Here is a 72,089-nt window from a genome sequence, read left to right as displayed (position 1 = left end):
CAAACCCCAAGAATAATAAGTTCTTAAACGACTCAGCCCCTCCCAAACAATCAGAAAAGAAAAACGTTAAGGACTCATTTGTTTTTTGGATTTTGGGAGGGGAAAGTTGGTGGTCAATGGGATTTTGGTTGCCATTGACCAAGATATCCATATTCATTTTTCAGATTTATATGGGATCCATGGAAAATTTATTATCTCTAGTGGTGGGTAAGTAACTTTCCCACCTAGCTGGGGGAAAGTTTCCAACACTTAGACAAGACAAAATTGTCCCTTTTATTAATGGTTTTATATGGCTAAAATGGCCATTGTCTTGTTTACTTGGGAAATACAAGAGCATGGATAAATGTACTTATTTGAGTAAGTATTTCCCGGGACTACACTTAGGGATTGTTCATTTCCTCTTAACTCTTATCTCTTAATAAGAGGAATCTTTTAATTTTAAGAGAAAAATGGTTGTTTGTTTCCTCTTATTTATGATCTCTTAAAGTATATAACCATACAACTTTTTCTTTTCTAATGATACTCCTAAAAAGACACAAAAACTCTCATATATGAGATTTTCAGAATTTATAACAACATTCTCTGCATTCAGAGTTTAGAGGAAAGAAAAATTCACCAATACCAATATATCTCTTATTGTAATTATTGCACTTTCAGATATTGGATTTCAGAGCAAATGAACATGCCCTTACCCAAATAAGTAACTTCCTAAAAAGCGGATGGAGCCTAAGAAACTCTCACACAAGAAAGCCAACAACGTCCTCATATATGAGATTTTTCAGAATTTATAACAACATTCTCTGCATTCAGAGTTTAGAGAAAAGAAAAATTCACCAATACCAATATATCTCTTATTGTAATTATTGCACTTTCAGATATTGGATTTCAGAGCAAATGAACATGCCCTTACCCAAATAAGTAACTTCCTAAAAAGCGGATGGAGCCTAAGAAACTCTCACACAAGAAAGCCAATAACGTCTTCAAATGCTAAGATTTTGAGCTGACCTAGAAGTTGAGTAAAACTGAGTACATGGTTTTCAAAACTAGATCAGACCGGACGGTTGGACCAGAAAAAACAGGTTTTGTTTTACCCTAAAACCGCTTTTTGGCCAAAAACCATTGATTTGGTCAATGAACCACTGACCCAGGCGATTGAACTGTTGAACAGTCGACCCAAACAATGATTTTGGCCATTTTTTAAATTTTTTTATTTTTTAAGTCATAACGGGCCATCCATTCAAAGCGAGTAGTTGAACCATTTGACCCGGGAGCCAGTCCGAAGAACGGTTATCTATCCGGTCTGATTTTAAAAACCTTGACCGAGTAAATTAGGTGGAAAATTTTCTAATTCCCCGCATTTCCTATTCTGCAAATGTTTGAAAAAGTTGACCCGCTACTATGAAGCCTTCTTTTAAATCACTCCATTCGAATCTATTCAACTCGCATCCAACTGCACCATGCACGAATCATCTCTCCATTGGTTAACTTCGACAAGGGCTTAATTATATTTGTGACACATCAACTGGATGTTGGAATTAGTGTTGGTTTTAACTGGTCAAGGTCAAACCTTACAAATTAAAGTAACTAGGGAATGTTTTCTTCTCATTCTGTTCAAATGATCACATCAACCAAAGAAAAGCAAAAATAGCACAGCATATTTGGTAGGGACGTTAATTGATGTGGCTTTACATGACTATAATTACACATAGAAGGTATTTTGATAATAAAAGTCTTCCTTCCGGGTTTAACTTCTAACAGTCAAAATATAGAATATTGAGGTCTTCGAGCTATCGAAGTCTCTATCCAGTTGATTCCACCCTATTAACAAATTTCTGTTGTTCAAGCTATATATTAATCCAAGGAGACAATAACACCGTGGGACAAACGGAATTGAAATTTTTGAGCTCTACTGATTCTTCCCATAGGGGTTTGAGTTGTAAGTCTCTTATACCAGCTACTTCTAATGGTTGACAAATTAAAGAAAAGGCAGTTTAATTTATTTTTAGTTAGATTTCCATGTTTATATAGAGATTTATTTATTAGGTGGCATTTTTTTTCCAGGTTGGAATATTTAGGACCTAATTTGGATTGGAATTCAGACAGGAATTGGAATTGGAATCAGAATTAATTGAAATGGATTCTCATTCTCAAGGGACAGATTCCAATTGGTCAATAATTGAATGGAATTGGATCCAATTTGGAAACTCGATCCATTTATTAGTTGGATTGAATTAGGATATTTGTTTATCCAATTCAGTTATAAATACGCATCTAAATTATTGTATCTGATCAATTGACAACCCTAAGAATATTGAATAATATTCATGTAAAAGATAATAACAATAATAAACTGAAGACTGCAAAAGCGAATTAAAGTTAGTGTTGAACTATCGGGAAGCCAACAAAGCTGCGAACTGTTAGCTAATTGTGCTCATTCCATTTCTGTAAGCATGGTAAATGTTCTTATATCCTTAGTTGTTTGTATTTCTGGAGACTTTTCTGTTGAAAAGAAATAAGTTTTAGAAATAAACTGATAAATTCCTTTCATGCATTTTCTTTGCGTTTCTTTTTATAGTCTAAAGTTTAGGTAAAGACTCAGTTTGGAAGGAGTACAAATGCAAATATATACAGTGCAAATACATACAAAATATAAGACTTTGCACTCTACATATTTGGATTTGTATTCCTTCCAAACTGAGCCAAAGGGATTATTACCATGTTTCAAAACCGGACTGCTAGACCGACAAAACTGGAAACTGATCAGATAACGGTTCCGTTTTACCTATAACCATTATTTTGCAAAAAATCGTTGATTTGGTCAACAAATTCAGATGATTAAACCATTCGAACCGTCCAATGGATCGTTCGACCTGGAAACCAGACCCTTGAACTATGCAATTGAGATAGGGATTGCAGCCTGTGATAGTTGGCATGCTTTATATATATAAAGTAAAGATCATAAAAGTATTTTAGCTACCAGATTAATATCTATCAAGGATAAAAATTTTGCAATGTATTGAACTGTATCAGTCGATATATATTGTATCAGCTAGTCATTGAAACGTTTTAAAAAATATATATATAATTTAAATATTAAATAATATTACTACCACCCCTTTCCCAAATTTTGAAAGACAAACCTAAAAAAGGGTAACTATTTGGTTTAAAATAGGAATTAATTGCACCCTTTCTTCCCTATTAAATTGTATCAATATTTTAAACCTTGGTGTCCATTTATCAAACAAAAAATGAAAATTATAATTTATCCCATTTCATGAATTTTTACTTATTCATTTTAGTTTATATAATTTTTACACGCACACACACATATATATATATATATATATTACAAATAATAAAATCAATAATTTGCCCCGGTGACTTCTTCATACTCAAGTTCAGGGCTCTTGTTGAAGAGAGTCCTTGGCAAATTGTCCTGGTTGAAGTGACTCTCTCTCTCGCCTTTGATTTGCTAACAGGTCTTTTCTTTGATGGACAAGCGTGGAACTTTTTTTCATTTGCTATATTCTTTTAGATGTGAAAAGGGAAAAAGGAGGAGGATTGTTTTTTCCACGCTTTCTCCTCATGACTTTATATTTGTTCCTTTTTAATACATTCCATCTGTGGGCAACTTGGACTTGAACGCATAAGCTAACCCCTAGGTTACGACTTGGGGAAACCGTAGTCAGGCCTCGTGGATTTGACTCCATCCTTCACAGAATATTTTGTAAAACGACTTCATAGATATTGCCCATACTGATATTACAGCTATTGAAATGTCAACTATATATGACGCTAGCTACATTCCACATAACACTACCGGCTCACCACTCACCAGCTATTTCCATTCCAATTAAATTAGTTTAAGTCGGATTCGAATGTCTCTTTGGCTACTTTTGTTTGTGATATAAACGTCGAACCGAGGTATGTATGTATTTTTAAGCGTTTATTTAATATGTAAAAAGGTAATGGTTATCAGATTAAAAATGTATTTTCTGATATTTTTGTATTTTAAGGAATATTGTTGTATCTATTTTTTGGATATAATTTTGTGTTCTTTTGATAATTAAGACATTGGAACATAAGATAGTTGGAGCATTTAATGATGGGCCCATATTTTGTACGGATTTTAAATAAATAAGATGAGTATAAAAATAATTTAAAATGTGAACCGCATTTGCATTCATGAACTGAAAAAAAGGGTAAATATGCAATGTACATATTTACGTTTACATTGTAACCAAACACAACCTTTGGGAAATGGATCGAATCAGATTTGAGAATGTTATCTGTTTTGTTAGTTGGATTGAATTTGAATACTGATGTTATGGCATGTTCCATCAGATACATGGGTTTTATTATGTAAATGCCATTTCCCATTGTGTATCCCCATGAAACAAAGAAGAAGAAGAAGAAGAAGAAGAAGAAGAAGAAGGAGGAGGAGGAGGAGGAAAACAAAGAAAAGAAAGAAAGAAAAAAGAAAAAAGAAAACGAAAGAAAGAAAGAAAAAAAAAGATATTTGGCATGAATAATCACATGATAGTAAAAGCCTTATTGAACTATTTATGAATATTTAGATGAATAAAAATTAAATAATTTAGTTTATAATAATTATTAATAATTAATTCAATTCTAATCCATGTTTTTCCATATAAGAAAGGTAAAATAGTTTATCAGCTATCAAACCAAGAAGTTTTTTTACATGTCCAACCCTATATATGTCACTTAGAAGGATAATTAGTTGATATCCAAATAACCTGATGTAGGCGCATTAGGTTGGCCTATATAAGGTTGACGCGTGTCAACTAGAGGGCGCCAGCATAGGCTCGTCATGAGGACGCTCGGGGTTACCCGATGCGGACCAGGTGGACCCAATCGTAGGGTGTTGCGTGGTACTGGCAGAACATCTTGTCAGGCCCTCGTATGTCTCACATCTGGACCATTCGAGCCCAACTACTCCTTGGCTACTCTAACTATAAATACAAGGCACTCCCCACAAAGTAAAGGATTTGAAACTTCAGTAATCTCTAATACTCTCTCCTCTGAGGATCTAGCGTTATCTGAGCCCCTGTTTGGACCCCTTGGCTTCAGACTTACTACTTGCCTTGTGCGTATACTAACTTGATCGTCGGAGTCCTTGCCTCGGGTTCCCACCCGAAGCCTCTAACACCTTCCTTGTAGAGCCACTACTGAAAGCTCCTCCAGACCCCCTACACGTACAAGTGAGCAGCCATATCTCGTTTCTCCTCGAACCCCCTTCTCAGTACAAGCCCTCGACCTCTACAGTATCCGTAGGAGCAATCCGCCTCGGCCTCCAACCCTCGGCCTCAGCTCATCTCCTCTGGACCCTCAAAGCCTCTAGCCTTCCTTCGAAGCTTGGGAGCGAATTTACTTTGTTGCGCTCGACCAATCCGAGTGTCAACATAACCCATCATGATCTGTACATTTGATGGACCAATATATAGAAAATGGATATAGCATTAAATAGAATAGAATGACGAAACAAGATTTTTGAAGCTGGCATAGAGTACAACTCTCGTTGACCGGAGTAAACATTTTACATTGTTTTAGGCTTAAGCTTTTGACTGGACCTATTCAAATTTTGACAAAAGTACAGCCCAAGCCTGCCTAAATCACACCCCTAAACCAACCCCGTATAGTTGAGACAAGGCTTAGATTATGACGATGAACCATAAATTTATGATACCATAGGAATAGGAGGCTTGGAGTCACCAATTAATGAATCAAGATTCATTGAATTGTAAGAAACCTTCCCTTAACTTCCTGCTTGGGGTGGCCAAGAGTCGAACTTCTCATGAGCTATTCGAGAATCGAGCTTTTCACAAGCCGAGCTCGAGCTTGATATATAGGCTCGTTTGTTAATCGAGACGAGCTCAAGCCTAGTGAAGCAGGCTCGCAAGCCTAGTATAATAAATAATTTTTATAATTCTTAATTTTTTGCTTGTATTAAAAATATTTGTAGTTTTTTATATGTATGATTTTTAATTTTTAGAAAAAAACTTGACCTGTATGAGCTTTAAACTAAGCCGAGCTCGAGCTTGAACCTAACACAATTTCAACGAATTAAGTTCGAATAACCAAATATCTGACTCGGCTCGAATCCATCCGTACTTTCAGCTTCTCTTATTTTGTATGAATTTAACCATAAATTTAATTTACAAGGTGTATTTAAATTCACCTTTTTGTTTTTAACTTTTCTGGCTTAACGGGAGTATACAATGGAGGTAGCCCATAGTCCTCTCTCAAATCAATAACTCCCTCAATGGTTTCATTTCAATGTCTTTACTACAATCAGCTAAAGACTTTACCAACCGACCTAATTGACACCTTTTAAAAGAGCCCATTAAGGACCAAAGTAAGCATTATTCACCACCCAAACACCACCTGCAATCATTTATAAATTACTACAGCCTGTATATATACAAGATGGCGAAACAAGCCAGTCTAGATCAACTCAATGACAAAGAGGTGATTTGATGACATATGATAGTGGATCAAATCATGTATCATACTTTAACAAAGTATATAATATACCGAAAAAAGCCAATTCAAACTAATCCGTCGTACAATACAAAAAAGAGTTGGAAATCATCGAATTATCACAAAGAAAAAAAGGCGATTCGTTTGGATTTACAATTGCAGCGAGTCCACGAGTGTTTGTGTTTGGCATGTAACGACTGTTTGGCCTTTTCCAATGGTTTTCTTTTCAATAATTTGTGGATGCTCTGCAACTTGCAAAAGTGTCGTGATTGTAAGGCAACGTACAACGGGATGTACCATGTCGGACGGTATATGATCCAGACCCGACGCGTGATTCAAAGGATATATCCAATGGGGATGGGGCCCCTTGCCGTTCATTCATAATTTTCATCCGCGTCGCTGTGGGGGCCACCAAATCATAGAAGAACAAAACTAAAGCTTTGTGCTTTGTCCATGCGATTGATACTCTTGTCTTTTGTCAAGTTTTGATTGCATCCAAGTTTGGTAACCAGATTTTCTACAGTAACTAACTAACCAGCGAAAATGAAAATTATATACCATGAACAAATGAAATTATACCTACCCTGCAGAGGCATTTCTGATGGATGGTTGATCTCATTTTCATCGATCAACATCATTTTCCCTATATATATATTGAGCTCGATTTCGCATATGTTTGGCATATATGCTGCAGAAAACGGTGCTGTATATGTGTGGATTAGAAGCACCGTTTTTTAAAAAATGGTGTCTTTTTTTTGTTTGAAAATGTTGTTGTTAGATAAAACGTTTTTTGGGGCAATAATAATATCTTCTGTTTGATACTAGTGCTCCATATCTGTTTTTAGCATTGGTATTTATTATAAGAAGTTCACATTGTGTCTTTGTTGGCAGTAATGGGCTTTAAATTGAGAAAACGATGAATTCAGTGTTGCTCTAAACTACACCTTCTCGTTTTTCAAGGCATGGCTTGAAGTGCCGTTTTTTATGGAAAAATGGTTCTAAATATGTTATCGCTTTTTAGAGCATCAGTTTTTTCAATGTAGCGCTAATGTGTCACCGTTTTATAGAACAACAACATCGATGCCAAACACCACCTTCATTAATAAGTGCATTACAATTTTGGAGGGAGGGGGGTATATATGATACTGTACTATTCAAACGGCCCCTATCATGGATTCGGATGTATCACACCCCCCACTGCCACCACCCAAAAAAACAAAAAACTTGGGCCCAATTAACTTGAAATCAATCCGAACCAACCATGAATCATGTTTGATGATTTCCTTCTTTTAGTGCCGTGTCAATTGTTAAGGCTTTGTTTGGAAAGAGTACAAACATTTATATTTGTATAATACAAATATATACAAAATATAAAGTTTTGCATTCTAACATATTTGTATTCCTTTCAAACAGAGCCTAAATTTTGAGTCCTTAGTCATTTTTACTGTTTTAATCCGTTTCTTTTATATCATAATTAATTATGTCTGTTGCATATGTTAGATATGCATTTTTTTTAGTAAAACCGTAAAAGGATGATTATATTGTTAAATAGTGATTATGCATTGGTGTAACTTGTAAGATGCTTCAATGTATTGATGGAATTATGGATTAATGGATGCTAATTATTTTTTAAAGGAAGAAAAGGTGACGGAACCTAGGCCCACCCAAAATCAACTTGACTCAACCTTGGGTTAGGTCAGGGTTGACAGTATCTAATCTAAGGTTGGATTGGGCTGAGATGAGTTGGGGGTTTAACACCTGGGATTGGATTAGGTTGTCGTCTCTTCAACCCCGTTCTAACTTGATTTACAAAGGTTAGGTTATTGTTGATTGCATTATCTGAAGGTCAGGCTGGGGTCTAACACCTTGGATTGGATAGATTTAGGGTTGATTGCATCTAATTGAGGGTGGGATTGGATTAGGGTTGTTGATCTCAACCCTGTCTTTAACCCAACTTGAATTATATCAATATCACTAAGTCCCGGTTCATTTTTATTTATTTGGGTAAGTACGGCCATGAGAAAATATTTCTATGAATCAAACATTTTTTTCTTAAAAATGAATTTTTTTCAGACTGACAAGTGTCCTATATTGCTCATTTTCATTTAAAAAAAAGTGTTGGTATTCATAAACCACCAGCCTAGTTCTCCAAAACTGTTGGCATAGATGTTTACCGATGGATGGTTGACAATTAATGTTTACCAATTGGCATAGATGTTTTATAAAACTACTTTTATAAAAATGTTTTTATAAAAGTATTTTCATAAAAGTTCATTCATTAAAGTACTTCCGTAAAAGTGTTTTTATAAAAGCACTTTCAAAAAATGCTTTCATAAAAATGCTTTGATAAAACTACTTTCACAAAAGTGCTTTAGTAAAAGTACTTCTGTTAAAGTGCCTTCGCAAAAGTAAACATCTATGGCAGTAGTTTTGTAAGTAGGGTTTCCTCAAAAAATGAAAATATGATTATTTTTCATAGTGCATGCTATTCAATTTTTGTGCTATGAGGCTGATTTTTCATTCTAAAAAGAATGCAGCACATGACAATAATTTTGTAACCAAACACTCTAATGTTATTCATTCTTACCCATTTTTATTTAAAATAAATAAGAATTAAAAGAATGATGAACCAACATAGCCTATGTTTATCTAAGCAAGTATTTCTCAAGTAAAACTTGTCTGGATAAATAAGTTTCCAGAGTTCTTGTACATTACCAATTACTTGGGTATAAAGAGAGATGAGAGGGAGAGAAAGCGCTTATCGACTTCAAACAAGTGGATTGACAAATTGTTTATGTATCGGTAACCCAAATAACTAATTCTTCCAAGTATTCTGAATTACCATGTGACTCAATATAGTGGTAAATAAATATATGTATTGTAATCAAATTACTGATCAACCAATTTAGTTCCGGATAAATACGGATAAACTAACAGGGCCTAATTATTGATCCTTGTTTGCTTTCAACCTTGTGCATGCCAACCCTTTATTTTCGAAGGAGATCCCTCCAACCGATTTTTGGACCCTATGTACCCTAATGGTTGAACAATCTGAAAAAGCATGCTCTTTAGTCATGTGAATGGCTGGAGGTTAGGGGTACAGTGTTGATAATGCACCTTATCTTCATTCTCCACGTGGAGACACACTTATACAACTGTACGGGTCCCACGACCTTATACCTAACTATTAGGATATGTTAGAATTTGGAATTTGGAATTTGGAAAAGGGAAATGCAAATTCTAGGATCCGACTCAATTATCATCGGCAGAGATCACAAATGGCCTCTGGCCATTGCAAAAACTGTATCGATCCAAATGTTAGGGTGCGCCTCTTTAAATTTAGGTAGTGTTTGGCATCGGTGTCGTTTTTTGAGAAAATGGTGCCATATAGGTGTCACGTTAGAGAAAACGGTGCTGGAAGCAGTGCCCTCTTGTTTGGTATTGCTTTTTCAGAAAAAAACGTTGCTCCAGACCACACCTTGGAAAATCGGAAAAGTGTGGTCTGGAGCAACGCTAAATTTGATGTTTTCTGAGAAAACGGTGTGTTGCTGCCAACGATGCAATGATGTGGCATTATCTTGGATGTTGGATAATAAGATCAATGTTGAAAACATTGCTGCTAGCACTAGTATTAAAGAAAACCTATTTTATTTCATATAATTGCTTTTGTAACGTGCTTTCATGTAAAACTGCATATAGACACGAAAGTTAATAAAATTTGTTTTATTTCATTTTTAATATTAGAATGAAATGTGACATAGTGGTTTGGAATTATAACGAGGTGTGGATGTGCTAGTAGGCTTGAGTTTGAGTGACTTCAACTATTGTTTTTTGAGATTTGATTAGTATAAATAGATGCTTGACTTTAACTTAGCCCATCCTAACCCTAATGTGTACCTTCAACCCAACCCACCTTGACCATTTTCCATTGACCCTAATGGATTACTTAACTCATATTGACCAAAATGTGCATTTCAGTTAAAAACAGAAACCCTACGAAGAGTTGAGATCTACCAACAAAACATGTCCCAACCACCTACCAACTTGATCTAACACCACATATCTCATCATGAGACTGAGACCCACCGTACAAATGGAATCCCCCTTGTATGAGATATGCAGTATAAGATCATATTAGTAGAGGATTGGAACGTATTTTATCAGCAGGTGATCTGGACTCCCCTACCAAATATAACCTGGAATTCCAAGAAAATACAGAAATATGTACCTCCAATGCATGCTTAAAAAGGGTACATTCCTAATGGATATGGTTAGATAAGAGGTTCTGGCCGTTGGAAACATAAAAAGGGTACTACAAAAAGGGGTGCATTCCTAATGGATTATCTCCACAGAGAGATTATTTTAACCAATCTATGAATCCAAATACAATAATAAACCTAATGAGATGAGTGCTGTTAGAATCATTGGAAACAATAAAGCTGTGGATTTTAGTAGTCTGTCTCTAAAATTGATTCGGTCCTTACAAAACTATCCTCATGCCATCCTCACAACCCTTTGACTATGTGCACTGGGAATATCGTTATATGAATAAAAACATACAAGTCTGGAAATATTTTCGATGTAACGCTGTAAAAGACTGAGGATGGTTTTGTGAGGACTGAATCTAAATTCTCTGACTCTAGTTTCTCTATTTTTTATTATTATTGGTTAAACAGCTATGAAATTAAATGTAATTGGTTTTTAAATTATATACCCGAATGCCTTGAACCATGGCCCAACCTATAAGGGAATTTACCAATAAAATAAAATACCCTAAGAATAAAAACAAAATTGTCTAAATAATTTAGTGTGCATTGATAAATAAATAAAAGGGAACTATCTGATCAATATCCATGCAGTAAGCACCTTACATTACAAGGATCAAGACGATTGTCCCTCTCATACACCCAATTCGCTGCTGCTTTCACTGACAAATAGTAAATATTAGGCTCTTGTCTCTATCTACTTATTTAGTCGTGCATGTCTTATGCAGCATTTGGCATTTCTTATTTTATGGATTTATCTTATTTTTTCTATTAAAATGTCTCAATGAATATTGAATTTTTAATTGCAGCCTTATTGTAAATAAGTTGGTTTCTAAGTTTCAAAAACAATTCAAGCGTCAAATCAGGTGGTTTAGGGCGAATTGATACAGTTTTTTTTTTTTTCTGAAAGCTGTCCAAGGGGCCGGTTTAGGGTTCCTCCACCCCCTAAACCGGTCAGACCCCTGATACACCCACTATAAGGGTGTATTGATGGGGTCCTAGAACAATACGTATTAATCAATATAGGTCAATACGTGTTGATACTTTGAACCTTAGGTGATTGGTATTGAAGCCATTGTTTGAGATAATATTGATTTCACTTAAAAAATCAGAAAAATAGTTGAATTCAATGCAAATTTTTAAGTTATATTGTTTATTTTTATTTATTATCATTTTAAGATGTATAGGTGCCACTAAACATTACAGGAGAAAATAATTTTTAATAAGTAAAATGCAAAAAATATAATTTTAGAAAAGTGACACTATATATAGCTGTACATTAGGAACATCTTCCCTATTTACATATTACCATTCATGTAAAGATGTTTCTAATGTATAACTGTAGTGTCCTGTGGGTAGGAGATCTCCATTGGTTTAAAACACTTATGTGGTGTTAACCAATACCAAACACCATTTAGTTATCAGAATTCATTTATCTGTATTCTGAAGTGGTTAATACATATGATCAAACAAATCTATGATCTCTTACTCGTTCATTAAAATCAAAATCCCATTTTGGGGGCATTTAAGGGGAAAGTTAGGCAATGGGATTGTGAATTTCATTGACCAATAAAACCCATGTTTTTTCTTTTCAGATTTGTATAGGGATTAGGGAAAGTTTATTTTACTAGGTATTATTACTTGGGTCTAGGTGGATAAATAAATTTTTTTTAGTCAGAAGAAAATTGCTAACATTTGGATGGGATAAAAATACCCCTTAAGAAATAAAAAAAAATATAGATAAATACATTTACTCAGATAAAAATAATATTTTCTAAAAAAACATTTATCTAAATAAATAAATTTGTCTAAATAAATAATTTACCGAAAAAAGAACGACACCTTTAGGCGTTGGGTTTTACAGGTGGTTTTCAACTTTTCATCATTTTGACGGGGCTGTGGAATATCTCATTATTCCTCGTAAAAATCGCTTCAGGGACAAACAAACGAACAAACACACATGCATGGCGTCGGTCGGGTCGTGACAGAATTGCTATTTGTCGGGCGGGTGGGTCCAAGAGAAGATGCTACCAAGTACCAAGTATCAATGCATCGTTTCGTTTCACCAACGTGGCTTGGGCATCTGCAATTACGGTACCAATAAAAACAAAATCAGTAACGGGATCTGCTCTTCACAAATGGCTGCCTCACATGCATATCCACCATGTATTGAAAACATCTCCCGTAAATAATAATAAATAAATACGGGAGATATTCCTAATGTATGATAGGATGTATTTATGAAGCCTTTGTGAGGCGCCAAATATGAGGAGCAGATCCAGTCTCACAAAATCATACATAATTGCGTCCCGAATCACAAATCATACGTGGATTATATCTGGCCACCCGTAACACGTCCATCCAATTTCATGTTGGCTTGGAAGGGGGCAGCTTAATTAATTTAATTAATATTTATTTATAGTTACCAAATTCCAGGGGCCTATTTTATCGTATCACCCCTCACCGATACACAAAATGTTACATATTTTAAAATTTTTAATAACAGGAATATGCCTTGTTAAGACCGGATTAAAATTGATTCCTGATTTCTTATCCGTGACAGTTCTATCTATACCTACCCACATAACATGTCAGTCACATATAGGAAACATCTCATCCTCTTACATATGGATGATTCCAATGGGAGTTTGGGAGATCAACAATTTCTAAATCTACACACTACAAACAAATAAAGTCTAAAAATCCGTATATATTACATACCAGAGTAACAGAATTTTTTTTTTTTTTTTTTTTTGATTTCATGGGCTAACAACCTGATTCTGTAATCTCTTAATCCGGGTGACAGCTGGATTTAATCCTAGGCCTCCACCACAATAACTCAGAGATCGTACCAATCAAGACACTTCTTTAGCCCTAACTCAGTATGGAGATGTAATTTAAACTCTTCCTATTGATTTCCCTTTTTGGCTGCATTTGAATACAATGTAATTGTAGACCAATAGAATTGCACATGGATTGGTTTAAAGTTATAAACCGTTGTAAATTGGAAATTTTGATTTTTAATTTAAATATTTATATTATAAACCGTTGATGGAATAGGATCTGCTCCTTACACAGGGGTGCCTCACAAACACATTCATCATGCATTGGGAACATCTTCCATGAATAATAACTTATAAGTACAGGAGATATTCTCAATGCATGATAGAATATGCGTGTGAGGCACCCTGTGTGAGGAGCAGATCCGGTCTCAGCATTGATGTATAGAATGGGGGTATTTGACATTTTGAATTTTTATAAATATATAGTAAAATTTATAAATCTACAATGGGCCTATCCATACTTTTCAACTACCTGGAGGCTAGATCTTACGGTACGGTACCTGTTGCGTGGCGTAATTTGTATGCTTTCATCCGCTGTACTCTCACCGTATGATTCATCCTTTTATTTTTTAATTTTATTCTAACAGATAAGTTCAGTCGATCAATTATCAATGAGCTGGGCTTTGCCAAAATAGTTAATGGACTGGGCTAATCAGCTATGGTGCACACGTAAATGAGCCCCACCGTTCACATGTTGCGCACATGCCCCCATCGATCTGCAAGATGCTGTTCAGTTCGTCTGCTTAGTCGCAGATCAATCCTGGGCCGGATTGGGCCCCTTACGTTTATATGTGGTCCATGCTTTAGATGTTTGAGTTTCATTATTGAGTTATCCATGTCTCTCTCTCTCTCAGACAAATTTAGGTGTCGTTTGGTGACAAATGAAATGGCTGAAGGTGCCTGATACCTTGCTGGTAACGTACGTCTCTGGCTAGTTGCAGTGGAGTCTTGAGATCTAACCCCTCCTTCAATGGGATTTGGAGAGAACTACTCTACGCTTTTGTGTATCCCATTTACCTACCAAAAAGAGAAGTGACTGAACTGAATTTACTCATTTGGTCTTTAGTTAATAAGTTATTAAGAAGGTTGTGAATTTTTAATGGCTGAAACTGAAATTGGCCCAATCCATTGAACTGTTGAAGTAATACAAACTACGAAGCCCGATTAAAAAATTGCCAATTTGAATATATGTTGAACCCTCGTAAAAGAGAAAGAAAGAACCAAGCATTGATACACTTGAACCATAGTTGGGATTAGGGATGTAAGAAAGACAAACTACTTGTGAGTTTTTAAGACTTGGCTCGTTAAATACTCAAACTTGGTTCACATTAATGGAGTTCGAGACAAGCTCGACTTGAGTGAAGTACTTGGTTGAGTTGAGTTCAAGTTTCATAATAACTGGCTTGAATGGCTCGTGAGCTTAATCAAGCTCATAAAAAAAGTACTATTTTTTTAAATATATTTGTATTTTTCATATAAACAAACATTATTTTTTTGGCATTAACTTATTTATAACGTAAATAAATACATTTATAATTGGTTTTCATAATATTTTATTTTTAATATACTTAAATATTAATTTATTTATATTTTTAATACTAATTTATTTATAATCGGCTTGAATAACTTGCTAGTATCGGCTCAAATCGAGTTCTTTCCTCTTAACTCTTATCTCTTAAAAAGAATCTTTTAACTTGAAGAAAAAAAATGGTTGTTTGTTTCTTCTTATCTCTTATCTCTTAAATTACAATTATACAACTTTTTGTTTTCCAATGATACCCCCCCCAAAAAAAAAAACTCTCATGTAGTTTAGAGGAAAGAAAAATTCACCTATACCGATATATCTCTTAATATAATTATTGTACTTTCAAAAATCAGACTCCAGAGCAAATGAACAAACCCTTAATCGAACTCAAAATAAAACGGCTTAATTCGACTCGATTACACCCTAATCAGGATCAGTGGTGAATGTTCTAACCAACGCATGTCCTGACGGGCTTCAATTATAAGTAATTGATTGAAGTATGAAGGCAATAAAGATTTCCGATCAGCTCAAAACATATTCACACTGACACTGACCGTATTCATACACTACTTTTGGACTGACTCTTGCATCCCCATAGCAGAAGCAAAACATTATCTTTGGACTCTCATTTGTCACTTGTAATTGAATTTTTATGTACTAACAAGTAACAAAGCACATGTTCGATCGCCTGATATGTTTGGCAACAGTATTTGAAAAGTTGACCAATGTTATATGCTTTGTTGTATTTACTTGTTACGTATAGAAAACAAAGAATTTAAAGTCTCATCTTGCCACGGGAAGCTTCAAAAGAGGAAAAAAATAAAAAAGGAAAGAGAAAACAGATTTGAATAAGCTTTAGGGTCTTGCAAATTTGGATTCAGTTTATATATAATGCACTCTGGTTCAATTTTGATGGTATTTGATAAGAATGCATTTATGTATTAAAAGTGACAATGTGATATCTACTCAAATAAATTAAAAAAAAAAAAAGAAAGAATCTTAGAAAATGGAGTTCTGAAATTTGGATTTTGAAACACAACGTCAACATATAATCTGTCCTTTGAATTAGACCAAGCAATGAAAAGGGTTGGACCAAACTTATTATGTAATAACCATTATGGTTTTGAAAACCGAACTGGACTGGACGACCAGACCAGTTAACCCAGGAACCAATCATAGCTCTGTGTCTGGTTTTGGACCCTAAGACCATTTGACCGGGGTTTGGATTAGACAATTGGACTGTTTGACCTATGAATCAGTGGCCAAAGTAGTTCCGCTTCCAGGTCCTTTATGACAACCATTTCAAGGATGGGCAAAAAGCCCAACATATCATGTAAGGTACTAACTCCTTTCTATGGCTGGCACATTGGTTTTAGGGATGACAATTTTTTTCATTTCCCCTATCCCAAGGGAACTAGGATGGGGAAATTTCTACCACTGTTGGTGGGGAGAGGAGAGATCTATATGTATATTAATATTTTTAAAAATATAGTTAAATATGTTTGAATAATACATTTGAATTTATTTTGATAGGATTGTAAATTGTATTACTTTATTTTATAAAAAATGGAATGTAATAGAAATAAAAAAAAAATAGCAACACAAAAAAATGGTGAGGAACAATGTTTTAAAAACCTACCTAGAGGTCGAGCCATTTTTGCCTCTGGGTCGCATGTCACCGGTTTGACCGGTTGGGTCAAATGGTTATGACCATGCCACATCAATGCATATATGTATTAAGTGTATGTGTGTATAAATATATATTTTAGCAATAAATAATGTATAAATATGTTTTAGATAAGTTATATGCATTATTTTATATTTAATTTATGTTTTAAATTCAGTTTTTAATTTTTTTATTTATAAAAATTGCAATTTGAGGCCAAAAAAGGATTTTTTTTTTGTAAAAATAGCTGGGCAAGGAACTTATGTCACCTTGGGACACATAGATCTTGAAATGTCCCAAAATAAATAAAAAAAAAAACCAATTAGACATCGGAGTGCAAAGTTATGGACTCTGAAAGTTTGCATGCATTGATTGTGCAACCAGCAACCCAATCATCGGGTCAAACAAGTCGAATTGTTCTTAACCAAGTCAATAGTTTTTTATTGTCTGACGGGTCTTGATTGAACCAAACCTAGAATCCTGGCCGGGTGACAATTCGAACGGTTCAACCAACTGGGTTAATGACAGGTTGATAACATTGGTAAGGACTGCCAGATCCCCATGGAGACAGGGTTGGGTAATACCCTATCCCCATTGACAGGGATGGGGATGAGAATGGGAAATGGCTCCCAGTCCCCACCTCACCTTGTTGCCATTTTTAACTATAAGCTGTGACAAAGCTGAGTTTCCGACAAAGACGTCTCTTTTTGCCTTATGTCCTTATCTGTGGCATCTGGTCAAAAGTATACAAGGGCCTGAAAAAGAAATATGGTTAGCTGAATACAATAGCTGTTTCCAATAATAACACTCTACTCCAGTCATAAAATACATAGGGCCCATAACCATTCAACCTCTCGGAGTAGGTTTCATGTATTTTTTCACTTGGCGGGGCACTATCATTTGTTCCACAGCCTATTACACAATTAAAGCCTTCATCTAATATGAATTCCCTCAAAAGAGATACACATTCAGCAATTTATTTTATGTTGGGGTATCTATACAGATGACAATGGACCATAAGCAAGCTGGACTACGTTGGAGGTTCTTGGATTAAAATTAATGTTTACATGTTTCATATGGAGTTCATTTTAATTAAGGAACATGACTAGAAGCTAAACTTACTATTCAATGTAGAGGTGGGGAGAGAGTAAGGGCATAAGGCCCATCAAGCTATCTACGAGTTTTATCTCATGCACCTTATTTTGGAGAGATGTCCATTGACCATCTCAGTTATTTCATTATAAACAAGGTTTCTGTTCAGGGGGGTCGGTATAAGACTTGTCTACCCACTAAAACGGGTCAATCCCTGAAATATTATTTCAAATATCATATCAATGTTTCATCATTATGATATACATTATTAATACGAGTTGATACATTGCAAAATTTTGAACCTTGGTCATAGGCAACAGTATCAACGCCCAAACGGTTTAAATTTGATGAAGCCAACCATCAATATGTCTACAAAGAGTATATGAACTTGCTAGTATGCTACATCCAAATGTTGTCGGTTGGGCCATTCAATCATGAAAGACAGCCATTTGGGCTATATTCTCCTGAGTCTTAACCGCCGGAACCCATTGGATTCAGTGACCATGGGCTTTTATATAGTGGCGTTCTGGCATTATAAGTTGGGCCATTAATATACTGAACAACTTAGACAGTGTTTGGCATCAATGCCACTTTCTTAACTTAGACAGTGTTTGGCATCAATGCCACTTTCTTAAAAAATGGCGCTATATTGGTGTCACGTCATAAAAAAAAAAAAAAAAGGTGTTTGAGAAAATGGTCTCTTATTTGACATTGCTTTTTTAGAATAAAAACAGTACTCTAAATCATGTCTTAAAAATCGAGAAAGTATAATCTGAAGAAACAATAAGTGAAATGCTATCATGTGATAAGAAACGCCAGTTTTATTGATCGAATACATGAACCAGGAACTGTAAAAGTATAAACCGAGCTCAGGCCAAAAATGATTTTTATTCCAAGTGAATGGCGATAAATGATAATGCTATCATGTGATAAACCTATCATGTTTTCATTCATGAATTTAGATTGGCGCCACACATTGGGAATATCTTGTATATTTGTCATAAGGAGATATTTTCAATACACAGTTGGGATGTACTGTAGGGCGCCCATGCAAATTCTTCATCCATGTGTGTTCTGATTGTTTAAAGCCAATCAGTTGTGAAGATAGAAGGATCTTTCTCTTTGAACCATCACTGTTATATTCTTGTGATTTAGGTTTCGTTAATTTGTCTCATCACATTCTACATATCTGAGCCTTGTTTCTAATAAGGTTTAATTGAAAAATAGATCAATTATATTGTTTTATTATATATCTTTTTTGTATTCATGTCAGGGAGTTCTCCCGGAATGATGTGCTACACCTACACCTTAGAACCAGAAAAAAAAATATGATTTAAATTCTCATCATTTTAAAGAATAAGGGTCAGTTTGGAAAGAATATAAACATGTACAATATAAATACATATAAAATATTATAACATTTTACACTCTACATATTTACATTTGTATTCTTTCCAAACTAAACTTAAATGACATTAATCGAAACTAATAATAAAATAGAATTCATGTAGCCAATCCCATATAACTAAGGTTCAGGACAAACCAACATGATCAAATGACTTTTTAAGTATATGATTTATGCTATTTTGAGAGTCTCATAGGAGCTCTAGTATTTTTTTCCTCAATTGATCGGCATAATAAAAGCATGGAGTTTGATTTATATTTTAAACTAGGATCAAAGTATCGGCATCGCAAAGTTCATTGAAAAGGAAATTTATTAAGATACAAATAAATAAGAGACTCAAAAAAAAAAAAAAACTACAAATTCATTAAGAATACTAAATCTGCGGCTCGGTACGGTTAAATGTTTGTGGAAAAGGTTGGTCAGGAATACAGATACAAATATGTAGAATGCAAAACCTAGGACTTCTAATGGGGCAGGTCCGACCCGATGACTCGAACCAATTGGGTTTGTTCCAGTTTCTAATCTATTATTGTCTTGATTAGTATTGGTTTGAAAATGGAACCGGTTCTACCCAGTTCCGAATCGATTTAAATCTGATCCGACCGAGTTATATATAAATATTATATAATATATATATTTAATATTAAATAAATTAATCAAGTTCATCGGGTCAGATCCGACTGTCCTGAGAATTGATCAATTCGGTTCTAGGTCTAAAATTACAGACCATCATATTAGTTCTGGTTTGATCCATAGCTGATACCGTTGGCACAGATCAACGTAGGGGTATTCATTATATCGTTCAAACCGTAAAACCAAACCAAACCAAATTTGTGGTTTGGTAGTTTTCTAAATTACGGTTTACAGTTTAGGTTTGGTTTAACCGAAATATATGTATGTATATAATGAAATGTATAAATATAAAATGAATATATGATGTATAAATACTATATATAATATAATATATCTAAATTGAATACATAAAATTATAAATATATAATAAACTCTTTATTTTATAATAAAATAATAAAATAAAAATTTTTAAGTTTTAATTTTTAGAAAAGCTATTTGCTCTTTCTAATTGGATTAAGCCCAATAAAATCATAGAATAATCTAAATTCTCAAACCATATTAAAAATCCCACCAAACCATAATAAAATGGTTGGATCTGATTAAATTTCCATACCAAAACAATTTGGTTCGATTTAAAAATCTCTCAAGCCGTAATTTACCAATTTAGTCTGCATGTATCAACCGCATTCCAGGTATTATTCTTATTTGTAGTTGGACTTGCAACGTTTTAAACACTTTTACTTTTAAGGAATCGCAGTCTGATGAAGTGGGATCTCCTGAAAACAAAAATCGCATGCATACCCTGAGAACACGGCATTCAGTCGCACATCATGAATATCTATGATGTAATTCCCGACGTGTGGCTGAATGCAATCCTCTCAGAGTGTGTATGACGGACGGGTTTAACTGGACTAGGTCCAAGTTCAGTTTCTACGGGACCTCTCTGGTTATTAATTCTCCAACATATTGTTCTGAGTGTAAAATAGTAAAGATGACTTTGGTTTGGTCATAGAAATATTTTTCATTATTATAAGTAAATAATCAAAATAAAAGTATAGTTAATGTTTTTGATGATTGAGTTACACCTATTTTACACCGATTTGGTAGAGTTCGCCATATACTGTGAGTCTGTGACCATGGTCTGGGTCAGGTTTGGGTTGGGTTGGGTTGGGATGGGCTTTGGTTATCTATGGCCTCAGTCTGAGTCTGGTTCAAGTTTATGTCATGTAGACCTGTTCATGGGCCGGGCCGGGCTGGGCTTTTACTCTCCATTAACAGAAATATGTTAGGCCTGAGCCCGAGCCCGGCCCGACCAACAGGCCTACAATTTGGGCCCGAGCCCGGCCCTAATAAAAAGCCCGAAGCCCGACCTAATAAAAAAAAATTAGAAAATTTCCCTATTCAATAATCAATATAAATCAGAATTTATTTATATTAAATATATATATAAATTCAAAATTTATTTATATTAAAAAAAGAATATAAAGAAGGGAAAGAGGATGTGGAGAAGAAGAATTCGGTTGGAAAAAGAAGGGAAGGAGGTGAAAAAAAGAGGGGTATTCAACTAGGGTTTTTAGGTTTAGTTATAGGTCGGGCCGGGCTATTTTGGCAAATCCCGAGCCCGGCTCGAATTTATTGCGGGCCGGGCTTTTTGGCCCGAGGTTAAGCCCGCGGGCCTATATACCTGTTCAAGCCCGTCCGGGGGTCGGGCCGGGCCGTCGGGGCACCCGGCCCATGAACAGGTCTAATGTCACACCTGATCTTTTAGACATAGGCCTAGCTGACAACTTGAAAATCCAATCCTAACCCATGTAGAAGGAAAATTGGATTTAGTTGGTCTTACGCATATCCTTAGCAGTAGGGATGTCAATTGACCGGTTTTAGTCGGACTCCATTCAAGTCAAAATCAATTTGGATGGATTGGACAGACCAATAGACATATTGAACCGGACCGGTCTAGGCCAAATCAATTTGGCCCAAAGCATTCATTGGATTGGATTGAACCTGATCCATCTGTAATGGATTCATATTGGATCGGATTGGACCAAATACGGTCCAATTTACACCCCTACCTAGCACTAGCATTACCAGGGAACTAAAACTCACCCTTATGCGGGCATAAATTGCATTAACTGTTTCTTTCAATATAAATATATATAAAGAGAAATTGTCTAAAACTCACCATGAGTTTTCAACATTTCTCCTAAACTTACAACTTTTCAAAATATCTAAAACTCACCATGTCAGCAAGTTTTTATTTTCCAAAACTCACCTTCCATTAGTGTGCCGTTAATGCTTCTTAACAGAGGTATCCATGTCAGCATAAATAACAATCTTCATGACCAAATTACCCTTGAATGGTGAGTTAGAGGAAAAATGGTCTTTTTCAGTTTTCAATTTTCTTGTTTTTTTTTTTTGCATTTTTAGTGTTTTGTTATAATTTCCAATGTTTTTTTTACATTTTTCTATCTTCTACAATCTATAAATTTTCCTGTATTTTTGTTATTTATTTACAATTTCTGTGTTTTTCTATAATTTTTGATGTTTTTTCTACAATTTTTATTTTCTGATTTTGTTTTTCAATTTCTATAGTTTCTATAATTTGAAAATAATTTTTTATTTTGTTTGAAATTTCTATATTTTTTTTGTAATTTCTATGCTTTTATGTATTTTATATTTAAAAATATTTTTTTTGATTTTTTTCCTTTTTTCATGTCTAAATATTAAAATGGTAATATACTAACACCCATTAATTTATTTTGTATATATATTTTATTTTTCTAAAAGATTAAAAAGGTAATATATTAACACCCATTAATTTATTTAACGTCAACTTAATGACATGGTGAGTTATAGGCAATTTCCCTTGTGCCTTTTGGATTTGGGCTTCAGTAGTGGAAGTCGCTATACTCAGACCACTGTCCACTTTTAGTGGTGATTAATAATGGCATGTGTTTCAGTCTTAAATCTATCAAAAGTTCAAAGTCGCTAGGCCCTAAATTCTTGACCATTGTTGCTAGCCGCAGTTGACAAGTAAACATTCAAGGAAATTCTCTTTATGTTCTTGCCGAGAAACTCAAAAATCTCTTGAGCTTAACTCTGAGTCTAACCAGCAGATTCTTAACAAAGCAAAGTCTAACCTCCATCAAATTCTCATTCAAGAAGAACTCTTTGTTTAAGCAAAAATCTCGATCGAGAAAAGTGGTTAAAGGAAGAAGAGCAGAACACTACTAAAGTTTTTTCATACCTCCATCAAAATTAATTCTAATTAAGTTTGCTGCTATTACCAAAATCATGGATAACGGTGTGGAAATTACCCAATCCCAAGAAATTAGAAAGCAAATGGTGGAATATTTCTAAAGCATTCTTAATGGTAAGGTTGAGAGTCATCATCAATATGTTTATCAAATTATTCCTCACTTGATATCTGAAGATGACAAAGCCACACTTGTTTAATAACTTATATTAAATCAATAAATCCCTCTGAAGATATTACACTTCTACTTTTATTGTCTTAAGTAATCTCAAATAAAGATGCTCCTAGTACCTCTGTAGACTTCAGGCCTGTTATAAAAAATTTTGTTTGATAGACTGACACCTCTTCGCCCTAAGATTATTTCCCCTGAGAAGGGTAGAGAGAATGACCGATAGGTTAATAGGAAGGGTAGAGAGAAGAACATTTAAATTGGACATGGCTAGCTAATGCCTTATATAGGTTGAACTCGAATTTCATTCTTACTGTTCTTCAAAGTTTTGGTTTCAATAACATTTGGATTGACTTGATCTGGTTGTGCTTCAGTGCTTGTACAATGGGTCTTAAACAAGGAGACCCACTCTCTCTCACTACTCAGTCTCTTCATAATTGCAGAGGAAGTTCTTAATAAAGAGCTTAACACTATTTTTTTTTTTTTTTGAATGATCATATTCGCTTCTGTGCTCTCACATGGGGTAGTGTTATGATCACTTGGCCGTTTTCGTTGATGACACCATGATAAAAGGCTTGAAAATTCTGATGAAATTCATTTCAGCATATGAGAAAGCTTTTGAAAACTTATCAGCTCATGTTTCATTATCCCTCAAAATGATAGGTCTCTCACCATTAATATGATCAAGAATATCACAGGATTAACTCAGAATCACTTGATATTCACATACCTTGGTGTGCCTATAAAACCTTAGATTTTAAGCAAATCATCCAAAAAAATCAAAAAGGAAGATTGATGGTTGAAAAGCTAAGGTTTTGACTTTTGGAAGTAAGCTGATCATGTTCTTCAAAGTATGGTGGTCCAGGTGCTTAGTGTTGTTCCCTCTCCAAAAGCTGTCATCAATATAATCTCTATCAAATGTTTGCTAATTTTCTTTGGGGTTCTAATGAGTATGGTCAAAGATTTTTATTGGGTGGGGTGGAACAAGGTTTGTAAACCCATTACCCATCCAAGAAGGTGGCATTGTCATTAGGTCTATTTTTGACGTCTCCAAAGTTTTCAGGCTTAAAACATGATTCAATCTTCTCCAAGGTCCATAGTCTTTGGGCTAAGATTATGTCTTCGAAATACATAAAATCAAAGCCCATCCCCTTACTTGAAAAACCTAGCTCTTATTAATGGTCCACTTTTCTTTGAAACGGACTTGTGATTTAAAAGTTAATGAAGTGCTTCACCATGATGGTTCTTAGAATTTCCAGAGTGTTGAGCCAATACCCGAGAATGTCAAGTGGATTGCTCACCACTGAAATTGTTGTTTTAAGTGAAGATGAAGATGATGATGATGATGATCTAATTTGGAAAAACTAAACCCAAAGGGCAAACGGCAACAAGAAAAACAATTCAAGTTGTAGAATAATGCCCCCTTAAGTTCCCCATAACATTTGCTTTTTCATGTGAAGAATTATGCATGGTGCTTCCCCATGGATGATTTGGTTACTAAGAAAGGTATTACTCTTGTTTCTAAATGTTGTTGCTGTGGTTTGACCAGTTTGAAACTTTTAACCACTTAATTACTTTCTTGGGAGTAATGGCAAAAAAGGTAGGAAACTGTTTTACTTCTCTTTTTGATGCTCTCACTTATCCTGGATAGAATTAAATTATGGTGGATTTTGTGCAAAAAAAATAAAAGAAATTTAAGGTGACTGCTCCTCCACTTGGACTAAAATTTGGGGGTTAAAGAAATAGTTCACCTGATAAATCAACATTTTTCCTCTTGAAGAACTCTTCTGATTAGTAGACACCTAACATGATCTCACCCTGTCTTGCTGCAGTGTTTACTTGGTATGGATCTGATCCAATTTAGACCAAAGCTGGGAGATCTGAGATGATCCAATGGGTCTTGACTGAATCAATCCAAGCCCATGTTACTTGGACATTGACAGCCCTAGGGTTTAAGTGTGCTCAAAACCATTTTAGTTCCATTGAAAAAGAAATGACTAGGAGTGGCAGTTTTTCAACCCAATCCAGGAACCCGCCCAACCCAACTATTAATTGACGGGTTGGGTTGTAACCATTTAATCTCGGGTCACTGTGGGTAACCGACTAGTCGATTTTATTATTTCCTTTAACTGAATCGAACCGGATTTTATTTTAGAACAGAACCGAACCGACCTTAACTGAATTCGGTTCGGTTTTTGGTCCGGTTGGGCCCTGGTTCCACATAAAAATATAAGCATTTAATAAGTGTTATTAATTAAAAGTTAGAATGACCCAAAGTCCAATGGTTTTTAATTAATTAGCTATTATTAATTAAAAGTTAAAATAGGATCAAAGCCCTATGCCAATGGAGAATTGGCCAATTAGCCATTTTCAAAAATAACTAATGATTAATAAACAATTGACGACTAGTGAACAATTAATAATTAGTGTGGGTTTTAATTAACTATTATTAATTAAAAGATAGAATGGTCTTAAAACCCAATGGAGAATTGACAAATTGTTCATTGGGAAATATAATAATTAATTAGCATAAAATATTAAATAAAGCATTAATATTTAATATACTTGGTTAAATAACAACATTAATTTGGTTTTCGATTTAGTTGAAATTTTCAATCAAATCAAACCGAAATCAAAAATTGATTTTTTATAAAAAATGAAAAACAAAAATCGAACCAAACCAATACCTGAATTAGCTTATTCGGTTTCATTTGGTTCTGTTCGATTTTCGATTTATCAACCAAATTTGAACACCCCTATCATTTCTTGAGAATGAAATCGATCTCATTCCAACTGATTTCAATTTTCATTCCGATTCTTATTTGAATCAAACAAATTATGAAAATAGACTATTTCAATTCTAATTCCAAAACATTTCAATTCCAACTATAAACCAAACGTATTCTAAGTAGTTAACACGATGGATTGCTGCTAACTACATACTAATAAAACTGTACAAGATCGTATGTAGTTATGTACATTAAATGTCTTCAATTAGAGATGTAGTTGGTCCTCTAAAGGATCGAAACTTTACAGTTACAGATATTCAGAACAGAAGTCAGAAGTCAGAACTCAAAGCACCATAAGCCACATTTTCAAAAGTTGTTGTCTATTATTGGTTCCAAAAAGGGTGGCAATTCTTGGCCCTACCTTCCAGGACCATGTAAGGATGTGTTTGTTTGGAGCATAAAATTGGATTGCATTTTCACATCAACCCTTATACATATATATATATATGGCCTCCTGAACACTATTTAATCTAGTTCTAATCTGACACAAATTAAAGCAGCTTAAAGAATAATTGTATAAATACCAAACACCAAACATACAAATTGTTTTCCACTTTTCCTCCCAGCTTGTATTAGTTAGCCTTACATCATGCGTCTGTGACACATTATTGCGATGTGACTGATGCGTGGCATAACATGGTAAAATTTCAATGCTTACAATTTTGATTAGGGCCGTCAACGGGTGGGGTCGGCTAAGGGACATCCTGTACATCTCGATTATTAATGGAGATATTGATAGCTATAATCGATCAGCGCAGATTTGGCCCTCCAGTGAAATTGCGATACGTGGCACCTCGTGACAACTAGACAAGCCCCCAGGCAACAACTTACTAAGTTGGTCCCCCCCGAGCACCGGTCTAGCTGGCCTGGCGCGACCTGGCGCAACCTAGCGCGGCCTGCGTACGACCTGCGCGCGACCTGCGCGCGGTCTGGCCGGATCAGCCTGCCACATGCGCCGACCTGGCAACCTGGCCCGGACACAGGCGCCGACCTGGCAATCTGGCCCGGACACAGGCGTCGACCTGACAACATGACCCAGACACAGGTGCCGACCTGATGACCTGACCCGAACACAGGCGCCGACCTGGCAACCTGGCCGGACACCGACCCGCCGACTGACACAAGCGCCGACCTGGCAACCTAGCCCGGACACTGACCCGCCGACTGACACAAGCGTCGACCTGGCAACCTGGCCCGGACACCGACCCGCCGACTGACACAGGCGCCGACCTGGCAACCTGGCCCGGACACCGACCCGCCGACAGACACAGGCGCCGGCCTGGCAACCTGGCCCGGACACCGACCCGTCGAATGACAGGCGCCGACCTAACAACCTGGCCTAGGCGCCGACCTGGCCGCCTGGCACAAGCGCCAGCCTGACAACCACGAGGAGTTCATCACCGTACCCCGGTTCTGACGGGATATGACGTCTTACCATTTGAAGGCTTTTCACCCACCTAACCCGCGAGGGCACCACTATATAAGGACTCCCACCCCCAAAGCCAGAGGGGAAGAAAAAGGGTATGGTAACCCCCGCTCTCTAGCTCTCTCATTTCTCTCCAAGCCCTTTGTAATCAGAATGCTAACTTAGGCATCGGAGAGTCCCCGCCGGGAAAATACCCCCGGGTCCTCTGATTCAGTTCCCGCAGGTCCCTCAGCTCCCGCCGTTTACAAAGGAGAGAAAATCACCTCACGCGGGGGGTAGCCGGGTAGCGCTGCACCAGGGAGCTCCACCATCCTCTGAGTTGCAGACTGCCTAGGAGCAAGTCAAGTGACGAGTTCGTCACCAGGGAGCACTGCCGGGCAGTTCGCCACCAGGGAGCACTGCCGGGCAGTTCGCCACTAGGAAGTTCGCCCCCATTCAGTTCGCCACCAGGCAGTTCGCCACCAGGGAGCACTGCCGGGCAGTTCGCCACCAGGCAGTTCACCATCAGGCAATTCGTCACCAGGCAGTTCGCCATCAGGCAGTTCGCCACCAGGCAGTTCGCCATCAGGCAGTTCGCCACCAGGGAGCACTACCAGACAGTTCGCCACCGGGCAGTTCGCCACCAGGCAGTTCGCCCTTATGCAGTTCGCCACCAGGGAGCACTGCCGGGCAGTTCGCCACCAGGCAGTTCTCCCTTAGGAAGTTCGCCACCAAGTAGCTCATCACCAAGGCACGTCACCACCAGGTCAAACACGAGGTACTTAGCCAAAAAAAAATTTACACATCCCAAAAAATGGTACGTGACCAAAAACGGTTACATCAATTGGCGCCGTCTGTGGGAATACGCTACGAAAAGCTAACTTCTCATCCTACAAAAGATAAGTTCTCATCCTACCAAAGCTAAGTCCTCACTTTTTTGAAGATATCATTTTATAATTTACATTTTTTATGAACTCAAAAACTATGCAAGGGGCTAACAGACTAAGTAGCTCTACCAACCTTACTTTCGATTCAGATAATGCCTCATCAGTCCTCTCCGCAAGGTCCCCCTACAAAGATGAGCTCTTCGTGGCTTCCACGGGAGTTGACGGCCAACAAACTACATAGGTGCCCTTATCGGTCGAGCCTTCCAAGGCTCCCGTGTGAGCTGGCAACCTAAAGTTAGTAGTGCTGCCCCCGAAGGTCGAGCCCCTAGTAGCTTCTTGTAGGAGTGGGTGACCGGCATTACGAAGCTGATGCAGCACAATCATAGCTCGACACCTCACAGGCAAAGCCTACGGGCCACATTACTACTTAAGACCCGGTCGCCTCTCCGGCACGGGCAAAGTCAAAAAAGAGTAGACCACGAGTCACTCCCAAAAGCCTACGGGCCACATTACTGCTTAAGACCCGGTCGCCTCTCCGGCACGGGCAAAGTCAAAAGAGAGTAGACTACGAGTCACTCCCAAAAGCCTACGGGCCACATTACTGCTTAAGACCCGGTCGCCCCTCCGGCACGGGCAAAAGTCAAAAAAGAGTAGACTACGAGTCACTCCCAAAAGCCTACGGGCCACATTACTGCTTAAGACCCGGTCGCCTCTCCGGCACGGGCAAAAATCAAAAAGAGTAGACTATGAGTCACTCCCAAAGCTTGTGGGCCACACTATTGCTAAATATCCAATCGCTTTCTCAGCAGGAACAAAATCAGCAAAAGTGAACTATAAGTTGCCCCAGAGCCTAAGGGCTACACTACTGAAACCGGCGGAGACCCCCTCGTCTTACTGGCAGGTCGCCACATACAGGCAGCTCCCAAAGCCTAAGGAATTGGATCAAAACTTACTAGCTCGTCGACTTATGGGCCAAAAGAAATCTACTCCCTTCGCTGAGTTACTCTTAGCTCGGGAGTGGGGGGCAATTGATGAGGGTAGATTTGGCCCTCCAGTGAAATTGCGACACGTGGCATCTCGTGACAACTAGGCAAGCCCCCCAGGCAACAACTTACCAAGTTGGTCCCCCCCCCCGGGCACCAGTCTGGCTGGCCTAGCGCGACCTGGCGCAACCTGGCGCGGCCTGCGCGCGACCTGGCGTGACCTGCGCGGCCTGCGAGCGGCCTGCGCGCGACCTGGCGTGACCTGCACGACCTAGCCGGATCAGCCTGCCACATGTGCCGACCTGGCAACCTGGCCCGGACACGGGTGCCGACCTGGCAATCTGGCCCGGACACAGGCGCCGACCTGGCAATCTGGCCCGGACACAGGCGCCGACTTGACAACATGACCCAGACACAGGTGCCGACCTGATGACCTGACCCAAACACAGGCGCCGACCTGGCAACCTGGCCGGACACCGACCCGCCGACTGACACAGGCGTCGACCTGGCAACCTGGCCCGGACACCGACCCGCCGACTGACACAGGCGCCGACTTGGCAACCTAGCCCGGACACCGACCCGCCGACAGACACAGGCGCCGGCCTAGCAACCTGGCCCGGACACCGACCCGTCGACTGATAGGCGCCGACCTGACAACCTGGCCCAGGCGCCGACCTGGCCGCCTGGCACAAGTGCCAGCCTGACAACCTCGAGGAGTTCATCACCGTACCCCGGTTCTGACGGGATATGACGTCTTACCATTTGAAGGCTTTTCACCCACCTAACCCGCGAGGGCACCACTATATAAGGACTCCCACCCCCAAAGCCAGAGGTGAAGAAAAAGGGTATGGTAACCCCCGCTCTCTAGCTCTCTCATTTCTCTCCAAGCCCTCTGTAATCAGAATGCTAACTTAGGCATCGGAGAGTCCCCGCCGGGAAAATACCCCCGAGGGAAGAAAAAGGGTATGGTAACCCCCGCTCTCTAGCTCTCTCATTTCTCTCCAAGCCCTCTGTAATCAGAATGCTAACTTAGGCATCGGAGAGTCCCCGCCGGGAAAATACCCCTGGGTCCTCTGATTCAGTTCCCGCAGGTCCCTCAACTCCCGCCGTCTACAAAGGAGAGAAAATCACCTCACGCGGGGGGTAGCCGGGTAGCGCTGCACCAGGGAGCTCCACCATCCTCTGAGTTGCAGACCGCCTAGGAGCAAGTCAAGTGACGAGTTCGCCACCAGGGAGCACTGCCGGGCAGTTCGCCACCAGGAAGTTCGCCCCCAAGCAGTTCGCCACCAGGCAGTTTGCCATCAGGCAGTTCGCCACCAGGGAGCACTGCCGAGCAGTTCGCCACCAGGCAGTTCGCCATCAAGCAGTTCGTCACCAGGCAGTTAGCCATCAGGCAGCGCCACCAGGCAGTTCGCCATCAGGCAGTTCGCCACCAGGGAGCACTACCAGACAGTTCGCCACCGGGCAGTTCGCCACCAGGCAGTTCGCCACCAGGGAGCACTGCCGGGCAGTTTGCCACCAGGCAGTTCTCCCCAGGAAGTTCGCCACCAAGTAGCTCATCACCAAGGCACGTCACCACCAGGTCAAACACAAGGTACTTAGCCAAAAAAATTTTACACATCCCAAAAAATGGTACGTGACCAAAAACGGTTACATCAATAATTATTTAAATAAAATAGTAATCTAAAATTTGGATTTTGATAATATAATGTTGATAAAAATGGCAGTAAAATAATAAATTATTTATATATATATATTAATAAATCAAGTGTATTTAATCAAAATTATCTTATATATTATTTATTAAATTTATAAAAAAAAAGCTATGGCTAAGTTTTCTTTACGGGAATAGGGTCTGGAATTAGAATTCCAACTATTTGGTGGGGCGGAATCAAAATCTCATTCCTTTTTATGTTGGAATGGCCATTCCCTGCCCTTTTCCTAGCCTTTTTTTCTTCAAAGTGCTGGTTGCGGGATTTGATTCTACGTCAATGCTAGAATAAACCAATTAATACACCAATGAACCAGCCCTCCATTGGTCCAAAAAATAATAGGTTTGAGTGTGAATTAATTCGGAGTAAGTAATAACCTAAGAATAAAATCAAAGAACCAGAACTAATATAATCAATCCGATAAATCTATTGAGTAGAACTGACTCGTCGACAAGGGTATCAATTGGACTGAAATTGATCCAATCCGATGCAATCTAATGTGAGTCAATTACAAATGGACCAGCATCAAAATTCCAATCCAATGAATATTTTGGACCGGTCCAATTCAATGTCTGGACCATTCAATCTATTCAAATTTATTTTAATTTAGATTAGTCTTAACCCAAACCTGATCCATACATTCTTATCTTCTATCAATAGACTCGACCCAATCTATTATAAATTCATTACGGATGGTATGGACCAGATCTGGTTAAATCCAATAAATACTTTGAATCATTAAGTCTGGAATGATCTAATTCAATATGCCTTGTTAATCCGTTCAATTCATCCAAATTAATTTTGGCTTGGATGATCCAATCCAAAACCAGTCCATTGACACCCCTACCAGTCGATAGCTCTAAATTTAATAATCATTTAAAAAAGAGTTGGATTAAAAAACGATCGGGCCAGAATGTGATTGTCATGCGATTGTGAACACTAATTACTGTCTGTAAAACTTCCGACATAGTCTGATTGCTGAAAGCTTTAAGATAAAATAAAACTTCCACCTGGATGCTCACTCATTCAGTCATTTTTCTCTTCGTCAAGACTCAAGAGTAGTAAACAACACCACATACCACATGGTGCAGCGACCAGCGTTCCCTACAGGCTACAGAAAAGTGGTTTTCCAAGGCCTCATCTTCCTTTTAAAGGAGGCAATAAGGGAAAAGGTCCAAAAACGGAACAGGTGAGAGATGACCCAGGTTCAGTGCAGCCCAGCTCACCTTCATGGCATGAATGAGAGAAAAAACTGAACCAATCTTTTCTTAGTTCCACTTTTCTTCTCTTTCCATCTGTCAACGGCGGAAATCAAGCCCTGAACAACCCACACGTAGGTAGCCCTCTTTCATTCAGTTACGCAGGATCCAAGACACCCACCACTGCTCCAAACAACCAACCCCAGCAGAATAAGTATAACCCACGATCACACCAAGATATTCATCAAATATCAAACCCTAGAGCACCACCATCATATCTCCCTACTCTCAGTGAACAACTAGTCAAGAACCAGTAATGGAAAACACCCACCACCTCAACTCAACACACCCCATGAGTTCAAACTTCAAACTCGTCTCTGAGAAGAACTCTAAACTTGAAACCCCAAAACCCCTTTCAATTTATAACCTTTGAAGTATAAACTTGAGCAGAATCAGCACAAGTAAGGAATCATGATTCCTTCTTGCTTCACCAACCCAGACAGTCTCACCCTCAACGCCCAGATGCCACAACATCTGATAACTTGCGTTTACAAAACTCAACTCTCCGACTCCCCTACTTTTATAACATTAACCTGGTTCAAGACTCTCTTTTCCCACTCCTTGACCATCCATGCCAACGATTCCTTCTCCGTCACTCTCTCTCTCCTCCCATCAGTCTTCCCATTTTTCCGAAACCGACATGGCTCAAAGTCCATCTCCCTCAGTCGCCACCGCCACCACTACCACAGAGTGAAGCTTTACTGGGACTTCACTCGGGCTCAGTACAACAGGAACTCGGCCGAGCCTGATTCAGGCTTCTACGTCGCTATTGCATGCAATGCCCACATTGAATTCATCCTCGGCGACCTCCGAGACGATGCACTTCGCCGCACTGGAGCCGTCCAAATGTGTCCGTCCGCCGAGCCTGCGTTGCTGCAGTCTCGTCGTGAGCACGTATTCGGGCGTCGGAGTTTTACTACTACAGCTCAGTTCTCGGGGTCGAAACATGAAATTGTGATCGAATGCGCCGGTGGGGTGTTGAGAGTGAAGGCGGATGGTCAGATAGCCTTGGTTGTGAAGAGATTAGCCTGGAACTTCAGAGGCAACGAGCGAATTCTGGTTGGAATGTCGGAAGTCGAATTCTATTGGGATGTTTTCAACTGGGTCACTCGGTCCCGAAGAGATGGAAGTGGCCATGGAGTGTTTGTGTTTCAGGTGGGAGATGGTGGGGTGTGGCCGGAGATGGCGGGTCCAGAGAAGAAATTGATGAGGAAAAGCATGTCATCTTCGTCATCGATGCTGTCGTTATCGCCTTCTCCGTCGTGTTCGAGTGTCTTGCAGTGGACAGAGGAGAGCAGTGACGGAAGTAGGAGCTCTTGTTCTTCATCCACAAGGTCTTCTGGGAGTGGAGGTTTCTCTTTACTGTTGTATGCATGGAGGAGTGATTAATATTATAAGGTTTGAATTCATCAAATGCATGCCACTTTGCCAATTATATATCTTTTATCTCAACAAATTATAATCGAATTCAAGGAGGATTCTTTATTATGAAGGATGTTGTGCAGATCGATTTCTCAATTATATATATATATATATATGTATATATATATGTGTATACATTCATTCAGATTCTATTGACAGAAAATTTTCAGTTTTGTGTGAAGCTAGCCATGCATCCAAAGGAACCTCCATAAGTCTATTGTCCAACTTTTCTCTCCACCACTGCAGTCAGCCACTACTCATTAATTCTTAGGGAAAAACTACTATTACCGATCAGACCCAATTCAAAAAATTCATTGTCAGACAGCCTACAATTAATATTGTATTCTGTAATGGAAAGTTAGAAACCCTCACAACAAGGCAAACCATGCGCGCATGCATAGTTCCTGCTTTTGGGTTGTTAATGGAGCTTTTTTTTTCTTCTCTTTATAAAAGGGATCAGTTATAGCCAGTTGAGGCTGGATGGTAGCCTCTGCATAGGCAGGAATCTCATTCCAGATAGCACGAGGAGCTCTCATCACTCTCTACCAGCTTTCATCAAGATAATAAATGAACAACGGAGATAATAAGGCCCACGCCATCATCATTAAAGTGAAACTTGACCTTTATAATAAGCCTGATAAAGGAACATCAATGCTGTAGCCTGTAGGTTTGATCAACTCTTTGTCAGGTTAAATCATAGCAACCAATGGGGCCGGTTCTGAGAAAGCAAGGCCGGAAGACCCGGCACCACAACCACCAATAGCAGAAAGCCAGAGACATGCATGATTTGGTCTTTGTTCTGTTTGGACTCTCTGGTGTTTTTATCACTAGACTCTGGTGTTCTTCATGATGGATCTAGTGTTCTTCAGTACAGACCAAATACTATCTTGAGAGGTTAATCTTTATGGTGGTCAGCCTAATAGAGGCCTTACCATTAAACTCCAATTTGAAACTTGGAAGAAGAAGGAAACTGGAATTGAACTTGTGATTAGTGGAAGCTGAGAGGTGGGAAGGCCTTATTTTAGTCCTAATTAACTCCTAAAGAACTCGGTCAAGCACAGAATCAGGCTTCCTAATCCGAACAAAACAATTTCCAGTAGTAAGACCTAATGAGTTATGAGCCCAGGAGTTCTAGATACAGAAAAACGGGTTACTCTATCAAGTTCCGAGCACAAGCATGAATGTCAAACTTATCATAGATTCTATATATGCTCTGGTAAAATCTGTGGAGGTTAGATGGTTGAGAGTAGTGGTGCGAAACAGTTTAAAAAATAATTAATGAATTACTAGAAATAATTATTTCATTGTAGAGATCCTTCTCCATCTTTTGGCGGGTCATAACTCTGGTAATTAAAGCATATTCCTATAGCTCCCTTGCATATGATGACGATGGTACTAGCCAACTCAAGCTATTATTATTGCACGACCCTTAGTGGACTGTCAAAAAATCACGTGGAAAGGAAACCGGCTCCAGAACCAACCGGGTTTGAGAATTTTACGGTATTTATTAAATATTAATTTGTATAGGAGACATATTAAAATGTATGTCTTCAAAATGTAAAGTAAAACCTACAATTTTAGTCTTGTTTGAACAAAATCAGCGTTCAGGATTAAAAAATAAATAAATACAAGTCCAACTACTTTTGATTTAATGAATATTTATGACATATCAAATCAACATGTTAGTAACATGGTGATTTTTTTTTTTTTTTTTTTTTTTTTTTTTTTTTTTTTTTTTGTGTTTGGTGTCACACACCACTAATAACTCATCTTTTCTCTAAATTTGTAGTTGCAAGCGAGGTTCAAAGTATCAACACGGCCTGGCCGATACGTATCGTTCTAGTGGGTATATCGGGGGTCAGACCGGTTCAGGGGGTGGAGGAGCCCTAAACCAGCCCCCCTGAACCAGTTTCAAAAAAATAAAAAAAAAGTAAAAAAAAAAAGAGTATCAATTCGTCTGATATGCCCCTACCAACATTAGGGGTGTTCACGGGTCGGGTTGGGTCGGTTTCTTGGGATTTTCCCAACCGACCCGACCTGGTCGGGTTAGCTAAGGTGGGAACCGAAACCGATCCACTGACAGGCCAAACCGACCTGGTCGGTTTGAGTCGGGTTGGGTCGGTTTTCAGTTTTGCTCCTGTACAAAGCCAAATAAAATTTGAATTAGTTGATAATTTGATATTCAAGAATCCAAGGTAAATCTAAATTTAAATCAGGTAAAGAATAAAATCAATAAATTCTTCATGTAAAAACAAGTGTCAATAATGGGCCTTCTAGAGTAAAAAACTAGGTAAATCTAGGTAGGTAAATCAATAAAATAAAAATTTAGAAACCTTCTAAATTCTAATCTAGGTAAAAAACTAAAAAAGGACACCTAATTGAATTCTAATTGTAATTGCCTAATGAGTCGGGTTGGTTTCGGTTTTCACGCAAGAAATTCGAAACCGACCCGAGATTTCGATTTATGTATGTGCCCAAACCGAAACCGACCGGTACAGATGAAAACCCAACCGACTCGGATTGGGTCGGTCCGGATTAGTCGATTTGATCGGGTTGAGCATTCTTATGAACAGCCCTAACTGACATATCGAACGTATCAATATTTTAAACCTTGGTTGCAAGAATCGATTCTAGAATGAATCAGCCAACATGCCAATGAGCCACCCCTCGGTTGGTCACCACATGGTGAATTCAGATTGACACCCCACATGTGCATCTCAGTGTATTGGAAGTATCTCCTATACTTGTCATGGGGAGATGTTCTCAATACACCGTTGGGATGTGTTGTGAGGCACATGGGGCACATTCTATAGGGCGCCCGTGTTCCATTTTCATGAGATAAATTTACTACCAAAACAGTGATTCACATTCCATAGGGCACATTGTATGGGGAAATATCTCCTATACTTCTAACAGTGATTCACATTTTTTTTCCTAGGATGCAGTTCATGCACTATTTTTTTATTTTTTTAACTGTCAAATCTGGTTGGACCAGTTGGATTTTTTCAACTTGGCAGGATAAATGAATCAATGCCTGGGCCAGGTCTAATCTCTATTGGCATTACTCGTATCCGAGCTCGTTCAAATCTCAAACAGATTGAAAATTTCCCCACACAAATAAAGGAAGAATTATATTAGCTAACTAATCAAATCAGTGTATTACATACCGGACGACCAAATTGGAACCCTGGAAGGTCATACCAAACAAACTTTGTTAACCACTCTAAAAATGGATCGGCATTTTATTAAGCAGACTGCAAACCGCCAATTAAAACCATTGAATCTTTTCAACTGGATGCAAAGCAGGAGATCTGGCTTTTGGTTTATGAAACACTAACCAGGTCCCACATGTCCCAAACCCAAGTTGGTATCTTTCAACCTTTTACAGTTGAATTTCAGCAAGGTTTGTCCGGTCCTGAAGACCATACACAAGTACCCAAACATGTAAGGGTGGTTTGAGGTTAGTAACTGGCCAAAACTGACAACCTCAGGAGTCAGGACTGGTTTCAGCATTTTCCTTTTTTGTTTTTTATCAATGTGCTATGTGCAAATCAGGGGGGCGGGGGGACCCACTAGAAGTAATAATGTCAAATAACTTAAGAAAGAAAAGACAGAAAAAACAAGAAACATAAATAGCTTATCTATCACAGTGAAAGGCCAGTACACTTGATCTAGTCATTTTTGTATACGTCAGTTTCCGATGAATTTGAGGATTACATAATTTACAGGTTGCTAAAACTACCAATTAGAATTTACAAACAATGGGTGAAACCGTGAAAGACCCAGCTCCAAGTGCTACATGCAGTAAAGGTGGTAACAGACATTACCCCAGCATTTCACTCTAGATCTTAGAGAACAATGGCAGGAAAGGATTTCTGTAGACAACCCCAAAAAGTTGTGATTAAGGCACAGTTCAGTAGTGTTTCATTCTAGATCCCATTATAACATACCATTATACAACTTTTTTGCAGAATAGTATTCACTCTCCATGCCTTCCAAAACTAGGAGTAAATATTTGTCCAACTGCTTGAAGTGCGGACACATTCCAACTCTCAACATGTCTAACAATCTGCCAAATGATGATATCACCAACAAAGGAATATGTAAAATGGTAAATCACACAGCACATTGACTCGAAACAATTTGTTGCTTGGGAAATGTTTTTCTTACTTTGAAATCAGCATTTAAATCGTAGACTGTATTTCCTTCTATTGAAATAAGGGGTCTCCAAGGAAGTTTCAAGTAGGTCCTGCAAATTAACTTGTTATCTAACCAGTATGGCAGTTATGGGATAACAAGAAACAAGCATATAAGGCACTTGAGGTAATCCAGCAGAAAACAACACACACACACGGGTAACAACAAACAGGAATGTAAGGAACTTGAGGTAATCCAGCAGAAAAACCAGACACATACAATTCAATATTGTTGTAACTAAAGAAGTTAGTTACCTTTTTTCTAGGGAGAGAAAATGGGGTTAGATAACCAATTCAGCTAGTCTGTCAAGTGAAGATGTGTCATTAAAAAGAAAGCGTGGCAGAAGAGTCATATGGTTTTTCCCCTTACGAACTCATGATGGGATATGGACAGTTGTGGAGTTCCATTACAGCATTACCACATGACATGAGGTAGCTAATAGCTATATGATGAATTTTGACACCAGATACATCTTCTGGATATTCAGAAAGATGTATTAGTGGATAAGATGCCTCTATGGATTTTATTTGGCAGGTTTCCTATAAGAAAATTGAGTGAACATTTTCCAACAGGTGTCATTCTATTAGTTTCCATACTAGTTTTATTCCAGCTTCACAAATGATGTATTGTCTGATAATGGGCATTCATGGAAAATATACTAGATTCAATTTCCACAATAGCATAATAATAGATTTCCAATGTGTTTCATTAATCATTATTATCTAATAGAAACATCAAGTTTACCAACCATTTATTATTTATTCTATGCGATAATATCTAAAACAACTAGAAGTCTAGAAGTAAAAGCATTGCCATTCATTTATATAAATAATTTTAATCATGAATAATAATTGAAGTTCCCAAAGATATCTTGCTTTACTCACTGAACTTGGGGAAGGGGACAACTGTAGTGATCTGAACACATTTAACAATGAAAGCCAGAGGTGGATGTCCAACTAGGATGCCACCCTTGTGCTGAATGACAAAGAGTGCTCTTCAGACATTACTAACTTAGATGCTTCTTTTAACATAGCATTTTTGACATTAAGGCTCAGTTTGGGAAGAGTACAGATACAAATATGTACAGTGAAAAGCCTTGTATACTGTATTTCTAAGCCTTGTATTTGCACTCTTCCCAAACCGAGCCTAAAGGAATTCTTGACAGATTACCTTTTCAATTTAGAGTTCCTAAAACCTGAAAATTTTATGTTGAAAAGAAAGATTAATTGGCCCATTTACAGATTTACAAAGAAAGGACAGGCAAGAAAGACAGGTAAGTATACAATGAAAAAAAAAAAAAAAAACATTGACTAAACACCTTAGTTTCCATGTTGCCAATACAAAATTCGACTCATATTTAAAACCCTGCATACAAGAGGCAAAGTATTAATATGGTTAATAATTTACCAATACTGATAAAACCATAAAAATTATAAAAATTATCATTTACCACATTCTGTGATACCAACGTGGCTTAATCATTTAGAAGTTCAAAGAAGGGTTATGAACAGGGAAAAGAAATCACCATTTGAGGGACTCTTAAGCTGAATATTGACCCAGAAATCATCTTAGCCACCACTTACAAACCTTTCTTCTACAATTTATTTTACGAAACCATGAAGTAAAATGCAATAGCTTGTTTGGGCATATAAACTGGGAACTGACTCTTACCCTCTTACAAGGGCTGAAAACATCTAGAGATATTAACGTAATGTCTCTAATGGTGAAAGGACAATCTACTATTGAGATCATATGGGCATAAAGTAGGATGAATGGTCCATGAAAGATTTTCCATATCATAAATAAAGCCAACTCCTGCAAGGTGGAAACTGACTGGTTGGTAAGGTTTCCTGCTGGTTGTAGTGGAGACTTGGGATCGAATCCCGCCTGCACCTGGGTTGGGGGTTCTCAAAGAACCATTCAACCTAAAAGCTTAAGCTGTTAAGTGAGGTCATTGAATAGGTTTTATTCTCTAACATGCCCCCTCACACAAAAGCCCATTGGGCTTGAAGCATGGACAGCTCAGGCCCACCCATACCTTGTGCTGAAAATTAATTATAATGGGGTGACGAGAATTGAACTTTAGACCACTTGGTATAAGTGGCTCTGATACCATCTCAAAAAACCATTCAACCTAAAAGCTTAAGCTGTTAAGTGAGGTCCTTGAATAGGTTTTATTCTCTAACAGGGGTTATGGGTTTGGGGGATGGGCTATCCACTGTTGTGTAGCCCCATGGAGCCAAAAAGAAAAGAAAAAAAAATGTCAGCTCCTGTCCTCATCTATGAACAAGTTTCAAAAGAGGGAAAAAATCCATGTACATGCTGTTCAATCTAACTTGTATGATGGAAGCATATGAAGGTGGATAACCTTACTAATAAAGGGTTTAAAGATCCACATTGTTGCATTAATCCTAAAGGCTTCTGTTAGTTTGCAACTTCCATTTATAATGAATCTCAAAGAAAACTATTTATTTTCATAAGTTATTTTTGTTGATTCACTCAAGGTTCCCCTTTGTCTTTCATAAGTTATTGTTGTTGATTCACTCCTAATTCTGGATGAAATGACAGGGAAAAATTGTTCCATTCTCTTTCTCAACATTGCTGCATATTTATAACATGGACTTTGAGATCCAATCACTTTAGTTCAAGTAAAAGGCAAGACTGTTTTTTTCTAAATAAGATTTCACATTTTTGGATACCTTCTCAATCTTTTGTAGTACAATTGATGGATGATCAAAGAAAGGAACAAGCAATTTCAAGTTGCGTGCATACAAATCCTTACCTGAAGGGCAGAAGAACATAAAAGTCAGCTGATTTATCTCAATCTTATGTGTTCTCTTATACACACTAAGCACCTTCAATTGTCTTTGAAATCATCAAATGTCACTTCAGAAGGGATGTACTAAGAGTCAGATGTAGATGTTTAGGCTCAGTTTGGAAGGAGTACAAATACAAATATGTACAGTATAAATACATATAAAATAATACAAAATGTAAGGTTTTGCACTCTACATATTTGTATTTGTACTCCTTCCAAACTGAGCCTGGAAATTTAATTCTTAATGCATATGTCCAAGATATTAGGTAAATTACAGAGTTGGTGGTGCTCAGTTAGGAGAGTTGGTGGTGGAAACAGTTGTCTAGTAAGACTGCAATCAGTCTTCGTTTAGATCTGAATTAAACAAGAAATAATGCAGAGAATAAAAGAAGGGGAGAAGAAGAAGAGAGAACATGAAGAGGAGAAAAGATTCAGAGAAGAGTGTGGGTCATGACTGAGATTGTCGCCCCACTCAACTATTTATATTAATGATTTAAAACAAGGTAAAAAACCAGTATTACCCCTACTGCTTACATAAGCTATAAATAACAGAAAATAACTACCAACTAATCCAGTTAACATACTAACAGCAATATAAATAGACATGCAGCAATGGGGACCACATTATTGTTCTACATCTCTACACTCCCCCTCAAGTTGGGAGTAGATATTAGTCATTCCCAACTTGCATAAGTCAGTCTCCAATTTGGTCTTTGTAACTGCCTTGGTGAAGAGATCTGCAAGCTGCATATTGGAGGCGATATATGGAAGACACACTTCTTGGGAAGCAACTCTCTCTCTGATAAAGTGTCGATCCACTTCAATATGCTTAGTTCTGTCATGTTGTACTGGATTATGGGAAATGTTAATAGCTGCCTAATTATCACAATACAGTATCAGGGGCTTCTCATAAGCAATACCCAGCTCCTCAAATAGGAATATCAACCATAACACTTCAGCCACACCATTTGCCATAGATCTGAATTCAGCTTCAGCACTTGAATGAGCAACAACATTTTGTTTCTTACTTCTCCAAGAGACAAGATTTCCTCCTACAAAAGCACAATACCCAGAGGTAGATCTTCTATCATCAACACACCCAGCCCAATCAGCATCTGTGCAAACTTCTTTTTTCATGTGACCATTATCCTTGAAGAGTATACCTCTACATGGACATCTCTTCCAATAAGCCAGTATCCTCTCAACTGCAAGTAGGTGAGTGGTTTTGAGAGAATGCATATACTGGCTAACAACATTGACTGCATAAGAAATGTCTAGCCGTGTTAGGCAAAGATAGAGTAGTTTACCAACCAACCGTTAAAACATAACTTTATCTTCAAGTGGCTCTCCACCTTCTACACTGATCTTATGGTTTTGTTCAATAGGTGTGTCAGCAGGTTTAACACCTAGCTTCCCAGTTTATTCCAAAAGATCAAGAACATACTTCCTTTGGGAAACAAAAATCCTATGTTTAGACCGTGTTACTTCAATGCCCAGAAAATAGTGTAGTTCTCCCAAGTCTTTGACCTCAAATTCTTGATGAAGTAGTTGCTTAAGAGAGACAATTTCACAAGTATCACTCCTTGTCACTACAATATCATCCACATATACAGCAAGTAGAGTTAAGGAGGAATCCATTTTTCTTAATAAAAAGGGTGTTCTCTGATTGAGCTTGCACATAGCCAAATTTTTCAAGGGCCTGTCTAAATCTATCAAACTAGGCTCTGGGAGACTGCTTTAGTCCATATAAGGCCTTATTAAGTCAACAGACCTCTTCTTGCAAATCACCGTTGAGGAAGGCATTTTTAACATCCATTTGAAACAATGGCCACGAGAAAATTGGCTGCAATGGATAGTAAAACTCTGATAGCGTTCATCTTTGCTACTGGTGCAAAACTCTCCAAATAGTTTATGCCATATGTTTGTGTAAACCCCTTTGCAACTAATCTGGCCTTATACCTTTCAATGGAATCATCTGCATTATGTTTCATTGTAAACACCCATCTACACCCAACCGGTTTCTTCCTTTTAAGCTGATCAACTAACTCCCATGTATTGTTCTTTAGAAGAGCATCCATCTCTACCTTCATTGCATCCTTCCACTCAGGTACTGACAAGGCTTCCTGCATTGTTCTGGGAATGGAAATAGTAGCAATAAATGCCAAAAAAGACTTGTAGGATGGAGACAAATGATCATAAGACAGAAACCTGGAAATACAATGAGTTATAGATGAGGTACAACGGTGCTTCCCTTTACGGACTACGATTGGAAGATCAAGATCATCCAATGAAGGAGAAGGCTCAACAATAGAAGGTATTTCATCTGTAGTGGGGGATAAAGGAATTGTGGTACCTGGATCTAGAGCCACAGAGGAAATTGGAATTGGCTTGGACTGTTGATGACCAAAATCAACCTGCCTCCACCGCCTGTGATACACCCTCATATCCCAACACCTTTGACAACCCTCCTCACTACACTCCCCTTCAGTGATTGGGACAAGTAGTGGAATTTCTGATGAATGGGACCCCATCTCACTACTCTCCCCCTGAGAAGAAACTCTAGGATAATACGGTACATCCTCAAAGAACATGACATCCATAGAAACAAATTGTTTCCTAGAGATAAGTTCATAGCAGCAATATCCCTTTTGAGTTTGTAGATACCCAAGGAAAATACATTTTGAGGCTTTAGGATCAAATTTGGAATGATGAGGCTCAAGGATCTGAACAAATTAAGTACATCCAAAAGTCTTAAGGGGAATAGTAAACATCTCCTTATTAGGATATAATAAGGTAAATGGAACTTTCATGTCTAGGACTCGTGAAGGAACTCGGTTGATGGGATATACAGCTGTATGAATAGCATCTCCCCAAAAACGTATAGGTGCATTTTAGTTAAGCATAATGCTTCTAGCCACCTCCAATATATGTTTATTCTTTCCTCAGATTCTTACTAATCACTGGACACCTTCCAAGGCTCTACAATCCCTTGGGCATTTGCTGCACTCTACCAGCAATCTCCAAGAACTAGTCGATTGACCTTTTTTGCTAAAACTTCCAAACCTAGGAAGTTCTCATGCAGTCAGCCTTATTAGACTCGCATGAGAAGCCCTAGGCTGGCTCTGATACCAAGTTGTCTAGTAAGATTGCAATCAATCTTAGTTTAGATCTTAATTAAACAATAAATAATTTAGAGAATAAAAGAAGAAGAGAGAAACGAAGAGGAGAAGATTCAGAGAAGAGTGTGGGTCATGGCTAGACCTGTTCATGGGCCGGGTAGCCCGACGGGCCAACCCGGCCCGGCCCGACCCCCGGACGGGTTTGTACATAGTTATTAGCCCACGGGCTTGACCTCGAGCCTAAAAGCCCGAGCCCGACTGTTTTACGGGTCGGGCTCGGGATTTGTCACAAAAGCTAGAAGAAAAAGTATGAAACTGCCCAGAAAATCTAAGCAGGAAACAGAACAAGAGAGTTTCTGTAGGTTTCATAGAAATGGGTTTCTCGAAAGAAAGTAAGATTGTTTGTCGTTTGAGTGTTGACGAGTGGAGTGACCAAGTCCTCTCTTCTCTCTCTCTCTTTCGTTATCTTCCTCTCTCTCATAGAAGTCGAACAGATTTCTCTCTGTTCCTCTCTCTCTCTATTCTGTAAGTCGATTCCTCTCTCCCTATCCCTCTCGGGCTTCGGGCTCGAGCCCAAGTTGTAGGCCCGTTGGTGGGGCCGGGCTCAAGCTCGGGCCTACAAAAATTTTGTTAATGCAGAGTGAAAGCCCGGACCGAGCCCGGCCCGGCCCATGAACAGGTCTAGTCATGGCTGAGATTGTCGCCCCACTCAACTATTTATACTAATGATTTAAAACAAGGTAAAAAACCAGTATTACCCCTACTGCTTATATAAGCTATAAATAACAAAAAATAACTACCAACTAATCCAGCTAACATACTAACAGCAATAAATAGACATGCAGTAGTGGGGACCACATTATCGTTCTACATCTCTACAGAAACAAAGAAGTTGACAAAATCTTGGGAGAAAACGAAATCAATTAGGATATGGAAGAGAGTAAGATTGAGAAGGTGAATGTGCTTAAGAAAACAGAGTCGTTGGAGAACATTGCAGTGTGCAATTTGTTATGGAAGGATTTTATCTGATAAACTGCTTAACATTGGAGGAGTTCTGCAACAGTTATATTGGATTTGGTGGTGGACGTCAGAGGAGTACAAGATAGAACTGGTAGAAGGTGATATATTGTGGATCAAATTTCACAATGCAGAAGATCTGGAGGATGTGTTGGACAGAGAGCCCTGGTCAGTTAAAGATTAACCCAGGTTATTGTTTTTGTAAATCTGTATTTGGTAACCTGGAGAGTCGATCATCAAAACTGGTTTTTTAAGACAAAAAAAAAAGGAAAAAAGAAAGGAAAGCAAGGATGATGTCCAAGGTTCACCTCACGGCTTCTGGGAGGGATTTAACCCAGGTGTCAAATCCCAATGGTTTGCGCTAAAAAAAATAAAAAGAAAATTTTCTTAGGATGGTGAACATTTGTTGTTGATAAAAAGAAGATTGAGGTTCATCCGAAGAAGACAAAACCGAGCCTGTAGTCAGACAAGGAGATTGTTCCCCAAATTACTGGTGAAATCTAGAGTGACAGTAAATGACAGGGAGTTTAGAATGCCCAAGTTAGAACAAGAGGGTGCGACACTAGCAGCTATGATGTCTCAACTAGGAAGTCAAAGTTTGAAGAGAGTGAAAGCTAGGGCTCCAATTTAGGATTGTCTCAAAGATCAAATTCCAACCAGTATCCAAGGGTTTGCGGGAGTTGACCCAAAACAACTCCCTCAAGTGAAATGAAAATTTGGTGCTGGAATTGTCAAGGTATGGGATCCTCCCTGACAATTCGAGCAGCGAAAGAATCCCTAAGAAAAGAGAATCCGTGATGTGGACAGTAAGACAAGTTACATGCAGTACCTTAAGTATACAGCAATAAGCACAAGAAATACCAAGCTGAAAACTACAAAACAAGTTGGATTTTTATGGGTTTCAAACCTGAACCTAAAGTAAAACTCCTCCTGAAACAGTTCCGCTACAGTAACAATGGCAGCAAGCTGGCCTCCCGTGCGGACACGCAGCGATAAAGGGATTGGAAGGTGCCAAAATGGGTCAACTCCTCAAAACCCAAGCTCCCAATGCTTGAAAACCCTAGCTGGGGCTAAGCTACAGCTCAAACGAGAGAAAAAACCAAAAGACCCCTACAAAAACAGCCCCCTTCTCTTTTATAAGACTCACTAGCTTGTTGGACAAGCTAGTTAAAATATTTACACATAAGCCCCTAGAATGTTTCCCTCTCACCAACTACTCCTTAAGAACAATAACTTCAAATGAACCCCTAAAAGATTACTTTTCTTACAAAAAGACCCGAGAGACCAAAACCCAATAGAAATGCACCCAACTGCCCCTGACCAAAAATCTGACTATAGAATGACGAAAATACCCCTGGTCCCAAACTGTCAATAAAGCAACCCAAAAACAACAATTTGGGATCCTACTACAAGAAAAACATGCAAAACAAAATACATACACACATTTCTCTTTTTCTTCTTTTTCTTTTTTTTCTTTTTTTTCTTTTTTTTCTTGCCTCATCATTCCCACCAGGTTAAAAAGAGCTCGACCCCGTACTAGCAGCAATTTTAGCAGCCTTGCACATTGAAGAAAACTGAAGAGAAGAGAGTTGAGGGTTCGGCAATGAGGGTCTGAGAAGAGGATTTCGAACTCTTGCTCTCTCAGCCCCCTAGCACTGTTTTATTAGATATATTTGAATAATTACAAGGAGGCCCTTAGTTGGGCAAGAATATACAAAGAACTTAGTATTGACAGGATGGGCCTAGAATAAAGCCCATTACAGAAAAGAAACATAAATAACAAGAAAAAATAAACAACCTACAACCTATGGGCCATTCGGCCCATCTTCTCTACACTCCCCCTCAAGCTAAGCATAGATGTCAATCATGCCAAGCTTGCTGGTATCATGCTGAAGTTTTGCCTTGGGAATGCCTTTGGTGAGAAAATCTGCCAACTGTCCTTCAGATGTGATGAAAGGAAGACACACTTCACCCGAAGAGACCATTTCCCTAATGAAGTGTCGATCAACTTCAATATGCTTGGTTCTATCATGTTGCACTGGGTTGTGAGCAATGTTGATGGCAGCCTGATTATCACAGTACAACATCATTGGCTTGTCATATTCAACTCCAAGTTCTTCCATCAAAGATTTTAGCCATAATAATTCAGAAACCCCATGTGCCATGGCCCTGTATTCTGCTTCAGTAGAAGACCGAGCAACAACCGATTGTTTCTTGCTTCTCCAAGAAACAACATTACCAGCTACCAAGCTGCAATACCCAAAGGTAGATCTTCTGTCATCAATGTTCCCGGCCCAGTCAGCATCGGTGTAGGCTTCAAGTTTCATATGACCATGCTTGGCAAACAGAATACCCTTTCCTAAAGAGCCCTTCAAATAACATAGGATTCTCTCTACAGCTGCCATATGAGTGTCTCGGGGAGCATGCATGAATTGGCTAATGCAACTAACTGCATATGCAATATCTGGCCGAGTCATGCTTAGGTACAAAAGTTTCCCAAGAAGTCTCTGAAAGATTCCTTTGTCTTCTAACAATGTCCCTTCTGAGGCTGAGAGTTTATGACTCATATCAATAGGAGTAGCAACTGGTCTAGCACCCATCTTTCCATTTTCAGAGAGCAAGTCAAGAACATACTTCCTTTGGGAGATAAGAATCCCATCCTTGGATCGAGCCACTTCTATGCCAAGAAAGTATCTCAATTCCCCCAAATCTTTAATCTCAAACTTTGTATGGAGAAAAAATTTTAGATCATGAATTCCTGAGGCATCATTACCAGTCACTACAATATCATCTACATACACAATGAGGTATACTGCTAGAGGTCCACTCCTCTTCACAAAAAGAGTATGATCGGACTGTGTCTACACATAACCAAAGTTAACAAGTGTTGTTCTAAATCTCTCAAACCATGCTCTAGGGGACTGTTTTAGTCCATAAAGAGATTTCTTCAGCCTACATATCTTCCCTTTCATATCAGTTCCATACATCCCTGGAAGAAGAGACATGTAAACCTCCTCATGTAATTCACCATTCAGAAATGCATTCTTCACATCCAATTGATAGAGGGGCCAATCAAAGTGAGCAGCTAAAGATAGAAGAACCCTCACAGATGTCATCTTGGCAACAAGTGCAAAAGTCTCTAAATAATCTATCCCATATGTCTGTGTATAGCCTTTTGCAACCAGCCTGGCCTTGTACCTTTCAATGGTGCCATCAGCTCTGTACTTGATAGTAAAGACCCACTTGCAATCAACAGGATCCTTCCCTTCAGGCAAATCCATCACTTCCCATGTGTCATTCTTGTGTAGGGCATCGATTTCAGATCTCATAGCATCCCTCCATTCTGAAATCTTAAGAGCTTCTGACACAGACCTGGGAATAAGATGAGAAGCAACAGAGAGATAGGCAAAGTATGAAGGTGAAAGCAAACTGTAAGAAAGGTGCTTGGAAATGCAGTGTGCAGTGCACTTCCGTTTTCCTTTTCTAATAGCAATGGGAATATCAAGTTCAGGGAATGATGAATCCAAAGGTGTTGAAACAATACCTGTTGTCTCTTCTGTGACTGGAAGTGTATGAGGCTCATGTGTTGTAGGAGAAACAACCTGCACATTTCTGGATCTTTGCCTTTGATACACCTTGGGATTGAGGATAGGACGAGGAGGTGGAGTACTGGGGCAAGGAGAATGGAACGATTGATCCACCCTTGATACATTAGAAGGAGAGGCAAACACATCAAGAAACTCAACAGAGACAGGAAGAAGAAGAGCAAACACCTGTGTCAAATCCTCCCCCAATGGACAATGTCCTTCTGGAGAGGAACCATAAAAGGGGGAAAGCTCATCAAAGGTGACATCCATTGAAACATACCGATTGCCAGACTTTGGATCAAAACAACAATAACCCTTCTATGTGGGGGAATAACCAAGGAAAATACACTTTTGAGCTTTGGGTTCAAATTTATGCCTTTGAACACTTGGAACATGTACATAACAGGTGCAGGCAAAGACACGAATAGGAACAGGAAAAAGGTCATTGTCCGGATGAAGAAGAGTGAAGGGAGACCTAAACCCCAAAACCCTAGATGGCATGCGGTTTATAAGGTAGGTAGCAGTAAGAACAGCATCACCCCAAAACCTGGTAGGAACATGTGAGGCAAATAAGATACTTCTTGCAACCTCAACAATATGCATGTTTTTCCTCTCAGCAACCCCATTCTGTTCTGGGGTCCTAGCACATGAGCTTTGATGAATAACCCCCATGTTAGAAAGATAGCAGGATAGGTTTTTCTCAAAGTATTCTTTTGCATTGTCTGATCTGAAGATTTTAATCCTGGTATCAAATTGGGTTAGAACAAATTCATGGAATTGTTTTACAAGTCTTGGAACTTCATCACGGGATTTCATCAGGAATATCCAAGTGAACCGTGAAAAGTCATCAATAAACAGGATAAAATATTTGTAGCCACCCATGGAGGGTAAGTGGTAAGTTCCCCACACATCAGAATGCACAATATTAAAAGGAACAGAAGATCTTTTATTGCTCAAAGGATAATTGTTTCTACAATGCTTTGACAATTCACAAGACTCACAATGAAGACTGGACAAACTAATTCCCCTAAACAGTTCAGGGAATAGATGACTCAAGGCAGAAAAAAACAGATGACCAAAACGACAATGACACAACATAATCCGACTAACAAACTCTGAAGAGACAGATCCGAGAGCAACATTCCCAAGATGATCAGTGCATTGTCCCTAAGTATCAAGCAGGTATATTCCGTTCGCCTCATGGCCACTCCCAATCACCTTCTGAGACTCCAAATCCTGAAAAACACAGTAGGAAGGAAAAAAGGTTACACAACAGTTTAGTGACTTGGTTAAACTACTTACAGACAACAGATTTGTATTTAGTTTAGGTACATGAAGGGCAGAAGGTAGGTACAAGGAATCCGTAGCCTTGATGGTTCCCTTACCAAAGATAGGGGTAAGTGAACCATCAGCTAAAGTGATTTTATCACGTCCAGGAAGTAAGTCATATGAAACAAATAAGGTAGATAGATTGGTCATATGGTCAGAAGCACCTGAGTCAATAATCCAAGGGATCTTGAGATTACCTGAAGAGGTAGCATGATTGGCAGAAGCCCTTATACCTGAATGAGCAAATGCTGAAGCAGTAGAATTTCCTGAAGGGTTGGAAGGAGAGGTCACATCACTCAGCTGACTGATCATCTTCCCAAACTTTTCATATTCTGCTCTCATGGCTGCCAACTGTGCAGAAGCAGACATCTCTTCACTATCTGGCCCGGCAGCTATATTTGCACTTCCTGATCTTTTACTATCATGTTTTTTCTGAAACCGAATGGGAACAAGATTAGGATGTAACTTCCAGCACTTGTCTTTGGTGTGCTTTGGCTTCTTGCAGTACTCACATATAACTTCTTTCTTTCCTGTGCCACTAGAAGTTCCAGCATTCCCTTTAGGTTTAATCCCCATATTGGCAAAGTGATCATTAAAATCAGCCCCTTGGACCTGGACAGCCCTTCTGCTCTCTTCACTACTCACCAATGCATAAGCTTGTGACAAAGAGACACACTCCTTGGAAAGAATATTCTGTTTTATGATATCATATTCTGGGTTTAGTCCAGTTAAGAACTCAAAAACCTTGTTCCTTTCAACCAATTTTTTGTAGGTCTCTGCATCATTGGTGGTGTCCTAAGTTACAGCTTCTATTAGGTCAATCTCTTGCCATAGGGACTTCAGGGTTGAGAAATATACAGCAAGAGGTTTCTCTCCTTGCCTTAAATTCTTTACATCACTTCTCAATTTATATGCCCGGGCCACATTGAGTTTTTTGGAATAGGTTTCTGCAACACTGTCCCAAATTTCTTTTGCTGAATTCATCCATAGGTAGTGTTGACTAATTTGTGGCTGCATTGAGTTCACAAGCCACCCAATGACAGTGTAATTTTCTTGCATCCACTTCTCGTAAGATGGATCATCTTCTGGGGGGGCATTCTTACTCCCGGAAATGAACCCCTACTTTCCTCTACTACATACATGAATCTTTACTGATTGTGACAATGTCAGATAATTAGTTCCATCTAGTTTAACTGTGGTCACAGTCAATAAGGAATCACTTGGAATCCCCTGAACCAGTCCATATTCAGCACCACTTTTGTTTTCAAACTCTGAGGAGTACATCATGCAAACACTCCAAATATGATTTCAGATGACTTCTACAAGTATACTGAATAAGGACAAGTAATAACAGAGTTCAGCCGACCACAAGAAGGCAATACACTGAGTTCAGCCTTCAAGAAGTAAACAGAAACTTCTAGGCACTCAGCCGAAGTACCCTTTTCAAATCTGGACTTCAAAGTAAATACCACTTGGCACTCAGCCGAAGTACCCTTTTCACAAACACAGTGTGGGCAATAGAGACAACCCCACTGTCAAAAGAGAAAAGGCCTCAAGAACAGTTTGTACAGCCCCTCAAAAACAGCCAGGTATAAGCAACAATCCACAGCCTTGTTACAGGGATGTTTCGGCAGTTTGACAGTCCAATAAGGAGTGAAAAACAGCCCAGAAATTTCTGGGTTAAACCAGATTAAATGGCAGCCGAAGGTAGTACAAAACAACCAAAGTATTTCGGACAGTTCAACAGCCCAAACACATTCGAAAGCAATACAGAACAACCAGAAGAAAACTGAACCCAAAAATCTGAGTGCAACTTACAATTTCGAACCAGAAGAAAACTGAACCCAGAAATCTGAGTACAACTTACAGTTTCGAGCTTCAACAGAACCGAACTGTTCCTCTTCCCCTTTTTCTTTTCTCTGATTCTTCCTGGCCACCGAACCACTTCTCCAAGAGATTCGAGTCTTGGGCACTTCCAATGACCTCCAAGAATCAAGCAACACAAGTCAAGCTTCCAGCCCTAGGATATTGAATTTCAGGTATGCTCTGATACCATGAAGAAAACTGAAGAGAAGAGAGTTGAGGGTTCGGCAATGAGGGTCTGAGAAGAGGATTTCGAACTCTTGCTCTCTCAGCCCCCTAACACTGTTTTATTAGATATATTTGAATAATTACAAGGAGGCCCTTAGTTGGGCAAGAATTTACAAAGAACTTAGTATTGACAGGATGGGCCCAGAATAAGGCCCATTACAGAAAAGAAACATAAATAACAAGAAAGAATAAACAACCTACAACCTATGGGCCATTCGGCCCATCTTCTCTGCACACATGTTTCCATCTAGCTTCACAAACTCCTCTTCACTAATCCAAGAGTTCTCAATTGATGGTTTCCCTTTCCGCTTGACCAAGAACCTAAAATAGGCCCCATTTCGAGTGTTGGTGACTCGGACATCTTCTACACCCTCTACTTGTTCAAACTCATTAGAACTTTTGGCCCTTTGTGCTTGTCCTCACCCATCCTTTGTTGCTGGTTCTAGGTCCCCATGGTTATCAAAGAGGTCTGCTATATTAAAAATGGGTGAAATGGACAAATTAGTTGGTAGTTCAATTTCATATGCATTGTCACCAAACCGTCTCAACACTTGACATGGACCAATCTTTTTCTGCTTCAACTTATGGTAGGTCCCAACAGAAAACCTCTCAGGCTGCAAATAAACCATGACTAGATCGCCCTCATGAAACTCTTTCATCCGACGATGCTTATCCTTAGCTTCTTTATACCTTTGGTTGCTTTATTTCAATTTCTGTTGTACATTCTCTTGAATTTCTCGAATGATTCAGCTAAAGCTCTGGCATCATCACTCACTCGCCGCAACCCTGTTATAGGAGCTAGATCAACAACACTTTTCGGTGACTGACCATACACCACCTCAAAAGGAGTCTTCCTTGTAGATCTATTAATTGAATCATTGAAGGCAAATTCAGCTTGGGGTAGGATGAGATCCCATTGCTTTAAGTAGTCTCCAACTAGGCTCCTCAACAAGTTGCCTAGGCTTCGATTAACCACTTCAGTTTGTCCATCTGTTTGTGGGTGAAATGTGTTGCTATACTATAGGGTAGTACCCATACGCTTCCATAAAGTTCTCCGGAAGTGGCTAAGGAATCTTGTGTCACGATCTAATGTGATAGATCTCGGCAATCCATGCAACCGAACAACTGCTTTGAAAAACAAGTTAGCTACATGAGAAGCATTAGAAGTCTTTTGGCAACCAATAAAGTGGGTCATTTTAGAGAAACGATCAACCACGACAAAAATAGTCATTACCCCTAGTTGTTCTTGGCAATCCCAACACAAAATCCATAGTAATATCAGTCCACGGTGCTTATGATATGGATAAGGGAAGATACAAACCTGCATTTTGATGCTGCCCCTTAGATGTTTGGCACTTGTGGCATTTATCAACATAATAGAACACATCCCTTGCAATGCAAATCAGAAATGAGTAATGCCCTCAAGGATCCTGATGGAATACATAACCTATTGCCCATGAATAAGTAACCATCATTCCACACAAACTTGACTTGAATATCCTTGTCACCGTATAGCTTCTACAAATAGGGCCAAAATAAGGGTCATCTTGGTATTGGTCTTTGATGGAGCTGAATCCCACAACATTAGTAGACATTGTTGACACCAAGTGAACTCTCCTACTAAGGCGTTTCAATGCTTCATGGTCTGAAATACAATACAAACTCCCGTTGGATAAGATAATGCCCCCAAAACTTCAACACTTGCACAATGGCATAAAACTCAACATCATAAGTGGAATACCTCCTTCTAGCATCATTGAGTTTCTCACTAAAGTAAGCAACTGGATGGCCTTCTTGGCTAAGGACAGCTCCAATCCCAACATGGGATGCATCACATTCAACTTCAAAGAGCTTGTTAAAATCAGGTAAAGCCAATACCGGAGCCTTCGTCATCCTCATCTTTAGCTCTTGGAAGTTTTTCTCAACTACGGGAGTCCAAGTAAACTCCCCTCCTTTCAAGCATTCAGTAATGGGTGCCAACCGATCTATCATAAAATTACACTTCTTCAAATTTATATATAGCTGATTTTGTTTCAAGACTTCTATGATTGCTCTCAAGTGTTCTAAGTGGCTGTCATGATCTTTGTTGTGGATGAGTATGCCATCAAAATAAACTACCACAAACTTCCCCATGAACGGCCTTAAAACTTGGCTCATGAACCTCATAAAGGTGCTAGGAGCATTAGACAACCCAAATGGCATAACCAGACATTCATAAAGACCTTCCTTAGTCTTGAATGCAATCTTCCACTCATCCCCCTCTCGGATACGAGATGGTATCCACTCTTTAGATCTATCTTTGAAAAGACTTGTGATCCAGCTAATGTGTCTAACATGTCATCAAGGCGGGGTATGGGAAACCTATATTTAACTATAATCTTGTTAATGGCACGACTGCCAACACACATATGCCAACTACCATCTTTCTTTGATGTGAGCAAAGCTGGAACAGCACATGGGCTTAAGCTCTCACGGATCAGCCCCTTCTTCAACAACTCTGTTACTTGTCTTTGGAGCTCCTCATGCTCCTTAGGGCTCATTCTATAGTGGGGTAGGTTAGGCAAGGCTGCTCCCAACATTAAATCTATATGATGTTGTACATCTCTTGGGGGAGGAAGGTCATTGGGTAATTCTTCAGGCATCACATCAGCATACTCATGAAGTAGCTCCTTCACCAACTCTAGAACAGGTTTTTCCTTGCTAACTTCTTTTGTAACCAACACGTAAACAACATCCAAATTCCCATCTTCTTGATCCAATTTATTTGAGGTGAAGAGAGTAGTGGTTGGCTTTGTTTCCTTCTTTGGAAATGAATCAAGTTGCATTGGTTTAAGAATTATCTTCTCATTGCCTTTCATAAAGCTATATGTGTTCTTGTCCCCATAATGAATGGTCTTACGGTCATATTGCCATGGGCGACCCAAGAGAATATGGCATGCACCCATTGGGACAACATCACACCATACCGATTCTTCAAATGTATTACCAATAGAAAAAGTAACTAGGCATTTAGAAGAAACTCTTACCTCATTTCCTTTGTTGAACCACAAAATACGATATGGTCGGGGGTGTTGAATAGTCTTGAGCTGTAATTTATTCACCATCTCTTGAGAAACAAGATTCTCATTGCTCCCACTATCAATAATCAGGTTACACAACTTCCCGCAAGCTATACAACATGTTCTAAAGATATTCTTTCTCAACCAATCCCCTGGTAGTGGTTCTTGAGGTGCAACCATAGAGTGCCATATCACTAGAGTTTCACCCTCAATATCTCCATCCAAGTTTTCTTCCTCTAAAGCATTAGCTTCAGTAGTTTCAGCCACTTGCCCATCCTCAGCATGGCCTATATCATCTTGTTGTTCATCAGTGACTTCATTAACCAGATGTCTTTGCCCTTCAATCCTTCTCTTAGGACATTCATTTAAACGATGTCCCAACTCCATACACCTAAAACATCTAATAGTAGGCCGCTGCCCTTGACTGTTCTTTGTTGCATTTGAAGTCCCTTGGACTGTAGGGCGTGTTTGGTTGATCACACAACCCCTACCAGCCCCAACACTTCGACCTACCAATGGAGGTGTACCTTGGACAGCACTCAGCCTCCGCCCTGAGCTCCAACTCAATTGAGCTTTAACCTTTAGAGCTAGCTGATATGCATCCTTTATTTGATACAGGCAATGTAGGCTGACTAGATCTTGTATTGGCAACCTCAAACCATTGATATATCTACTAACTTTTTGTTGTTCAGTTTCTGACATATTACTCCGAAGAGTTAATCTATTAAACTCTTTTGTGTACTCCTTCACTCTTTTCCTGTTGCCTTAAATTCTGCACCCTTCGGTAAAGAGTTTGCTCATAGTCTGGTGGCAAAAATTGGGATTTCAACTTCTCTTTCATTCCTCCCCAGGAACTAACCTTTCTTTTCCCCTTCCTTTCTTTGTCCCTTTGGTAATTTTTCCACCAATCTAAGGCTATCCCACGCATCTTTGCTGTTACAAGCTTCACCTTTCTTTCTTCATTCATTTCTTTTCAATCAAAATAATTTTCAATGCTGTCCAACCAGTCTAGAAGCTCTTCAAGTTCCAACTCACCATCAAACTCGGAAATATGAAGTTGAACACCATGACCTTGATGGGATTGTAAAGCTTGCACTATTCGGTCTTCCCACCGTTGGTTATTATTCCTTCCATACTGATCACATTCAGGTTGCTCAATGTCTTCACTTGATTCTTCACTAATAATGTCAATGAGTTGTTCATCAACTCTAGGAGCTTGTCTTCTTCTTCCTAGCCCCAAATCATTTGCTATGTCACCATCCCTAGCAGCATTTTGAGCTACAAGTTGAGCAAGATGTTCAATCTGTTCTTGCAGTCCTCTTATAGCCTCTTGGAAAACCTCTATAGTGACATGTTGCGGTCTTCTACCACCCCTACCATGTCCACCCCTTGCAGCCATGATAATATAGAAAACACAAGAAGGAGATTGAAGCAAACCCAAGGAAAGAACTTGCTCTGATACCACTTGATGTGGACAGTAAGACAAGTTACATGCAGTACCTCAAGTATACAACAATAAGCACAAGAAATACCAAGCTGAAAACAACAAAATAAGTTGAATTTTTATGGGTTTCAGACCTGAACCTGAAGTAAAACTCCTCCTGGAACAGTTCCGCTACAGTAACAATGACAGCAAGCTGGCCTCCCGCACAGACACGCAGCGATGAAGGGATTAGAAGGTGCCAAAATGGGTCAACTCCTCAAAACCCAAGCTCCCAATGCTTGAAAACCCTAGTTGGGGCTGAGCTACAGCTCAAACGAGAGAAAGAACCAAAAGACCCCTACAAAAACAGCCCCCTTCTCTTTTATAAGACTCACTGGCTTGCTGGACAAGTTAGTTAAAATATGTACACATAAGCCCCTAGAATGTTTCCCTCTCACCAACAACTCCTTAAGAACAATACTAACTTCAAAATGAATCCCTAGAAGATTACTTTTGTTACAAAAATAACCAAGAGACCAAAACCCAACAGAAATGCACCCAACTGCCCCTGACCAAATATCTGACTTATAGAATGACGAAAATACCCCTGGTCCCAAACTGTCAACAAAGCTACCCAAAACAACAATTTGGGATCCTACTACAAGAAAAACATGCAAAACAGAATACATACACACATTTCTCTTTTTTTTTCTTGCCTCATCAATCCGAATATCATTTTTTTCAATGAAACAAAGTGCTCCTTGGTTAATTGCCAAAAGAAGATGAATAATCTAATTCAGTGGAATTGTTGGGGTGTTGATCCCATTGGCATAGTGGGTGGACTGGCTCTCTTTTGGGAAAAAGAGATAGGTCTCAAAATAGAAATTGCAAACAAAAATGTAATTCATACTAGAATACTAGAATTACAGGAAAAGATGATCTAGTTTGGTGGTGCTCTTTCATTTATGGAGAATCTGAGAAGAAAAATAAAGACCTAATTTCTATGAGAAATTTTCCAAAATTGTGGATCAATCCTTTGGCCCTTGGTGTTGTGTGGGTGACCTCAATATGGCTTTCCATTTTGATGAAAAAGAAGGGGGGAAGAGGTACAAATGGAGTTACATTAGACAGACAAGAAACCTTCTTAGATAGTGGAAATTAATGGAAATACCTTTCTATGGCACTAACCACACTTAGAATAATAGAAGGGATGGCAAGGATAATATAAAAGTCAAGCTAGATAGGGGTCACTTGAAAAAGTGAACAATCCTTTTATTTATCTTGGAACTTTCCCTTTGATAGGCAGAAGGAAGTGTCAATTGTTCAATCACACTAACGAAAGAGTGGCCTCAAAAACTATAGGATGGAAGGACTCTCTTCTCTCTCAAGCAAGAAAGGAGATCATGATAAAATCTGTGCTCACTGCCATCCCCTCCTACTGCATGTCCAGTTTTCTGCTGCCCAAGAAAGTTTGTGAGGACATTTCCAAATTACAAAGGACCTTTTGGTGGGGGGAAACAATGGGAAAAAGAAAGTAAGTTGGGTAGCCTAGGATAACATTTGTAAAAATAAACATAATGGGGGTTTAGGTTTTAGGGACCCGCACTTGTTTAACCTAGCCCTCCTGGCCATACATGCTTGGAGACTATGTTATGACTCTTACGGTCTGTGGACAAAGGTAATGAAGGCTAAATATTTTCCGAACACACATTTTCTTAGTGCTAACAAGAGGACTTCTCGGTCTTGGGGTTGGACTGGTATTCTGAGAGGGAGAGATGTGTTAAGAAAAGGTTTAATCTGGAAAGTTGAAATGGGAACCAGATCAAAATTTGGTCAGACCCTTGGATTCCAGATATGGATCATTTAAGACCAGTGGGACCAGCCCAAGGATAAGTCAAAATCAAACTGTTGTTGATCTTATAGACAGTCATACCAGAACCTGGAATCCCCAGGTGATCAAGGGCCTTTTTTTTAGATGAAGTGGCTGATAAGATCCTAAAAATCAAACTTCCTTTGAATTCATGGGATGACAAACCAATTTGGACTGGTTTTGTTTCAGGACAGTTCTCGGTCAAGTCAGCTTATTTTATTGCCACTATGGATTTGAGTGACTCGAGCCCGTTAAGAAACAACTCTCTGGAGGAGAAATCCTTCTAGAAGAAGCTCTGGCATATCCAGGTTTAACCAAAAATAAAAAATTTCTTGTGGAAATGCTGTAGAAATGGCCTTGCTGTGAATGAGAACTTGTTTAAAAAGAAAATAATTCCTTCTCCCTTGTGTAGCAGATGTGAAAGAGAGAATGAATCAGTAACGCATACTCTCTTTCACTGTGAAAAGAGTAGATGCATTTGGTTTGAGACTGGTCTGGGTCTTATTGTGGATCTTGTGGACAGGTCTGTCCCTTTTGCAGATTGGTTTTCTCAAACTCTGAAAATTCTTTATATTGGAAATTTGGATGCTGTTGTAAAAATTTCAATAGGACTATGGGAGATTTGGAAAGATAGGAACAGGTGTGTCTTTGAAAGTTGCTCTACTAACCCATCAGAAATTCTCAATACCATCAACAGGTCGACAGCAGAGATATCTCTGCTCTTGCAGCAGAGATATCTCTGCTCTTGCAGTAGAGATATCTCTGCTCTTGCAGCTGAGATTGGGAAACTCTTCAGCTGAGGGGATCTGAGACCCTCCCTTTTTTGCTGGTGCCCACCGCTAGATGGTTTTGTGAAGATTAATGTGGATGCAGGTTTCAGGGCTCCAAATAAAGCATCGCTTGGTCCTATTGCAGGGGATACTTCAGGTTTATGTAAATGGGCGGCTTGTGGCCCTCTTGTGGCTGATTCTCCCTTAATGGCAGAAGCTTTAGCTCTGTTAGAAGCTGTTAAAGCTGCAAAGAGAAGTGGTTTACAGCGCTTTTTTGTAGAATCAGACTGTCAGTCCTTGATCTCATATCTAAACAGCTCTGATTATTTTTGCCCTTTTGATCTGAAGGAAGATCTTCTTAGTCTCTGAAGGCTTAGAAATCAAGTTTCTTTGGTGCCCCCACAGAGCAAATGTTGCAGCTCACAAGTTAGCCAAGATTTGCTTTTCTTCTTCCCTAAATTTGGATGGACTGTTTCCAGACTGGCTTTCTTCTTTGATCTGAGTTGGTTTTTTAGTTAGTTAAATGCTTTTTTCTCTGTTTATTTAGTTCGTAGTCTTGTTAGTTTCTTGCTTCTTGTTGGTGCTGTTCTGTTGTATGCCTTTGGGCTCTGTTCTGTGTTGGAATGAATCTTTTCTTAACCAAAAAAAAAAAATAAAAAATTGAAAGCATAGAGCAAAGCGGTGGAAATATGGACTTCTTATTTCCAAACTAAGAAAGCAATTGCCCACATTCACCATGTCTGTAAAGGCAATAGAATGTCTTAATGTCTGATACGGCTAGAAAGCAGAAATATACTGATAGAAGACAAATAAACTTATCAACATGAACTAAGAAAACATAAATTTTATTGAAATCTACACAAATTAGAAATAACGGAAACTAGTTTTTATTTTTTTTTTTTGTAACTAAGTAACAGAAACTAGTATATACCAGACTATGTTATTGTTAACACTGTAGCTGTTCATTAGAAGGGCCCTCTTGTCATTCTTTAAATACAAAAGTAGTAAATCGATATTCTAGAAATACATATTTTGATATTCTAGGCATATATTGATAGAGACACTTCCAACAAAATTTTGATTTAAACTTACTCTAGATGTCCTAATTAATAAATAAAACCACAATAAATCGCCCTAAAATGTATGACAAGATAAAACTTCCCTTTGCACAGATTTTGTATTAAAACTGCAAATATGCATCTATAATGCATAAGATTCAGCAACAAAAGTAGGACAAAAGACTACAAGCCATGGATAGACATATTACACACAGAACAAAGTCCTACCTGTGAACTTAATAGTCGGATCTTCAAAGATACAATCTTCAGCATAGATTGCAGAAGTGAAATCCCCTGTTTCAAATGATAATTGTGTTAATTGCTCTTAGCATTCAGCCTGATGACATTAAGAAGAAGTTCAAGAAATCACTTAAATCTAGTCCAATCCTCTTAGCAACATATTTCCCACAAGTTAATTAGGGGAAAAACCAGCTATGATATGTTTTTTTCCCAAAAAAAACACATAGATCTTGCCACCTCATCTGATATGTGAAAATAAAGGCCAATATAATATTTTATTTTGCTGCACTGTCTACACATAAGTTTAATTCCTTATAGAAGTGTTAAAAAAATTCTAAAATCCATATGAAATTAATATTCATCCCCAAAAAACTCATGTCATTGCTTGAAAACACAGTCAACTAGCAACTGATAATATGTCTATCATATTATCTACAGAGAAGGAGCCATTGCTTGGTGTAATGGCAAAACCTCCGTCTGACAAGGGCTGACAAGTGTGAAAAAGCATGTTAATGAGTGATCACTTTTTGCAAAAAGAACGCCAAAGTTTATGCCCGTATCCAGTTCATCCTTCCCAAGACAGCAGATAGCTGGGACCAACATTGGGTAATGGCCTTTAGGGAGAACAAGTTCATTCTGAGTGGAAGAAATGTGGTAAAAATTTATAGAGATGCTTTGGTTTTCTTTTTTGTTCATCTGTTGTAAGATGGATGAATTTTGTAGGCATGGAGTATGTAAGTTTTCCAGGGTGGCTGGGTTTCTCTTTAGTGTGACTAGATGTTGCTTGAAAAGGAAAGAAGAGGGGGTCTTGGTATTGGCAATGTGAAGATGAAAAATTTGTCCCTCTTGAGTAACTAACTGGCTTTCATGTTTTCCACTAGAAAGTGAGCTACATGAGACACTGCTAAGGAGAAGTTGAGAATGAAGGGAAGACTGAGATCATCAAGGAGTAGAGGAGGAAGGTGGGGAGCTTATAGGGGTAATAGGCGTTGGGGATCGGAAGCATGGTATGATAAACTAATGGCTTCCGCCAAGGTGAGAGAAAATTTAACCTTTAGTAACGCGGCTTGGCCAGGATTTGGAGAGATAGTGGTACGAGAAGGAGGAAGATACTTTGTGGAAGTAGAAGAGCGAGGAGTGGAAGAAAGGAAAGAATTCCTTAAGGGTTGTTTGGTGGGGAGATTTGAAAGTTTGGTGGGCTTAGAGGAGATTGAGAATTGGGTGCATCAGACATGGACCTTAGTGAAAGGGTTCGAGTGAAGAAATTGATCCAAGGCCTATTCTTGTTCATCCTTCCATCTAAGTGGGAAGAGGCCAGGATTCCGAATCAAGGTCCCTGGAAAAAGGAAGAAATTTCCCTCCTTCTGGATTGGTGGGGAACAAGCACCAGTTGTTTTTTTCCCAGAAACGATGGACGAAGAGGACCGGCCAAAGGAAATATGGGTGTGGGTGTATGACCTACCGCTGATGTTGTGGTGCCCAAGTGTTATGAAGGCCATAGGGCATTTATATGGAGGTTTTATTGAAACTGATGATACGTTGGAGGAACTTCGAACCTGTGAATGGGTCCGAATCAAAGTTGAAAAAGGGGGAAACATACCGGAGGTAGTGGAGATGGTGGTGGGGGATGTGGTGTTCAAGATAGGGATCTGGCAAGATATAAGACCCTCTGTTAGCCTGCGAAGGAAGATGAAGGAGAGTTGTGTGAATCAGGAAGCAGAGAGTGATGTCGGAGATCCAGAAATGTCAAAAATTAAAAAACCGGCTAACAGGGTCTCCAGGAATGGAATGTGGCCAGAGGAAAGGAAGAGAGACTTGCAGGGAATCAGATCAGATACGACTCAGAAGGTTCACCAACAACAAACTCAGTTGGAACACACATGCCAAGACCCGCAACAATCTCCAGACATTCATGTGGCTTCCAACAAGGAACGGGTACCTCAAAAACAACAATCCTTTAATGTTCTGAATCTGGGGATTGACGAAGGTGACTCAAGGCTGGCTTTGAAGAATCTTATTAAAGATTGCTTAATAGAGTTAGGTGTGGGACCTAACCAGGGTCCAAATGTCATTAAAACACCTTCTCCAAGGAAAACCTTCCCAGAAGGTGAGGCTAAAAGCTTATCCAATTGAGGCTCCATTTATGTCCAAAATTCTCAAAAGTTGGGCAAGCAGATCGGGGCTCCTAACCCAAGCCTGGGTGTGTCGTGTCAAATGGCAAGCATGTCGCATGAGGTGGGCCTCAAAGGAAAAAAAGGATGGGTTGTACATTTTGGATGGACTGAACTAGGTTACTCAACCCAAGACTATGCCAGACGAACCAGCGGTTCTTAAGGAGACAAGAAGTCCTTTGGGCCTTCATTCGATCCAGGATCATCGAAGCATGGAATCAAGAGAAGAAACTTCAGGTAGCAGTTTACAGGTTCAGTGACAAGAAAGGAATAACGAAGAATCTCAAGGGATGCCAAAAGGAAAGGAGATCGTTTTGGAGTTGATGTTAATGCCTAGGACATCGACACCTAAAGCAAGAAGGGGCAAAACAAAGTTGGAGGGTTGCATAGGGGGAAGGGAGAGCCCGTTGAAACACTCGGAAAAGGATTCAAGATTTGTGCCAAAGGGAATAGGAGGGGAGCGATCAAAGGAGAGGGAGAGAAGTGAGCAAAGAGAGGTGAGTGTTTCTACAGAGGAAAAAAAAAAAAACAAACGACTAGAGTCTTCTTCTATCTGGGTAATTTCGAAGTTATTAGATTTGGGTAAGTTCTTGGGTGTCTAGATAGAAGGTCTGGAACTCAAAACCATAGAGTTCCTAGAGGGGATAGAACATAGGATTTTAAAAGAAAAAGGGAAAAGAAATGCGAAAACAGGAGGGCAGGAAAAGAAGAGTAAGGCAACTCATTGTCTCTCATGGGGGTTGGTTGAAGGAGGAGATTAAGGGGGAGGAAGAGGAAAGGAGGGGAGGAGGCAGTAAGAGTTCTTTTCTTTGTTCTAAAATTAAATGGATTGTAATTTTCTTTCATGGAATTTGAGAGGGTTAGGGTCGGGTCAAAGGAAAGTGGTGGTGAATGAGGCCCTGAAAAGATGGAAAGCAGGGGTGGTGCTTATTCAAGAATCAAAATTTGAAAGACTTAGTGCACAAATTGTTCGAAATGTATGGGGGGTGGGGCAGGTGAGATGGGTGGGTAAGCCTGCAATGGGAAGTGCTGGAGTAATTCTTACAATGTGGGATCCCCTCAAGTTTACGAAGATCTCTCATAAAGTGGGAGAATTCTCAGTTACAGTAATCCTGGAATTGAAAGGGGTGTTTGCTGCCAAGTTACGAACGTCCACGGCCCTAACACTGATAGGGAAAGACATATTTTCTGGGAGGAGATGGTTGAGATGAAGGGTAATTCAACACTGCCATGGATAATTGGGGGTGATTTCAATGTAACCAGATGTGCTGAAGAAAAGAAAGGAAGTCAACATAGAACGAGAGCAATGAAGGACTTTTCAGATTTTATAAACAGGTTTGAGCTTATTGATTTACCTCTTTTAGGTGCAAAGTATACTGGGTCTGATAATCAGGAAGACCCAATCCTAGTGAAGCTGGATAGGTTCTTGGTTTCAGCTGATTGGGAAGATAGTTTTCCAAGCATTAAGCAAGAAGCTCTACCGCGTCCAATTTCAGATCATTGCCCTATTCAATTGGTCATGGGTAGACAAATCAAGATACCTGCACCATTCAGACTTGACAATAGCTGGATTGAAGAGGAGGAGCTGAAGACTCTAATTGCAGAAAAATGGGATGATATCCAGGTGGAAGGCATGAGTTCTTATGTGCTGGCAAAGAAATTGGGGGCAATCAAGTCTGTCATAAGAAACTGGAAGAAAGGTAAAGCTTCTTCAACCAAACAAAAGAAGTTGGATTGCCTGGAGCTGATTAAGGAACTGGACAGATTAGAAGAACAGAGACAACTGTCTGAAGAGGAGAGAAGAAATAGAGAGGAGGCAAGGATCATCTTTGATAAACTAGCATACAAAGATGAAATTAGTTGGCGTCAGAAGGCAAAAGTGAAGCGGTTGGAGGCAGGAGATAAGAACTCCAAATTTTTTCATAAGATGGCAAATGCACGCTTCAGAATTGATAATATTGACAGGCTGGAATGTGATGGTAGGATCGGGGAGCAACCAACTGAGATTCAGGCCATTGCTACAAACTTCTATAAATCTCTGTTCTTGGAGCAGTGGAAGAACCGCCCTCCGCCTGAAGGTGTGCATTTTAAATCTTTAAGTGAATCACAAAAGGATGATCTGATTAAACCTTTCTCAGAAGAAGAAATTTGGGCGGCAGTTCAGAAAATGGAGTTGGATAAATCTCCGAGCCCTGATGGCTTAACAAACCTATTCTATAAGAAGTGCTGGACTGTTATCAAAAAGGATATTCTGAAGGCATTTCAAGATTTTCATGCTTCTGCCTCTTTGGTTAGAAGCTTGAACGCCACATTCATTACCTTAATCCCAAAGGTGGAAGGAACAACAAATATCAAAGATTTTAGGCCAATAAGCCTGTTGAATAGCTTTTACAAACTCCTTGCAAAAGTGTTGGCCAAGAGATTAAAGTCTAAAGAAGCAATTAGGAAGTGTAATAACAGATAACCAATGTACTTTTATTGGAGGAAGACAAATCTTGGACAGTGCTCTTATTGCTAATGAAGTGATCGACTCAACGATAAGGGCGGGAAAACCAGGAATCCTAGTGGACCTTGAAAAAGCCTATGATCATGTTAACTGGAGATGCCTAAATTTTATTTTGGAAACGATGAACTTCAGTCAGAAATGGAGAAATTGGATGAAGGTATGTTTCTCATCACCAAAATTTTCGGTTATAATTAATGGAAACTCTTCTGGCTTCTTTAAGAGTTCCAGAGGCATTCACCAAGGAGACCCCCTGTCTCCTCTACTCTTCCTATGTGTAATGGAGGTTCTGACCCAATTCATCAATCAGGCAGGACAGGCGGGCTTCTGGGAGGGTTTTGAAATAACTCTGGGGGGTAAAAAGGTTAATGTGCTTCATTTTGCGGATGATACATTGTGCTTCATAGATGCTTCTTTCCCCCAAATAGAGACTCTTGTGGGAATCTTTCCTTGGTTTGAAGTAGTAACAGGCCTAAAATTGAATCTTGGAAAAATCATCCCTGATTCTGGTGGGAAATGTGGTGGATCTTGCCATGTGGGCCGGAATGTTGGGTTGTAAAATGGACAAGCTCCCCACCACCTATCTTGGCCTTCCGTTGGGTGCTAAATGTTCTTCTTCAACAATTTGGGAACCAATATTAGAAAGACTAGAAAAGAAACTTGCCTCGTGGAAAGCAAAGTATCTATCAAAAGGTGGTGGGGTAACATTGACCAAAAGTACTCTGGAAAATCTGCCTACCTACTATCTGTCTCTCTTCCCCATTCCTAGTTCAATAGCTAAGAGAATAGAAAGGCTGCAAAGGGATTTCTTGTTGAGAGGGTGAAAAATGAAAAAAAAGATACATGTGATTGCTTAGGATCGGATCTGTAGTCCAAGGTTTTCAGGTGGTTTAGGTTTGAGAAGAATAAAAAGTTTCAGTACTGCTTTATTGGGAAAGTGGATCTGGAGATTTGGAGTTGAAGAAAATGGTTGGTGGAGAAAGCTCATTGCATCTAAATATGGTCTGCAGCCAGGGGGATGGATAACTGACAAGTTGCCTTCTTATGGATGTTCCTTGTGGAAAGCTATAATGAGGACTCTTCCTCATATCCTAAAAGGAGTGTGCTTCAAAGTAGGTGTTGGAGAAAGAATTCGGCTTTGGAAGGACAGATGGCTAGATGAGACATCTTTGGAAGAGAAATTTCCTCGCCTTTTCTCTGTAGTTGTTGATAAAAAGGCAAGGTGGCTGATTATTTTGAAATTATCCAGGGAAAGTGGTATGGAAGCCTAAATTCAGAAGGGATTTCCTTGATTGGGAAGTTGAGGAGGTTGTAAATCTGCTGAACCGCCTGAATACATTTGCCTTCCACCCCCATTCAGCTGACAAATGGGTCTGGATTTGATCTGCTGATGGAAAATTCACAGTGAGATCTTTGGTTGATAAAGTGAATGTTAGAAGAACTACTGATTTCCCTCATAAACAGATATGGATTCCCCGAGTTCCATACGAAGTCAATTTCTTGATAAGGGCCTCGGCATGAAGGAAATGCCTAACAAAAAGCAATCTGGCAAAAAGAGGTTTGAGTTTAAATGATATTTGGTGTGGAATCTATGGCCTTGAAGAAGAATCTATTGAGCATCTCTGTACGCATTGCACGATTGTCTGGAGAATCTGGTCTCATTTCTTCAATGCTGTTGGTATTAGTTGGGTAATGCCAGGTACATTGAATAGTCTGCTGCATTGCTGGTACCTGCTGGGCTTATCAAAGAAAGGAAAATACATTTAGAACGCCATCCCAGCTGCAGTGATCAGCATATGGTCTGAGAGAAATGACAGAATATTCAGAAATGAGAGGAAAGAGTTGGAGGAGTTGATCCAGTGTGTTGTAGCCAAACTAGCATCGTGGCTGTCTGTTACCCCTGTTTTTTGTAGCCAGAACATGTTTATGATGCTTAATTCTGCCAATCTATGGGAGATTGATCAGTCCCTTTGGGACTTTTTGTACCAAGAGCTTCCCCTTTATTGTATCTTTCTTTCATCATGAATAAATTTACCTTACCTTTTTTAAAAAAAAAAATATTGCTTTTGTTGGTAGGTAGTTGTTGGAGGGGCTTGTCCTTGTGTGGGGGGATTTTTGTTATGGTGTGATTTCTCTTCCTTGGGTGATAGCTTATCACCTAGCCTTGTACCTTATCTTGGAATAAATTTTGGATATGACCTAAATGCTTGTATCTTTGGAACAATTTTTGGATTTTATTTTCATTTCTATGAATTTATTAACTGTTTTCTGTTATCAATGAAGTCACAGGAAGGAAAAAAAAATCAAAGTGACATATTATTTAACATGTTCAACAGAAAGATTAGTTAAGGTGGGGGCAATTGTTTGGTGCAATGATAAGATCTCAGGCTGGCAAGCCTGAGAATGTGGTTCAAGTCTGAGAGTGGGCACTTCCCGCAAGTAAATGCAGAAGATTGGATCAATATCCAGACCATCCCTCCGAAGATCCTGGATAGCTAGCACTAACATTGGATAATGGTCCTTCGACAGAAAGGTTAGTTAAAACTATCCGCTTTTTTCCTTTTTTTACTTTTGTATTACCAATGGCTGCAGATTTGCTTAGCCTACTTCACTGTTCGGTTGCCATCACTATAGAAAAACTAGACCAAATAAATAAAATAAAGAAAACCCATGTTACCCGTAACAAAATAAGCATTCTCATAATCAGATTTAAGGATCATGAGAACATCATCTACACTGTAGATAGAAAGTTCATCCTTCTTTGTGTAATCCATCCTATTTGATCTGCGACACATGATTACGAAAAGAAGATATTAAAATGAATAAAAAAAAAAATATTAGGAGAAGAATCAAAATTAGTTCAAAAGAAAAACAATTCATCCATCAAAAGAATGCAAATTTAATAGTGGAACTCCTTGATGCAAAATAAAGCAAATAAGAGAAAATTTCATAATTCAATCTCCAGAACAAGAAGCTATTTTCCTGCAAATTCCCCAACCATATCCATTTAAACAACATTAAAAAATTCTGCAAGATCTTCAAAAAGGAAAAAGAAAAAGAAACACCTAGTACTATACGACGAGTGGTGATCGAACTAATGTCCCTTATTCAAAGTCCACAAATCCAAAGAAATCTAACCTCTCTTTTCCTGGAGCAAAAATCCGTAGAATCTCTGTAACTCCACTAACTGCAACCTTTAACCACCGTGGCGTTTCCCTCTTATCCTTTGCACTGGAGCAGCAACGGAGGTTCAGGTTCCCGACTCTCTGCAATCATTTTAAACAGGTAGAGTGAGAGGTAACGAAGTTCATCAACAAAACCCCGAAAACGATTTGCTAAATCTCGTAATCGTTATTCTTTTTAAGCGAAGCTCACGCTGTGATATAAAGTCTGAAGCGCGTAGACGCAGCAGATTGCCGCCATTTCCCTTCGCACGTTCCTTGTTCGTTGGAGGAAGATTCTTTTTATCTGTTTACTTAACTTTGAGTTGTGAATCGCGCGATTCTGTATGCGCATCTGCATCTAATCTCGCAAAAAGTACACGTGATGTCGTCTCTACACGTGCATGATAGAATGTGCGTGTGAGGCGCCCTATGTGAAGACTCACACTTGGGCGCCTCACATGCAAATTAACCGTACATTGGGAACATCTTCCGTGAATAATAAGTTAAAAGTATGAGAGATGTTCCGAATATATGATAGGATGTGCGTGTAAAGCGCCCTATGCAGGAACAGATCCGATCTCATGGCAATCAGTATGCACCACGTGACGTCACTGTGATTGGCCTTGAACTGGAAAGTCGAAGCTCTCTTGAAGCTTGCCTGAGTTTTTTTTAATGATGATCATAGGTTATGGGTTAAGATTCTTAGGGCTAAGTTATCTTTCTTCCCATCATTTATTAGGCATGACTCCCCTATTCAGTACGGGGCCATTAACTATTTTAAATTTTCAATTTCTTTAAATCATTTATATTAAAAACTTAGATTAGGTTTTTCATTTGTTGTTTAGATAGATTTTTATTTGATTTAAGAGACTTATCATATTTTATCTAGTATGTGATCTTGTTATGGGGCAGTCGCATATGTATCATTTTGGTTTTTACTCTTTTTTTTTGTAGTAATATTATTTTATTTGAGTTTTGTTGAGAAGATTTTATTTGAGTTTCACTATTTATCTAATAATTATATTTATATTTGAAATTTAAATAAAACTAATAGACTGAAGTAGTTGTAGGCAGAAGTTTTTTAGGAATGAATGAGAATGGGAGCTTCCCACTTCTCATGTATTTCTAAAGAACTATTGTTGAACGTATAACACTTGTCTTAGAGTGCCATATGTCTGAGTTCAAAATTTAAATGTGGTTAAAAGCAATATATGTATATGAGGAATTAATGGGTTTTCTCTTTGAAAATGTGAACAACCAACTTCTGAGATTCTTTTTCTAGAAAGTTGAGGTTGCCACATGTTTGAATGGTGGGGGGCTATGGCCTAAAGACCTTCTTTTAATATATATACTAGTAATTAAGCACATGCATTGCACATGAGAAATTTTTCTTCATATTAATGACTTGAATTTTAGATATATCATACTTAAGATATAAATTGAAAATAACAAAAGCAACAATATGATTAAAAATAAACTTAAATGCTTGTACCAAATAACAATTATTATTATTATTATTATTATTATTATTATTATTATTATTATTATTATTATTATTTTGTATTCCATTTCTATCATAAATAAAAATAACTTTTATTTTAACAATTATTTGTATTTAATATGATGAATATATAACATTAGAAATGTTCTCAAATGTTCTTGACAAAATTTTATATACTTTCATTTTTTGGTGTTCTATCTTTTTTTAAATATTTATTATTCAATTATGACATCATGGGTTTCTTAGAAAAGTTGGATCATTGACCCACCATCTAGATAAGAAAATATATTTGCTTTCGGATTAGTTTTAAATTAAGGAAATATAGTCAGAAAACATCATGGGTTTCTTAGAAAAGTTGGATCATTGACCCACCATCTAGATAAGAAAATATATTTGCTTTCGGATTAGTTTTAAATTAAGGAAATATAGTCAGAACCGGCTATACATTTAAAATTAGGCTACAAGTTAGTCTAGAAATCAACAAAACTCTGACATTGGACTCTACCTTTCAAATTGTAAAAAACCCTACCATGTCATCGGAGGCTTATGTGGCTATTGCCAACATGGGACTCTTAATCCATGTTGGACACAACAAAAAGCCTGTATTGAAATTGCCCTTTCAATACTAGTTGATTAGAAAATAAGAAAATCGTTTTTAGTTTCTCTCTCCTTCACTCTCTTTCTCTCTCTCAGAGTTGTCTCTCCTTGCTCAACGACTGTGTGATTTGAAAACAAATAAAAATGGTTTTCGGTTTCTGTATTTTAATTTTCTCTATCAATTTCTCTCATTCTTTTTCTACCTATCGTTTTCCCCCAATCTCTTTCATTCTCTTTCTCGGTCAACCTCTCTTTCTCTCGTAATTTCTATCGTTCTCCCTCAGTTTCTCTCACACTCATTCTCTTGTTCTTTTTTTTTTTTATTTTCTTTCACACTTATATGGTATTAATCAGACTGTATAAAAGAACATGAGACCAACTTGGTATAGTTAAAAATTCATTACACCAATTTGATAAAAGTTCATAAGAAACTATTGGTTATGAAATTTACACCAACTTTATAGAAATTTATAATTTTATTGTACAAGTGGTTGGTCCCTTTAGTTATTTTGTACGGTCTAATTGATATTATAAAAGTTTGTAAGAAAAATTAAAAAAAAATGAGAGAAGTAGCAGGAGAAAGAATGTGAGAGAATGAGATATTAACCGAGATGGAGAGTGAGGAAGAAGATAGAGAGAGATTGAGAGAGAGAGAGAGAGAGAGAATGGGAGAGAAATTGAGGTTTTGATTTAAGCTACATACCAAAGCTGAGAAAGTGAGAGATCGAGAGATGACTGCGAGAGTGAGAGAAGGGAGGGAAATCAGGAGATAGAGAGGGAAAGAAATTGAAAGCCTATTTTCGGTATAGGCTTTTTTTGTGCTCAACATGGATTAAGAGTCCCATGTTGTCAACAACCACATAAGCCTCTGATGACATGTCAGGGTTTTTTATAATTTGAAATGTAGAGTCGGTTGTCAGAGTTTTATTGGTTTCTGGATCAACCTACAACCTAATTTTAAATGTATAACTGGCTTTTACTATAATTTTCCCTTTAAATTATATATTTCATTTACATTATATGAATAATTTTTACTTATCACACTTAGTTTTTGTTTGTCTACGATATCATTTGACCCAAACCACTAACCCACCACCCAAAAAGAAAAATAGTTTGATTTCTAGGTTGACATTAAATTTTGTATTACATTTCCATCATTGAAATTTTTTTTCTTATGTATAATACTTATTTTTGTTTAATATAATGAATGCATAATATTAGAGATGTACCCAATATTCTATTTTTTATAAATATATAACACTAGATATGTGCCCAATAATTTCTCTATCTTTTTTTTTATTTTTCTGATTCATTTTATTTTTATTTTTAAAAACTTTATTATTTGACTATGACATCATTTCATTTCTAGGTAGATTTTAAATTTGGCATTCCATTTTCATCATTAATAAAAATACTTCTTACATTTCATACTTATTTATTTTAAATTTTTTATTTTTTAATTATGGAATTATTTATTAATCCATTTGATCCCAAATGATCGAATTGCTTGCCCACCACCGGGAGGGAAGAAAATGGTTTTGTTTTCAAATTACTTTCAAAATATTTATTTTATACTATTAAAATTAGTATTGTGGATTTAATTACAAGAATTTAATGATGAGAAAAATATATCTTAAATATAGGATTTAATGAGAGAGAATAGGAAAATATTTTTATTTTCAATTAGTTTTAAACTTCACATTCAATTTCCATCATTAATAAAAACATTTCTTATTTATCATACTTATTATTGTTTAATATGTATGTTAAAAATGTTTCCAATTTTTTTAATTTCTATTTTTTATTTATATATTTTCTTTGAA

The 72,089-nt window shown here is 38.5% G+C and overlaps 2 protein-coding genes and 1 pseudogene across 3 annotated transcripts; 2 read left to right on the top strand and 1 right to left on the bottom strand.

The window, feature by feature from the left end:
* Nucleotides 1–32,141: 32,141 nt before the first annotated feature.
* LOC104611821 (uncharacterized) lies at nt 32,142–33,818 on the top strand. The gene has a single exon (XM_010279046.3). It carries the CDS (start codon nt 32,742–32,744, stop codon nt 33,717–33,719), a length of 978 nt encoding a protein of 325 aa, XP_010277348.1. The 5' UTR covers nt 32,142–32,741; the 3' UTR covers nt 33,720–33,818.
* A 3,547-nt stretch (nt 33,819–37,365) lies between these two features.
* LOC104611825 (adenine phosphoribosyltransferase-like protein, putative (DUF2358)) lies at nt 37,366–68,498 on the bottom strand. Of its 2 annotated transcripts, XM_010279055.3 has the most exons (8): nt 68,380–68,498; nt 68,143–68,270; nt 67,682–67,788; nt 60,319–60,384; nt 40,649–40,731; nt 39,268–39,314; nt 37,923–38,001; nt 37,366–37,821 (listed from the first exon to the last, which is right to left on the bottom strand). In XM_010279055.3, the coding sequence occupies exons 1-8, from the start codon at nt 68,425–68,427 to the stop codon at nt 37,732–37,734; spliced, it is 648 nt and encodes a 215-aa protein (XP_010277357.1). In that variant the 5' UTR covers nt 68,428–68,498; the 3' UTR covers nt 37,366–37,731. The 2 variants fall into 2 exon arrangements, with proteins under 2 accessions (XP_010277357.1, XP_019055706.1); XM_019200161.2 differs by lacking the exons at nt 67,682–67,788; nt 68,143–68,270; nt 68,380–68,498 and adding an exon at nt 60,855–62,263.
* LOC148800830 (uncharacterized) lies at nt 58,577–60,310 on the top strand (annotated as a pseudogene).
* Nucleotides 68,499–72,089: the final 3,591 nt, after the last annotated feature.

This window comes from Nelumbo nucifera, chromosome 4 (genome assembly GCF_055504915.1).
Source record: "Nelumbo nucifera cultivar China Antique chromosome 4, China Antique-T2T, whole genome shotgun sequence".
Taxonomy (NCBI): domain Eukaryota; kingdom Viridiplantae; phylum Streptophyta; class Magnoliopsida; order Proteales; family Nelumbonaceae; genus Nelumbo; species Nelumbo nucifera.
The sequence above is the reverse complement of the archived record's forward strand: the minus strand, read 5'-3'. Positions and strand labels throughout refer to the sequence as shown.

Coding starts and splice junctions, on each gene's coding strand:
- LOC104611821 (XM_010279046.3), top strand. CDS start 32,742: ATGATTCCTTCTTGCTTCACCAACCCAGACAGTCTCACCCTCAACGCC.
- LOC104611825 (XM_010279055.3), bottom strand. CDS start 68,427: ATGGCGGCAATCTGCTGCGTCTACGCGCTTCAGACTTTATATCACAGC. Junction 60,385..67,681: donor GAATGCTTATTTTGTTACGG/GTAACATGGGTT, acceptor CATTTGAAACAG/GGGATTTCACTTCTGCAATC. Junction 37,822..37,922: donor ATTTAAATGCTGATTTCAAA/GTAAGAAAAACA, acceptor ATCATTTGGCAG/ATTGTTAGACATGTTGAGAG.